This window comes from Solanum pennellii, chromosome 1 (assembly GCF_001406875.1).
Source record: "Solanum pennellii chromosome 1, SPENNV200".
NCBI classification, from domain to species: domain Eukaryota; kingdom Viridiplantae; phylum Streptophyta; class Magnoliopsida; order Solanales; family Solanaceae; genus Solanum; species Solanum pennellii.
In genome coordinates, this window is record NC_028637.1 from 95,281,871 (window position 1) to 95,353,712 (window position 71,842).

The 71,842-nt window shown below is 33.1% G+C and overlaps 6 protein-coding genes across 9 annotated transcripts in view; 4 read left to right on the forward strand and 2 right to left on the reverse strand.

Moving 5' to 3' along the window:
* Positions 1 to 3,674: 3,674 nt before the first annotated feature.
* On the forward strand, positions 3,675 to 8,394 carry LOC107015490 (LOB domain-containing protein 30). Its single transcript, XM_015215785.2, has 2 exons — positions 3,675 to 4,231; positions 7,844 to 8,394. The coding sequence occupies exons 1-2, from the start codon at positions 3,845 to 3,847 to the stop codon at positions 8,285 to 8,287; spliced, it is 831 nt and encodes a 276-aa protein (XP_015071271.1). The 5' UTR covers positions 3,675 to 3,844; the 3' UTR covers positions 8,288 to 8,394.
* Positions 8,395 to 10,542: 2,148 nt separating this feature from the next.
* Positions 10,543 to 19,610, reverse strand: LOC107007727 (pentatricopeptide repeat-containing protein At1g01970). Of its 4 annotated transcripts, none has more exons than XM_027915789.1 (6): positions 18,831 to 19,610; positions 12,550 to 15,205; positions 12,261 to 12,446; positions 11,535 to 11,658; positions 11,110 to 11,436; positions 10,543 to 10,923 (listed from the first exon to the last, which is right to left on the reverse strand). In XM_027915789.1, the coding sequence occupies exons 1-2, from the start codon at positions 19,296 to 19,298 to the stop codon at positions 14,426 to 14,428; spliced, it is 1,248 nt and encodes a 415-aa protein (XP_027771590.1). In that variant the 5' UTR covers positions 19,299 to 19,610; the 3' UTR covers positions 10,543 to 10,923; positions 11,110 to 11,436; positions 11,535 to 11,658; positions 12,261 to 12,446; positions 12,550 to 14,425. The 4 variants fall into 4 exon arrangements, with proteins under 4 accessions (XP_027771590.1, XP_027771593.1, XP_027771587.1 ...); XM_027915792.1 differs by having other exon boundaries at positions 11,535 to 11,663; XM_027915786.1 differs by having other exon boundaries at positions 11,535 to 11,690.
* Positions 19,611 to 21,638: 2,028 nt separating this feature from the next.
* Positions 21,639 to 34,924, forward strand: LOC107001968 (brefeldin A-inhibited guanine nucleotide-exchange protein 2-like). Its single transcript, XM_015199915.2, has 11 exons — positions 21,639 to 23,151; positions 24,967 to 25,284; positions 25,395 to 25,740; positions 25,833 to 26,255; positions 26,339 to 26,628; positions 27,045 to 27,318; positions 30,580 to 31,079; positions 31,177 to 31,498; positions 31,683 to 32,061; positions 32,278 to 32,963; positions 34,038 to 34,924. The coding sequence occupies exons 1-11, from the start codon at positions 21,965 to 21,967 to the stop codon at positions 34,647 to 34,649; spliced, it is 5,337 nt and encodes a 1,778-aa protein (XP_015055401.1). The 5' UTR covers positions 21,639 to 21,964; the 3' UTR covers positions 34,650 to 34,924.
* A 2,218-nt stretch (positions 34,925 to 37,142) lies between these two features.
* Positions 37,143 to 38,185, forward strand: LOC107028975 (probable calcium-binding protein CML10). The gene has a single exon (XM_015230242.2). It carries the CDS (start codon positions 37,374 to 37,376, stop codon positions 37,950 to 37,952), a length of 579 nt encoding a protein of 192 aa, XP_015085728.1. The 5' UTR covers positions 37,143 to 37,373; the 3' UTR covers positions 37,953 to 38,185.
* A 20,714-nt stretch (positions 38,186 to 58,899) lies between these two features.
* LOC107007961 (AT-hook motif nuclear-localized protein 22-like) lies at positions 58,900 to 60,550 on the forward strand. Its single transcript, XM_015206822.2, has 2 exons — positions 58,900 to 59,719; positions 59,797 to 60,550. Exons 1-2 carry the CDS (start codon positions 59,253 to 59,255, stop codon positions 60,242 to 60,244), a joined length of 915 nt encoding a protein of 304 aa, XP_015062308.1. The 5' UTR covers positions 58,900 to 59,252; the 3' UTR covers positions 60,245 to 60,550.
* A 3,670-nt stretch (positions 60,551 to 64,220) lies between these two features.
* The window catches only part of LOC107007959 (kinesin-like protein KIN-UB), a 9,989-nt gene continuing 2,367 nt past the window's right edge, over positions 64,221 to 71,842 (reverse strand). The window contains exons 2-19 of the mRNA XM_015206821.2: positions 71,430 to 71,530; positions 71,217 to 71,339; positions 70,345 to 70,530; positions 69,977 to 70,198; positions 69,679 to 69,835; positions 69,038 to 69,187; positions 68,619 to 68,707; positions 68,331 to 68,534; positions 67,512 to 67,634; positions 66,632 to 66,742; positions 66,397 to 66,531; positions 66,047 to 66,182; positions 65,866 to 65,958; positions 65,568 to 65,693; positions 65,328 to 65,453; positions 65,018 to 65,161; positions 64,820 to 64,948; positions 64,221 to 64,718 (exon numbers count right to left, since the gene is read on the reverse strand). Coding sequence (XP_015062307.1) covers positions 64,558 to 64,718; positions 64,820 to 64,948; positions 65,018 to 65,161; positions 65,328 to 65,453; positions 65,568 to 65,693; positions 65,866 to 65,958; positions 66,047 to 66,182; positions 66,397 to 66,531; positions 66,632 to 66,742; positions 67,512 to 67,634; positions 68,331 to 68,534; positions 68,619 to 68,707; positions 69,038 to 69,187; positions 69,679 to 69,835; positions 69,977 to 70,198; positions 70,345 to 70,530; positions 71,217 to 71,339; positions 71,430 to 71,530 — 2,516 coding nt within the window. The 3' untranslated portion in view covers positions 64,221 to 64,557. The remainder of the gene's footprint in view (positions 64,719 to 64,819; positions 64,949 to 65,017; positions 65,162 to 65,327; positions 65,454 to 65,567; positions 65,694 to 65,865; positions 65,959 to 66,046; positions 66,183 to 66,396; positions 66,532 to 66,631; positions 66,743 to 67,511; positions 67,635 to 68,330; positions 68,535 to 68,618; positions 68,708 to 69,037; positions 69,188 to 69,678; positions 69,836 to 69,976; positions 70,199 to 70,344; positions 70,531 to 71,216; positions 71,340 to 71,429; positions 71,531 to 71,842) is intronic.

The window sequence follows — 71,842 nt, forward strand, 5'->3', positions numbered from 1 at the left end:
CAACATTAGAAAAGCTATTAAAATTATCCATAATTAAAAAACTCACGAGTATGTTGAATGAATTTATGAATATAGAAAAGCAATGATAGTGTTCTTTTCTAAATTAATTATTAGAGTAGTTCTCGTTTTGTCTTTCAAGTATTAGAAAGTATACTAAGCTTAGAAAGTATTAAGTGATACATTTAGGATGTTATATCATATTTATCATTGTATTATAGGAAAAATTACGCTTTTAGTCCCTTAATTATTGATTCATTCCGATTTTAATATTTTGATAAAAATATTTAACGCTAAATATTTAATTAATTAAATTATGTGTTTTTAACCTCATTATATGTATTTAGACTACTTGTAATTATAAATTATATTACTCTTGAACATAGAGCAACAATTCTTTTCAACATAACATATTGATAACTGAAAAACTTAATGCGTAGTAATTCATTAAATTTTGTGATTTTTTTATGTAAAAAATCAAAAGTAGTGCCATATTAATTAATATAAAAATTCAATATATTTAATAAGAAATTATAGGAATCAAATAAAGAATTTGTTGATATTGATAAAGAATATTTGGCGATATATATAACTAAAATTCTTTTTAATTTATAGTGTCTTACAAGCTTTTATATAAGGACAAATGACTAGTACAGGAATTAACAGCCTAAATAATTTTTCAGTTTATCTTTTCTTCATTTTTAGAAGTGACGTGTCTATCCATTTACGACAAATATAGAATTCTTTGTAAAAGTAATTACAACTTAATTTGTCAACATTACGAGTTAAACCAAAAGAATATGAATTCCATTATGATCATAATAAAGCTTAGTCAACCCAATTCGTGAAGTGAAAATTATTTGAGCAAAAAATGAAAACAATATGAATTATATGCCATATAAATTTACAAGAAATTCCCTAACACATTTTTCGTGGGAACTGTAAAATTTCAATTGATTAATTAACTATATATAGATCGACAATATAAAGAAATTATGTATTACTCCATAGTTAATTTATTGTTATAACATATAACAGTGCTCTTTTATTGATTAAAAATATCAATGCATAATCTTAATTGGGGAGTGGTTGGGGATCTCTTGACTATTTACGAAATGAATAGATAAAATTGATTTTTTCGAATCACTTATATATATATATAAAAAAGAAAATCTCTAATAAAAAAAAAATGAAATAAATAAACTATAAGTATAAAATCATTTTTTCGAAAGTTATATGTAATTTTGACAATTTGTGCTGTGAATGATTGGCTTGTCATGAATTTAACCAAGTTAATTATAATGCATATCGATTCACGTTAATCTTCATCATTAAATTATTAGGACAATCATATAAGAGTAGTACTTATTTCGAGTCAGGCACGTCAAAAGCGTGCATCTAGGCATAGCATAACCTTATTATTATTTTTTTCGGTTTCCATTCTATGTATTTGTCATATTAAAGCTTAACTAAATTTAAATTTGTATTGAAAAGTCTCTCCGTATCTATTGTTCAAATCCAAGATATCTGTTTAAGAATGAGTACTTATCACTCCACCACAATCTTTGTTGATGTTAACAAGTACTTCAGATACAATGAAACTAAAATGGTAATTCTATGACTATAGTTGTTCTTTGATAACATACATTTTGGTTAATTTTTGCTGACACGATATTATTGATATATAATTAATCGACTAAATAAAAAAACAAATAAAATATTGCTCCTAAACGATTTTTTTAAAATGGTTAATCTAATTCATACGTATTTAAAGTCGTCCGAATTATTTTTCTACAAAGGGGAAAAATACAATCGATGGAACTTCACTTAAAGTTGGGTAAGATACTTATCTAGCAAATTTATTAGCCACTTGAATGAGAAAATCTAAAATTAAAACAAAATGATGGCTGTCAATATCAATATAATACATATTTTTCATTTTAATTTAAAAGTGCTGCAATACCAACTTTTAGCAAATCTTGATATGGTTAGACAATGGACAAGAATCCAAGATAATGATTTTGCTACAAATGTTATTTTTAATACAATTTTGTTACTTTCTTCTTTCTCTTCTTCATTTCACATATTTTCCTTTTTAGTTTCACGACAAACTTTGACATCTTTCGTATAAACATTAATACAATAAATCCCACTATAAATACTAGTCCTAATACATTATTTTTCAAGTATAAACAACTTTTTACTTAATAAGTTATTAATGTATGTTATAATGATATGACAACCGAGTCTAATTCAACCTCAAAAGCTAGCTCGTGAGATGAGAATTGCCTAAGTCCATGTAAGGAGATCATTAGTCCATTTCTCGATCATTATGGAACTTTTACCCACTCTAACGTATGTAACTTATTTTATTTTCTATATTACAAATTTCGTACACGTATTTAGACGGTCGGTATAATATACCTTAAATTCAAGAATATACAAATCTTGAAAGTACTAAATGATAAAACGAAGTAGCTTTCTAGGTAATTATGTCATTCCAACAAACTCTTTATGTAATGAAAAAGAATACAAAGCCGTTTCTATTTGTAACTTTTTTTTTTAATATAAAAAAAAGAATGAAAAGATGAGGTAGAATGAATTCCTTTTCAACGTCGAAAGGGAGAGATATAGTTGGCGTCTTTTGCCCTCTACGCAGCTTAAAACACGCACAGGAAGGCTAATATAGACACTCTCATTGACACGTTTCAACATCTCTTCTTTTTTTCTCTCTCAAATTCGTTTTAATTTGTTTCTCTTACTTTACTTTATAATCAGTATCAAAGAACACGTCTCTTTCCTTCTTTTAGTAACTCAATAATTCTACTTGCTCATTACATGTTTAACACCGTGAACACGACTCAAAAGTCACTACAAGAAAAATGTGAATTACATGAGATTTTTCTGGGAATTAGTATATATGATAATTTGCATGAAAATAAATTTCTGCGAATTTATTCAAATCCTCAGGAAAATCCCCATGCAATTCAAACAGTTTTTGTAGTGAGTCTTTTGTACTTTTTGGAATTGAGTAAACTCAAATAGGGGATCTCTTTATTTACTAACATGTTTAAGACCATAAGCACGACTCAAAAGTCTTTTCTACTTTCTGAAACATTGTGTAAATTCAAATAGGAGATCTCTTTATTTATTTGATAACTCGCTAATACTAGTGTCTCATAACATGTTTAAGCACGAACAAGATTCAGAAGTCTTGTATAGTTTATAAAAATTCGGTATTAAGTCAAAATCAGACAAACAAGTTGAAACGAAAGATAACATTATTATTAGTTTGTAAGTTAGTGTCATATATGAATGTTGTTTCCTTTTTCTTTTCTTTTTTTCTAGTGTAAAGCAAGATTGGATGTATTAGATCAAAAAGAAATATAGATAACTAAAAGGAATGAAAGAAAACATGAGTAGGGAGGTGGGTGTTGGTAATGCTAATTGGTAAATGGTAGGCTAGCAAAGGCCAAACATTCACGAGAGGAAGGAAGATAAATAAAAAAGGCAGTTGGCTTATCGCATGTTTGCTTCACGCAAGCAGCTAAATGGGGTTTGCTTCATCGCGTGGCTTTAAAGACTTCATTTAGTGTTTAAAACTCCCCTCCTCTTAGCTTCCTCCACTAAATATATATTTCTACAACAACATAAATTTTAAACTTCAAAAAATTATTTTAAAAATATATAAAATTATTAATACCAACAAATACCACCAACCAAACCCTAGTAATACACAACACATCTTCTTCTTTCTTCTTTCTTTTGTTTTTTATTCTCTACAAAATACTAACAAACCCCTTCACAATTATGTTCCAAAAGTGGTGAATTTGAATTATCATTGAAAATGAGCTCAAATAACCCTAGTAGTAGCACCGGTGGTGTCTCCGCCCCAGGCGGAGGAGTGACTAGTGGAAGTACTAGTAGTGGAGGCGGTGGTGGTGGTGGTGGTGGTGGTGGAGGTGGAGGAGGGCCATGTGGTGCTTGTAAATTTTTGAGAAGAAAGTGTGTTGCCGGTTGCATATTTGCACCTTATTTTGATTCAGAACAAGGTGCAGCACATTTTGCAGCTGTACACAAAGTGTTTGGAGCTAGTAATGTTTCTAAACTTCTCCTTCATATTCCTGTCCACAAAAGGCTTGATGCGGTTCTCACCATTTGTTTTGAAGCTCAAGCAAGACTCCGAGACCCCGTCTACGGTTGCGTTGCTCATATATTTGCTCTTCAACATCAGGTCAGTATGAATACTGTCAACGTATATAACTTAAATTCTATGATTTGATTGATTTTCACTATGCTAGATCATATGAAACTTTTTGTTACTTGAAAAAGACTTATTTGTCCTCACAACTATATAGCTTTTTTTTTTTTTTTGTTGAGTCTGTCTTATCACTAAAGTTGGTAAACTAAAAACACCCTTCTCTTCTTCCGTTACAAATCGTTTTGCTTCTTCTTTTAGATCTTTTTTTCTTTTTTCAACAACTGATTTTATCAATGCCTTCACTCTACTTCCACTTTATGTTTTCATTTCTAGATAAATACAAGGCTTAATCTCATTTGCGTATTCAAGAATCTATATTACTATTTTTTTAACCATTTCTCTCCATGCGTTACAAATATGAAACTCTGAAACGTATTCTTGCAGTTATAATAAAAATAAAAAAATTCTCTCTAGTTTAATGAGAGTCAAGATTACAATAATGATTTTAGAAAACAAACTACTCCATGTGTTTCAATTTGTTTATCTTTTTTAATAAATGTATTGTAACTTCTTCTTTTTTTTTTTGCAATTTTTTCATTGACTTTCTACCGCATGTTTAAGACCTAAGATTAGCATATATTTGGTTTAAAACAACACGATTTACATTTTTTCTTTATTTTCTTAAAATTTATGTCAAGTCATAAATTGAAACGGATGAAGTGTTTTGATTTATTCATTGACAAGATCCATTTTTTTTCAAGATTAGCGAAATGAGACAGCTTTTAAGCATTAGTATTATGTAAGAAATAAAGGTTAGCTTCGTATTAATTGAGGAACATGGTGTTGGATCTGGCATTGGTTGTCAAAAGTAAGTTAAGAAAAGACTTCTTCTTCTTAAGGTTACAATATGAGTATGTTTTAAGATTTTGAGTTGGCATATGTAAATTTGTCTCCAACATTTTTGTGTGGAATAATATAGTATATGTGATTGAAGATAATATATATTGACACTAGTGAATAGTACTAGATCTTGAACAAGATTTTCTTGTACAAAGGGGAAATGGACCATGATGTGTTACATTTAGGGAACAGTTTTAAACTTTGTTGAAATCAAGAAGTTGTTTTGATTGATTCACTTATGATGATGATGTGGGCAATAGTGACTCTACTTTTTTCTCACCATACCTCTTTCAATTTTGCTGTTATTAAGGAAATGGTCGGCATAAAATCTTCTTCTTGTTATTCAAAATTCATAGAAATATATGGAAATATTCTTCTCTATAAAAGAAATGGAATAGCTTTAGTTTTTTTTTTTCTCCTTAAAGTACATTTTGGTTATTTTTAGCACAAGGGACAATGACCACTCTTTTGTTGTTTCTCTAACAAGCATGTTGAAACCGATACTCCTCAACTAGGATAATAATAAATATTTCAAGAAGCTTTTTTTTTAACGTACTACTCTTCTCCGTTTTATATTACTTGATCCATGTTGATTCGATAAATCTGTCAAAGAAAAAGCTTTTACTACAGGTGTATTACTAAGCGTAACTCATGAAAAATCTAAATTTGACTACTACTTCCTCCGTTCAATTTATGTGACACTGGTTGACTCGATAGAAAGAAACGCTAAATGTGACATTATTGTGTAGCATAGATTGAGACTAATTAGGGAGTTGTAAGTTACAAGTATGGCATATTAGCACTACTTGACTTAAGTTTTGATAATCCAAATTTCCAATTAATTAGAATAGTGAATTATGTCTGCTTGTTGATAAACTTGTCATTTTTAAAACATTATTTAACGTTAATTAACATGGTAATATGTTTGGTGTTCACTACATTTAGTTGCTTTTAGAATAAGGGATAATAAGTTTGATCTTATTAAATAGATTAAGCGATTTTTAATTAAAATTTTTGTTCAATAATAGAGATTTAATAAGATTATTGTCTCCGTGTCTGCTGGTTGACTTTGTAGATTTATACATTGAATCATTTCTTTCTTTTAATTTTATAATTTGGAGTATTGGGAAGAGGGAATAATTTCTTGCTTAAATGACTTTTATGCTTTTAGAAAGAACCTAAATCAATTTCTATTCCTTTGAATTTGTCAGTAATGCACCGATCCCCAAGTCCTTGCTTTGAAGTTTGAATTACGTAAAATTTAGTATAAAATTTATAGTAGCAAAGTTATTTTCGATATTTCTTTTGAATATACATTCATTTGAATTGAGAAAAAAAAAATATTCTTTAAATTTATGATGAATTTTTAACTATTTTGTTTTTATTTACACTTTATAATCTTTAAATTTATGAGGGATTTTAACTATTCTATTAATATTAATGCTTTATGTTTATAATCTTTAAATTTATGAGATTGAAAAGAAGAGTATAATTTAAAATGAAGTGTATCATTATCTAATGGGGGTTTAGAGAAATGGCATGAGTATGAAAAATGTGAAGTAAATATGGACCCTTTAGAACCAAGCACCCTTTAATGGTTAAATTTTGGAGGGTAAATAGGAGGTTTGGGTTAAATTTAAAAATGTCAAAATAAGTGAACTTAATAAATAAACGGCTCATTGACTTGCTTAGATGTATTTGGGGCTGAAATAGCTTGGATTGAAATGAGTTAAAAACCGAGTCATGACTCAACGTGATTAATTTTTATTAAGTTTTAAATTTAAAGTTTATTTTCATATATTTATTTGAGTACCTAATACTATAATATGATTATAAAAAATAAATATCAATTCTTTATTTTAAAAAAAATACTTAAAAAATATTTATAGACAATTTCTCTTGGATCAGTTTGAATTATATATAAATTCAGTTCAAAATGAGTTGTACTAAGCGGATTAAAATAAGCCCAGCTAATAAAATTAGAAGTTATTAACTGCACAAACATATATAAAATGAATGGCTCAGGATTTTATTAGTTAATTTTGATACCACTTATAATCCCTCAGCTTACTTTGTGTGCATTCTGGATAATTTATATAACTTCTTGTACAATATTTTCTTTTCCTTTTAACATATATTTTGAATGCTTTGATAACTTTACGAACTTAATAATTCAAATAAATAATTAGTCTTTTAGATCATCTCCATGATTATAAAATGGTTACTTAGACTATATTGTATGCAATACCTTTTCTTTTGATTTGGCTACAAATCTTTTCATTTAATTAAATCCCAACTCTTTGTGAATTGTGAGAGTTCACACATCATGTAAGAATGTATTTTCCAGGTATGGTATATGTTATATATCATGACTCTCTCTCCTTATTCTAAAAACAATGTCACATTTTCGTATTTTGATTTAATTAATTTAATTTTAAACTGTCCCATTACCTTTAATCATGAGTAGTTGGCTTTTATTTTATTTTTTGGAAGGGAATTTGAGGCGTCAGGTTTATAGCCACAGAAATTATATCTAGTGCTTCTGTCTGAATTTATATGACTCGTTTTTTTATTTAATAAGTTTCAAAAAGAATGAGACATTTTTTTATTGGACAAAAAGGTATATTTTTTTAGAAACATTACAAAGTCTTCTCGTATTTCTTAAACTTGGTGTTAGAAGGGAGGGAGTATATTAATTTAGACTATCATAAAATTCCATTAATACCATATTTGTGTGTGACTCAGGTAGCGAATTTACAAGCAGAACTCTCATACTTACAAGCCCACCTAACAACCCTGGAGCTTCCAACACCGCCGCCACTGCCGCCACCGCCACCGCCACCGCCACAACAACCTCAAACAATGCTCCACCAGCCATCACTCACCATAGCAGACTTGCCAACAGCAGGACCTTCATTGCCAGCTGCGTATGACTTATCATCACTTTTTGACCCAATGGTTATTCAACCCTCATGGGCAATGCAGCAGCAGCCACGACCGCCGCCCCCTCTGCCTCTGGACCCGCGCCACTTTGGTGGCGCTAGAGCTCCGATGGACATGTCACCGTCCACCGGAGGTGGAGGCGGGGGCGGCGATCTTCAAGAATTGGCACGTGAACTTCTGCATAGACATGGATCAGCAACAGTGCCATGCACAGAATCATCAGCTTTGCCACCACAGACCAAGTGAGATCCAAAAGTACTGACTTATAATATGTTAAATATTAGTGGTACTTTAAAAAAAAAAAATTAAGAAAAATGAGGGTTATCAATTTTAATTGATCAAAAAAAAAAAAACCTAGGCAAAGTCATGAAAAATCTTTAATTTTACCCTATTTGTAATTTTCTTGATCCTTCTTCTTTTTTGTTTGTTGTACTACTTTTTTTTTTTTGGATTAATACTAATTACATTCAATATTAGTTATAGATCTATAATGCTTAATTACTTTTAATTGCTCCCTTGTGTGTGGTGGTATCTAATTTTGATTACATTCTTGCTTCAATATATATTATCTTTGAAAAATCTCAAATTTATTTCTCAATTTAATCATTGACTATGGACTAAATGACTATGGACTAAAATTTCGATTTTCTATCTAGGGCGAGGATAGAATTTTTTTTAGTTATGTTTTACTTTTTTGATCCGGAGTTATATGACAATATTTTTCATTCTCGTTCTTGACTTTAAGTTCCGTTTTAATATAGAAGGGGACTTCAAATATCCTCCAAAGGTCTTTTTTTTTTTGAATTGGGTGTTGAATCTTTATTTCTTGTCTAATTGGGTTTGTTGATATTTTAATTTATTCACATTTTTATAACTATGAATTTTACGCAATGAATTGATTTGTCTTTTTTTAAGTCGAAGAAGTCATTTATAAGTAACGAGTTTTGTTAGCGAGAGCTATGTATTGGTGTTTAATTGAATTGCTTTACGTACACTCATATAAGATTTTGATATACTTTGTTTTGTTTCCTTGTTAGATTTTTCTATAAAATATTCAGTTAATTTAGACAAAGTTGTATTTATATATCGACTCAGAGTGAATATAAATGAACCAAATTACTATTGAAGTAAACCACACACAAAACTAAACAATAAGAAAAGACATTCAAGATTGAGAAATAGATTTTTTTCCAGTTTTGGGTAATCATAAACGAATTAAATCATTCTTAGGTTACAGATTAAGGAGTAGTTTGAATCTTTTACGTCTCAAAAAGGATACACCACATATACACTCTTCAACCCCTTTTTTAGCTTTCATATTATTCATGTTTCAAGTACAAGCAATCACTCAAACAGTATCAATATGGATTGTGGTGTTGTGGTTGAACTACTTTATCTTTAAGCACTGATTTTCGAATTTAATCGGGACTTCAATACAAATTCTAAATACCTGGTGAAAACCAAGAAAATCAATCAAAGAGTGTTGGCCTAGGACTACGATTTCTTTACTAACGCCATTTTTCTTCCTTTTATTAAAGTAATTTTTATTATCCAGAATAATAATTGATTATAATTTGTTGCAATCTAAGGGTATGTTCGGTAGGAAGGAAAATGTTCTTGTAAGAAAATAAGTGAATTTTTTATTTACTTTTTTTATATTCAGTACGTAAAGTAAAAGTATTATCCTGAATATAATCTAAATGGTGGTAGGAATTTCGAGGGTTGGGAAGATACAATCAATGTAAAATATCACTTGTAGAACTTGTTTTTCCCATGTCCACAAGGAAGTTGTTTTCCTCATTTTTAAGAAACTTATTTTCTTTCTCAACCGAACATGAAAAAATTGGAGGTAACATAGCCTAAGATTGTGATTTGGATTGGTCGAGATAATTTTATTCTCCCTTTATCTTGTTTTTCTGTACACCTTCTAATGGGATTGTTTATTCGAAATTAGCTCATTTGAGTAATGAGAGCTACCAATTGTTTCCATCTGACTTAAACAACAATTTGGTTTTCTGATTAATATTATATCGATTATTGAGATAAAAGCATGATTATTTCTCAAAAAGGCTAACACCTATATCTTTACAAGTAAGGTTCAAACACTTTGGATTTTCACTCTATCGCTAAGCTAACACCTATAACAACTAAGGTTCAAATATTTGGATTTTCACTCTATCGCTAGAACTACACCTCAGTCTCAAATAAGTTGGTTCAACAATATACTAACCATGTTTTTTTTTTCGTTTTTAAGGTTCAACAACAAAAAATAATCTCAAATATCATTAATTAGATTATAAATTAAAAGATCCCTTATTGCTAAGACCAACAGTTTAATTTGTACAACGGGAGACAGAGTATTACGTTGTTCCTTTTTGTTTCACACAATCAGAAAAACAATGCTCCATTCACTTTCTGCCAGTTGAGAGGAAAATAAGCTTCAATTGCTGCAAATATGCTCATTGCCAGTTGTTTAGGAGCGAACATAACAAGTGAAAAAATAGTACTGGCCAACAAACACTTTACTGCATAAGTTAGAGAATAGGTTTAGACATGACAAAAATAGGCAAATAAAAGAAAGGCCTATTTAAGATTCAAACAAACAAACAAGTAAACAAAATGAAGCTGATTGAGGTCTAAGATTCAATCTTCAACGGAAACCTCAAAGATAAGATCTATTTAAGTTTACACTGTCAGTCTAGCTGAAAATGCTGATTGCCTGTACATCACACAATATGCATCTCTAGGTTTCCTTTTCTACTTCCCACCCAGGGGTATGTACTCATTATATCATCCTCTAGGCTTTCGCCTCTGATTTCATATTTTGCGAGTCAAGTTCAGGCTTGACCATAAAGCTTCTAGCCTCGTGTTCAAGAATTTCACTGATAAATAGAGTTACCAAATAAAGAAATCAGCATCAAGGAAGAAGTAAGGACAGAGCAATCTGAGCAGTTCAATATTTTAAGGAAATCAGAAATATGATCAGACCCGTCTGGAGCTTCCGCCTTGGTTATCAAAGTGATTTGATATTTAACTATAGCACAAAGAGAGACAACCAGAAAACATACCTGCTCAAGGATGCAACCTTTGCGTACAGCCACCAAACATTGCAATGCTTTATGAAATGTATCTCCTTCACAAGAATTCTCCACGAGATCAAAGATCCTAATTTTCATACTCTGAATGGCCTTACTAATCCATTTTGGATTATCTCTTCAAGACAGCATCTCCTCAAAGTCTTTGACAGGATTAACGTCTCCAACTTCTTCAACTTCTGTTTTGGCTGAGTATTCCATTCAGTCTATAGCTTTGACATGAGCATCTTTGTCGAACTCTTCTCTTTCCCCATCTGGTCCTGAAGGCCTCACTTTTATTCTTCTTGCTGATTTTTTCAGCTGCGCATTAGTTATATAATAATTGGTTACGCATAAGCCACCATAGTTGGACTATTCTAGAAAGTCCAATTTGAATAAAGGGATGAATTGAAAGTTACCTTTTGGATTATCTTTTAGTTCAAAAGACCTACGGAGTTCCTCTATGATGGAAGAAGTTCAACATCAGGTTATGTTATCTTTCTGAGGGTCTCATCAAGTGGAGGAACAGCAGCATCTGGGTACCTAGACTTCAGGTTAAGATAACGGTAGTAACGCTGGATAGTTGTACAATACTAATTGTTAGAAACTGATAGTGCAAAAGGCAATTATGGAGCAAAATTAGGATTTTTGCGTTATGATTTTTTTACTTCATATTAGGACTCAGAGAATTCATAGATAAGCAGCACTGTTTATAATCTAAAAACCTGAATCTCCAAAGGTTTCTATCACCAGCATCCTGTTACACACATTATTAAGCTGAAGTACCACCTAGGTCCAATTATCAGCATATATTTAATATGAAATGATTAATCAAATCAAGTTATCCACCTAAGCAGCGAAAAGGCTGTCAATACCAACATAACAACAATTATAACTCACCAACAATGTCATCAAGCATTATAACAACTTACTTTTAACCAAATTCGGCGACAGAAAGAAAGTTTGAAATGTTAATGCATCACTTTGCTACGATTAACATGACCAACTGGCAAGAAAATATCTTATATTCAGACAGATCTTTACAAAATTAGTTTAATTATGTTCCTAATGAGTGATCTAAGAGCAAAGGTTAATGTAGTAGTTTCACACTTAATATTTTAACAATATTCTGCATGACGCCATACCTCTAGAACAAGATTAGGTGTAAAGTCAGGTAGTAAAACTTCCTGTTTTCCAGGTAAAATCTGAACCAATTTATCTGCTGCTTTTCATTTGGCTGCATTGATGAAGGCAGATTGCTGAAAGAAGGAAACTGAAACTCCCGAACATCCTCGGCAAAAGGGAAGAATATTGAAGTAAAATGAATCAGGCTGCAAGCAGTGATCAATAAGAATTTCAACAAGCTAAGAGTGGAATATCAACTAAAAATAGAAAACAGAATAATCTAGAGGTGAAAATTTAAACCATACTTACAGAGACATTTGGTGTAAGGAACCCAACAACAACATTACCCTGTCCTTGCCTCCATACACATCTGACAATTGCTACTTTGTTCATTTCCTTCATTGCCCTTGCCAAAGCAGAAAGTGCAAGGATGGCTTTTTTGTTGCCAGGTTCGGCTATGAAGATATTTTAAGATACACCACATAATACATATACACTCTTCAACCCCTTTTTTAGTTTTTATGTTATTCTTGTTTCAAGTACAAGCAATCACTCAAACAGTACCAATATGGGTTCTGGTGCTGTGGTTGAATTACTTCACCTTAATAAGAGGTCTCTGAATTTAGTCGGGACTCTAGTGCAGATTTCAAAAACCGGGTGAAAACAAAGAAAATCAATCAAAGAGTGTTGGCCTAGGACTACGATTTCTTTACTAACGCAATTTTTATTCCTTTTTTAAGTAATTTTTTATCATCCAGAATAATGGTTGATTATAACGTGTTGCAATCTAAGGGTGTGTTTGGTAGGAAGGAAAATGTTTTGTATAAAAATAAGTGAATTTCTCTTCTTTTTTTTTTTTGTGTGTGTATGTTAGGTATGCAAGTCAAAAGTATTATCCTTATATTAAAATATAATCTAAATGGGAAGTGGGAGTGGTGGTAATATTTTGAGGGTTGGAAGATACAAACAATATAAAATATCACTTGTAGAACTTGTTTTTCCCATTTCCACAAGGGACATCGTTGTCCTCATTTTTAAGAAACTTATTTTCTCATCAACATTAGAAAATGGGATGTAACACAGCCTAAGATTGTGATTTGCATTTGTTGAGATAATTTTGTTCTCCCTAATCTTGGTTTTGGTACACCTTCTAATTAATGGGATTGTTTATTGAAATTAGCTCATTTGAGTAATGAGAGCTACCAATTGTATCCATCAATTTAAACAACAATCTGGTTTTCTTGATTGATTTTTTTTTATGAGGGAAACTCGCAGCCGCTACCCTTTTGGGTGCACACAGGGTAAAACCCAGCTCCTATACAATAGCTCGTAAATCACATAGGAGAGGTAACCCACACTAGGCAAGTCTGGTGCGACGAGCTCGACCCATAAGGCAAACCCCTTACTTTCGCTGGCAAGGGATTTCGAATTTCAGACCTCCAACATGGAAGTCCCAAGCTCAAACCATAATATATCAGTTATTCAGATAAAATTATGATTAGTTCTCAAAAAAGCTACACCTATCTTGGATTTTCTCTCTATTGCTAAGATTACACCCAAGTCACAAATAAGTTGGGTTCAACTATATATAAACCTCACTAACCATGTTTTTTTCGTTTTTAAGGTTCAACAACAAAAAAATAAAGAGTTACAACTTATAATGAACCGAAGTAATTAAAATACTACAGAAAATAGTTTCACAATTGAGTACATCCCCAAGGACATAAAGAGCTCTCCTCTTAATTCTGTTAAGCCCTCAACCTCTCACCAAAAATATGAAAAAACATACCTCTGCTTGTTAGCAGCAGTGAGTTGTTATACTTTCCTGGGCAGTATGTTGTATCGACGTACAGCAAGCTGGATGAAGATGCTTGAACCTAAACCTAAACCAAAACTTCTAACTAAACCACTAGGCTCAAAAAGTTTGACATATGTGTTGGTGCATGAAACTATCTTGTGCTTGAATATATGCACACACACATATTTACGAGTATATTCACCAAGTCAGATTGAGAAAAGGGAAGCTCTTGTTTCCAGTTTCATTTGTTTTTCAACCCCCTTTTTCTCTTACTGCGACGTGGGAATAAGCTGCAGTTACTGAAGACGGGTTTTAGCAAATCAGTTTCTTTAGTGTAAAAAGTTTACATACCCACTGATAGGAAACTCCTGGCTAAAGCAAAAAACATCAGTTTAGTAATGTGCAATTTGATGCGTAATCTCTCAGAACAAGCTCCACTTCTCCAACTACCCCAAGTCTCTTGAACCAACGAGCCAATAATTCAGAAGCTTCTCTGCCAAGCACAATACCATCCCTCTCTAAATCCATCAAAACATCAAGTGCCTTGCTCAGTTTATTTTCTGTTTCATAAGCTGTCAGTAGCAACGCAATACACTTGTCATTTGGCTTTATGCCAACTCTTCTCATATTTTCAAATGTAATACAAGTTTCACTCAATTGACCAGCCATAATATAGGCATTCATAAGCAGACCACAAATTGTCGCATCAGGGATTACTCCTGCTAACTGAATTGTGTCAAAAACCCTTTGGGCTCCTTTGCTATCACCACTCATCGAATAGGCTCTCAGAAGTGCTTTATAAACTTCTGGTCCAGCATAGATCTCTTGTTCTTCCATTTCCTTCAGTAAAGCCTCTCCTTGACCAAGCTTTCCAGCTCTAACATAGGCCATGATTATTGACCCAAAGGACCTCTTATCCAATGGTACACCAAGCAATCTCATCTCTTCAAAAGTATCTTCAGCCAGCTTAAGGTTACCAGCCTTGCTATACATGTGAACTAAAGCTGTCAGTGTCACCTGATCACATGTGAAGCCTCTACTCTTCATGGATAAGAACACACTTTCAGCTTCTTTCAGCCGATTCTGCTTTGCATAGCCATGAATTATCTTGGTGTAATCACGAATATTGGCTTCAAATGATTCTGCTAAGAGGGACAATTCAGCTACCTGAGATACAGAAAGTGCACCAAGGAATAGATAAATTGGCTGATTTCCTTGTCTACATTCAAAAAATTGTTGAAAGTTTAGTGGAAAGACTAGTAAGCACATAGTTTACGGGTATCAAGAAAATTCAGAATAATTGTAGCCCTGTTCCTGATTCCTAGCTTTCTAAGTGAACTAGGATCAGAGAAGGATGTGTCTTCAATTGTTCTTAATCAAATTGTGACTCAACAAATGATTTTGCCTGGATCCCAACAATATTGGGGCTAAAGTGGCCACAATTAAATTCACTTGAAGGGTTTAATAATGAAAAGGAGATGGATAACACAATGAAAAGAAGAATCAAATGCTCTTTAAGAATAAACTAGAACTACTACAGAACAATCCACGGATTTAATAATTATCACATGATGGATTTGAAAGATCAGAATTGTTACCACCTTTAAAAGAACAGGGAAAGCCGATTGAGCTTTTTATACCGATGAATTTCTAGGTATAGTCAAACACTGGCTTCAAAGTTCAAATGACTCTCCTGAGAGGGAAGACATATAATAACCAGTTCTAGAAATCTCAGAGGCACATAGCAAGGTTCAAATTAACATATACCATCTAAAAAAAAGTTTTGCAAAAAAATTCCATATTTACAGACCATTAATGAACTAGAAGATCTTCATGGTATTCTAATGCTTCTACTTTCCTGATTGAAAAGGATAACTAGCATGGCAAGCATCTGGCTTGATGCATTCATAATTCTTATCTGAATAAGCTAGTAGTTAGATTGTTGGTATGTCACCCCCTCCAACAAAACCTCCACCATCTCCCCAGATTAAAATTAATGATGTTGTTTATGATTCGCTGTCATGAAGTTTTTACGATTACTAGATAAACAGGAACTATGCACGCCAGACAACAAACACAACCAGCAACATTCAGCTATTCAGTAAACTTGTAAACAAGAGGGACTTTAAATTACGCCTTTAGCAGTCCACTCAGATTTCAAAATTCACTCTACCTAGTAGAAAGATATTCTCCTGTAGATCACTTCCTCTAACAGAACGTAAGGGGATTACACAGACTCCAATCACTAAAGCCATCTGCACTGAGAAGCAGATGAGAAAGTGATTCAACTGAATTGCTTTCTCGGGCTGAATCTTACAAGATGACACTGATCCCATTCTTCTTCTTCTCAAGGCAAAACACAAAGAATAGACTCCATTAGAAAACCTATGGGCAAGTTAAGGTTGAATAGTTCAGAAAACTTGCAAACAAGACCGAAAATCAAGTCATCGCCAGTCCTCTAGAGATCACCCTTCACCCAAAATTTCTAGAAATTTTACTGTACATAACACCTTTCAAGATCAACCCTATATCTGGAATGATTGCTTGAGCCTATCCATATTTTCACTTCTACATTCCTTCCCCACTCTATAAAGGATACGAGACTTTAAGCAACAGGGACTTCTTGTTTACGACTTCTTTGCTGGTAGCTGTTTGGATGTTCACTACAATGATGTTGCAGTTGCACTTAACTTATTTTTATCTTAGAAGTGCAGTAGTGGTAGCAAGAATGTTACAGAGTGGCCTCCAGGGCTTAGTCCAAGTGGCAAAGGTTGAGGGACTTGTGACTTAGGTCACAAGCTTTCCCTGTGCCATGTGAACTAAGCCTGGTATAGAGTGAAGAAGGGCAGAGCGGGGGACCCATTATACATGACTTTTGAAGGCTGAGGTTGGTCCTAAGGATTGACCCTAGACGGATTTCTCAATTAACAAGTAAAGAATGTTACAGTGTGCTCATCCTAACATAAGTGTCATCTCTATAATAGTCATTTGTCTTAAGTTTGCTACAAGTGATTAAAAGATGGCGCTGGAGTTGACACAATTATACCCTCACCTTTATCTTTTCAAGAAAATTTACTAACTTAGAAAGTAGTGGTGCCTTTTTCATCCAATTATAAGGTCCACAAACGTGCCTGAGTTATCCTACTTTTTCACCATCACAATTCTAGAGGACCTTATGTGCCAAGAACGGCACTATTATCCAGTTGTAAGGATTATGGAAATTGTTGATAGGTATTGTCAAGTCGCTAATTCTTTAAGGAATAAAGAAAAGGATTCGAGTAAAGCTTATTTCACAACTTAATAAAATAGTCCTCAAAGGCAATAAACCTTCTGGTAGATAATGTCCAGCCGCTTGTATAAAAGCACAGTCAGCACTCAGCATTAATTAGAAGATGAACAAAAAGTGCCAACAGTAATTTGTATAGAGGAACCATGAGCAGAAGAAGAAAGCCCAAGCATTCTCATGTCATAGGCTATTAGACTCAGAATTCCATTGTTCTAACTAGATCGTAGATGGGTTCAACATGTTTCCTGTTTATCTTTACTATCTTCTGGCAGCTACTCTGCTTTAATTAGGAGATGAACAAAAAGAGACAACAGTTATCTGAATAATGGAACCATGGGCAGAAGAGAAAAGGTCCCAAACATTCACAGGGATTGATCTCAAATCTACACTTAATTATCCAAGTTAAGTAAATAAATAAAATCTCTAATGACTAATCTACTACCTAATGGACGATAACTGTCAAAGAAAACAAATTCATCCATTTTTAATCCAGCATCCTCACTAGTTAACGTTAAACTAATGATATGCTACCAGCTATCTCAAGGAGAATATCCACAAATCAGAAGGCTTAACAAGAGGACACACACATTGTTCGACAAGAAATGGTGTCAAATTCATGTAGGACAAAAGTTTATCCACCATAAAGTGATGTCACTACTACTTCAAGGCATTACGACAAACCTAACGTGCTGCCATAGTGAGACTCCAACTAAACTCCAAAAGGAGGGGAAAGGACAGAGAAAACGTGGGAATAGACTTGAACCCAAAGAAAAGGATATTTAATGGGCTACCAAAAGAACAAGCAAATTAGTATCTAGATAAGGTACGGAAGACAATGAACAAAAGGAAAGATGCATATGATTTGGCAGACTAGATTCGGAACCACCTATGAAGGTTGTTGAAAAGAGAACATCGTCAAGTTAGTAACAGGAGACATATCAACAATTTTTGAGAAGTGAGCACAACATTATGGAGATGGTTCCAAACGGTGGCGTAAACACATAGAGTGAAGGGTGGCCAGTTAAACACTCTTCATCGAAAAATTATATTGTATATACATGTCAAAAATTGCTTACACATATATTAAACCTTAAGCCCCATCAACAAAATTTCTGGTTTCACCGTTGGCTCGAAATGACTACCCTTGAGTGATGTGCCTTCAGGTGAGCGTTAAAAAGGTGAAGACCTTCAGGTGAGCGTTAAAAAGGTGAAGATGGAGGAAAATAGCAAGTAGAAAAATTTTAAACCTTTTCTGTTCGCATCCATCAAATTTAATGAAGGCATTGTGACATTCAGCACAATTCATCTACATTTGAGTTAGGAAGTGGTCAAAGTAATGGTTGTAATTAACAATTTTCCATGGTAGATAGACGATTGAGACAAGAGAACACTAATCCAGCAAACTTTATGCATCAAAACTCATAAAGAATGTGAAACAAAAGCCAGCAGCAAGCAAGACTTTAATGAAGTCAAGAACTATGTGGTAGAGGATGAAAGTGGCATTACCTCCAAATACATGGGATGATTCAAACTGTCCAATTCTTTGAGTACCGCAAGCCAATCAGCTCTGTCAGGCTTCATACTCTTCACCCAGGCCTCTAACAAGAGTGACACACTACCCTTTTCAGGTGAATAGCAAATAATCTGTTGCATTAATGCCTTACATCTATTTATCATCTTTGGTGGAAGCTTCAATATAGCCCTTTGCTGTTCCTCAGTAACATCAGAGCCTATCTTAACCCACCTATACCTAGGTTTATCATTAACTTGGTTTTCAGCACTACCCTTCTGATTAACTGCTACATTACTCACTGCTAGTAAAGGCTTAAACCCCAATTCACGATTCTCAAAACTGGTAACTTTTTGCAAGAAAAAAAAACCCTTTGAAGGATACTGATTGATTCTTCCAATAGTATTGCTTAGTATAGATGTTTGAGTGGAACAACACAAGACACCAGATGCCACAAAACCCATGTCACGAAATCAGATATTAATTCAAGAATTCTGCAACAATAGTGGGTTTTTTTCACAGATTTTTGTGGACTTGGTTAATTCAAGTAATACGCAAGCACAAAGTCAGTAGAAAATTTTAGAAATAATAATTCTGTCAAATTGTCACAACTATCGCGGGGAAGTAGATGACACAGTCATCCATCGATGCGCTAACCAAGAATTTGGCCAAGAATGAGCGGTAGCGTTGCCTGGAAAATAAAATCGGAAGGGCTAAGTGGATAGCATAACTGCTGAATTTTTAGTTTCATTTTATTTTAGAAGGTATAAAATAGAATTCGAATTGTATTATAAAATATTTCGAAACTTCACTTCTTCTTTTTCGTAATAATATTATCAGATCATTAGTTTCTTTTTTTTTCATTTAACACTCCTTCCGTTTTATTTTAGGTGACATTTTTTGCATTTAAAATTCAAATAAGTATATTTTTGACCGTATATTTTTTATAGATCATTTTAATATTTTGAATTATCAATTATTGTAACTTATAATACTCTTTGCATAGTTTACAAATTTATAAATTTCATTTCAAAAAATTTAAAAATTCTATACGCAAATGTCCGATCAAAGTTAAATTGTTTGACTCTCGAAAAATGAAAGTGTCATATAAAATGGGACAGAGGGAATACAATTTTTCAGAACATCACTCAATATATAAACGAAAACATTTCTAGTACAAATATATTAGTATAAGTATTAGGGAAAAAATATTTTATAAATATAAATAATAATGTGTCCATGTAGGCATATATATATACCTTTAAAATACACTGTTAAATTGTTCAAGGGTAAAAAATTCTCCATAAAATTTGATATCGTAACAACAATTTCGGTCAAAGTTGAAGTATTTTTCAGACCCTTTTCCTAAGTATTATATGTGACTTTCAAACATTTTTAATACTATTTAAATTAGTTTACATTGATATCAATGTATTATGATTGTTCAAGAATAATACATATCAAATTTATAGTATCTAATTCAAATTTTATTATAACTATTATTTTTTTTAAATCAATTTTAATATAATTTTTTTAAGAGTTTCATCCCTTCTTTCTCGTAATCATCGCCACTTTCAAACCATTGATTGTTTATATTTAATACATTTTGATACAAACTTAATACTACAATTTTTCAAAATTTCACCTAAATTACATTTCAATATAAAATTATGTAATATATGGTAATAAAAACAAAGTAACACTTAAAGTCGAAATTAATCAAAAAAATATTATTTATGTAAAATTTCCTTAAAATGTTGTTTAGTTAAATATTTTTTTCTTTTGATAAATTATTATTTATAATCTTTGGATTCACAATCACAATCATCATCATCCTACAAGCATTATCGCCAATTGATATAACCACAACTACCAGTCAACACTATTATCATTAGAAACTACTTTCAATTTATTATTTCATTGCCACCAATGCTAATCTCTATTCTCTACAATATTAACCACATTCATGATTGCGATTGTCATTATTATTAATTTTCACCGATAAAAAGCATTATCTACCTTTATCGACACCCAAATAATTACAATCACTCATTATCACTATCGTCAATCATCATCAATTAACAACAACATTGCCTACCACTATTATACCCCAACAACAACAATCAATCTCTACTGTTACCATATGTTATTACTATCAACCTTATAGTACTCACAATTACAATCACTATTATCTTAATTATCAATCATCATCACCAACTATCAAATATCAACATTATAAATAATAACCACCACAATTAGCTCCATTATCATAATTATCATCATCATAATTTGCCACAACTATCGTATAAGACCACCCTTAACCCTTAGATACGATCGCCAATGCAATCTTGAATCATCATCGAGCATTATTATATTCTCTTCGCATTTCAAAAAGAATGTTTCTATTTTTTTTAGTTTGTTTAAAAAAGAACGACTATTTTCCTTTTTTGATAACACTTTAACTTTAACTTTCCACGCATCATGTTTAAGAGTATAATATTAAATGACATTTTAGTACATTTGACATAACTTTAATTTAAAACCACAAAATTAAAAAGTCTTATTTCTTTTTTTAAATTTTGTTTCAAGTTAAACTAGGTCATCTTTTTTAAAACAAAGAGATTACTGACATAATAATATTTGAATTAACTTATTATTGTTGTCTTTAATAAAAATATCCAAAGTATTTTTAAAAAAATGTATATATCTTTAATATGTCAGTTAAACATCAAACTTTTTTTCTTTGAAAAAAAAAACATCAAAATATCCCCTAAGATTTGTAAGGGAAATTTTATTTGACATTCCTATAGGGTATTAATATGTTTTTTTTTTCTTCTTTTTCCAGTCCAATATCCTAAAATCGAAGTACGAAGCAACCACCATGTTCATTTTCTCCATTGTCAAATCATTGGGCTGCACACAACCTGTTTGATAATATTACTATAAGCAATACCAATCGCGATCTGGATTCTCCTCACTTTCTATCACTTCATCACTCAATTCTCCTACGCCGATCCACATTCTGGCCACTCATATCGCCGCTGCAAACCCACTACTGACGCCGTCTGCAACCACCTTCGTCAGCCGCCGTGCCATTGCCAATCCAGATCCAGTCTAAACCAACTCGGGAATGGCTTCTTCGGAAGCTGATTCCCGGCTAAAGCAAGTGCTAATCCCAGCCCTTGAGAAAATTATCAAGAATGGATCATGGCGTAAACATTCAAAGCTATCCCATGAATGCAAATCCGTTATCGATTTCCTCACAAATCCATCTTCAACCCCACCCACTTCTCCGTCTGCCGAACCCGATCCGGATTTGGCAGCACATCCCGGAGTTCTTCTAGATCTCTCTTTCAATGATTCGGAGCTTATTCTTAGCCCTTTTATAAACGCTGCTGGTTCAGGTCATCTTAAGATTGCTGAAGCTGCACTTGATGCTGTGCAAAAGCTCATTGCTCATGGTTACCTTCGTGGGGAAGCGGACCCGACTGGAGGCCCAGATGCGAAGTTTCTATCGAAATTGATCGAGTCTGTTTGTAAATGTCATGATTTGGGAGATGATGCGGTGGAATTGCTTGTAATTAAGACTATTTTGTCTGCTGTCACATCTGTTTCAATTCGAATCCATGGGGATTCTTTGTTGCAGGTTGTCAGGACTTGTTATGATATTTATTTGGAGAGTAAGAATGTGGTGAATCAGACTACTGCTAAGGCTTCATTGGTTCAAATGTTGGTGATTGTCTTCCGGAGAATGGAGGCTGATTCATCTACCGTGCCATTGCAGCCTATTGTTGTGGCGGAGTTAATGGAACCAGCTGAAAAAGCTGATGCTGATGGATCAATGACATTGTTTGTTCAGGGGTTTATAACCAAAGTGTTTCAGGACATTGATGGGGTTTTCAATGCGGGGACTCCAAGGGTGGGGGCTACAACTACTGGTGCTCATGATGGGGCATTTGAGACAACGACATCAACTGTGGAGTCCACGAATCCTGCTGATTTGTTGGATTCCACGGATAAAGATATGTTGGACGCTAAATATTGGGAGATTAGCATGTATAAAACAGCGTTGGAAGGGCGAAAAGGGGAGCTGGTGGACGGGGAGGGAGAAAGGGATGATGATTTGGAGGTTCAAATTGGGAATAAATTGAGAAGGGATGCATTCTTGGTGTTTAGAGCCTTATGTAAGCTCTCAATGAAGACACCACCCAAGGAGGCAGCAGCAGATCCACAGTTAATGAGGGGCAAGATTGTGGCGCTGGAGCTGCTCAAGATATTGTTGGAGAATGCTGGAGCAATATTTAGGACAAGTGACAGGTATTTACCTACTATTCTGATTAAAATCTATTCTATGCCTCAATTACTTATGCAAATTGCTCATCCAATTACTGTATCCTGGTTCTTATTTCGAAGTAGTATTTTTTCTGTCATTGCTTCATTTTTCATGGCATAAATGTGTCAATGACACAATTATTTTTACTTACGCAAAGCTGCTTACACTGTAATACAACGCGTCCAATCGTTTTCCAACTTGTTTTTAATCTTCATTTGTCTTTGAAGCGGTTTAGTCTTCCTTTTTCTAATTCCTTGTAGCCACCATCTTTTAGTTTATATTGTATTCTTGCTAGCATATTTTTTAGACTATCCCAGGGAATAAATATGATTTGCAAAATGAAAATCAACATGTGAGTTTCTACACCTTTTGTGCTTCTAAAAGTTTGAAAGTGACCTTTTCTTGCTTGGATTACGGCTCCAAGGCTATTCTGTCTAAATCGATGCAACAAAAAGAAGAGAAAAAAAGAGTTGGCCTATCCTACCTTATGCAGGTGAAGGAATGTTACTGTCGTCACTCTTCTCATATTAGATCATACCATGTGCTTCCACTTAGTTGGGGAAACATATAACGTTGCATAACACTGAGATATTTCTGAGGCTTATGCTTTATAGACATTCGCCTTCTGTGATTTGGATATCCTGAACTATTTAAAGCTGTCAAACCTTAAAGCTTACTCCACTGAACAGCTTTTTAGGCTCCCTCGTTAATGTGGAGAATCTTGAAGACATCCTTCAATTCTTTCTTTGGGGGAAGAATTACATTTTGTAAATCTAAAGGCTCTTTTGAGGTCTGTTTGTGATGCTATGAGTAATATCATGAGGACAGAAACCTTCTGATTTCTCAATCATCTTTTTTTGCAAAACCTGATTTTTGGTAGTGGTGTACTCTTCTTGACCCTGTTACTTTGTAAGGGTGACACTCCGTAGGTGCCTTTTTGGTTAATTAGATTGTTTGTACTTCAGATGTCCTCTGTATAAAAGATGTTTTTTAGTTTAATACATAGCTATTATAACTTGTACAAGCTTGAGACTTTCGTTAATGTGACGGGATTTGAAACGAATGAAAGAAGCAAGTTCGGAATGCATAATCTTAGCTAGTTAATAATACTTATATCAACTACAAATTGTAGGTATGAGTTCTTGAGAAACTGCTTGCTGTCATCAATTACTAGTTACTGTTACAGGCTTACATTCTATTTCTTAGTTATTTCCTGGAACATTGTGTAACAACTCATGGACTGCTGGTGGTTGAACTTGAAAGGGGGTCTGCTGTGAAGTTTTCCCTAGGAAAATCTCTCATTAAAATGGGAGGGGAAAGCTAGGGTCTATATAGAGGTAACTTCACAATTCTAATTATTGAGACATGTTTTGGGTTTAAATCCTAAGGGGACAAAACCACAAGACCCGAAAGCCTTGAGGTGGCGCATGAGGGGTCGGCCCAAAGCAGTCAATACCTTGGCAGATGGGCCTGGCCGCGACGTGTTCAAGTTGTGATGGTGTTATCCTTTCACTCGTTATGCACGAGTCACAGTGTAGTCACCATTTCACTTCTTTCTGTTAGCCTGATTTCTGCAATAACTTTTCTCCTTCTGGTTGTCTACTGGTCTGGTGCGTAAGTCCCATAACATCTTTTTATTTGAAATTCTCAATCAGTGCCTACTCTTAGGTCTTGGCACTGTCTGATTATTTGATGTACTGCAATCAGCAAGGGAACTTTTTTGCATCTTCCAATTTCAATAATACTTGATCCGTTCATGGTTATTTTTGGTTTAATTTTTTTTATTTATTTTTTTACAGGTTTTTAGGTGCTATTAAGCAGTACTTGTGTTTGTCATTGTTGAAAAACAGTGCTTCAAGCCTCATGATTGTCTTCCAGCTTTCGTGCTCAATTTTTATAAGTCTGGTTGCAAGATTTAGAGCTGGTCTCAAGGCAGAAATTGGTGTTTTCTTTCCCATGATTGTTCTTAGAGTATTGGAAAATGTTGCTCAACCAAATTTCCAGCAGAAAATGATAGTGCTTCGATTTCTTGAGAGGCTTTGTATTGATTCACAGATTTTGGTTGATATTTTCCTCAATTATGATTGTGATGTCAATTCGTCAAACATATTCGAGAGGTATCTTTCAAATCCTATTATCTGTATTATTTAGTTTAAAAAAATTCTCTGAGTATGATTTTAAACTTCAATCTTTGGTTCCTCCTTTATTATCTGCAAAATTCTTTCAGAATGGTCAATGGGCTTCTTAAAACTGCTCAAGGTGTACCTCCTGGTACCACAACAACTCTTTTGCCACCACAAGAATCAACTATGAAGCTAGAAGCAATGAGGTGCTTAGTGGCTATCTTGAAGTCTTTGGGAGATTGGATGAACAAACATTTGCGTATTGCAGATCCTCTTTCAACCAAAAAGTATGAGGCATCTGACAGTAACTCTGAACCTGGAATTCTTCCCATTACAAATGGCATTGAGGATGAGCCTACTGAAGTATCAGATTCTCATTCTGAATCCTCTAGTGAAGTTTCTGATGTTTCTACAATTGAGCAGCGCCGCGCTTACAAGCTTGAACTTCAGGTAGGTGATCAGTATAATTGTTCTTTTGACCAGTAACTATTCTGATTGCCTGAGCAGTGTCTGTGACATTTTCTAATTTGAAACTTGTGCAGGAAGGTATATCTCTGTTTAATAGGAAACCCAAGAAAGGCATTGAATTCCTGATAAATGCTAATAAAGTGGGGAACTCACCAGAGGAAATTGCGGCATTTCTTAAAGATGCCTCTGGTTTGAATAAGACCTTAATAGGTGATTATTTGGGGGAAAGGGATGACTTACCATTGAAAGTAATGCATGCGTACGTGGATTCCTTTGATTTCCAAGGAAAGGAGTTTGATGAGGCCATCAGGGCCTTTCTACAAGGATTCAGATTGCCTGGCGAGGCACAGAAGATTGATCGAATCATGGAGAAGTTTGCTGAACGGTACTGTAAATGCAATCCAAAAGTTTTTAGTAGTGCAGATACTGCCTATGTCCTTGCGTACTCAGTTATATTGCTTAACACTGATGCCCATAATCCTACAATCAAAACCAAGGTACTGCTTTTCGTTTTGCAGGAGATGTTTGCTTATGCCCATTTTCAGTAAATCAGCCTGATTTCCCATTTTTCATTCTGTAGATGTCAGCTGATGATTTTATAAGAAACAATCGCGGAATTGATGATGGAAAGGATGTGCCAGAGGAGTATTTGAGATCTTTGTTTGAGAGGATATCGAAAAATGAAATTAAAATGAAAGACGATAACTTGGCTCTCCAACAAAAGCAGTCTCTGAACTCTAACAGGATTTTAGGTTTAGACAACATTTTGAATATTGTTGTCCGTAAGCGAGGAGATGAAAGTATGGAGACTAGTGATGATCTTGTCAGACACATGCAGGAGCAGTTCAAAGAGAAAGCTCGCAAATCTGAGTAAGATTCACTAGATAATTAGTCTATGCTTTGACTGCAAAGTTACATTCTTGAAGTATTATCTTACTTCCATCATTCTGTATTATTCTTTAACAGCTCCTTTTTTAAAATTCTGTGGCACTTTCCTGTGAAGATATCAAAATGAAAGCTTCAAAAGAATTACGTATCAATCTGCTGCAGAAAACTGATTTCCTTTTTTTTATTCTTATTGTATTTGTTTTTTGTAATGATCAATCTTCACACATTCTTATTGATAAGGAAGCTTTAGAAGGATATGTCATAGTTTCAGTGCTTATGATATCTTTAGGGAGAAGAAATATGTAATAAATTCATTACTCAAGCTCAATCTTGTGTACCACCTTTCATTCCATTGCGTGATTAACCTAGATCACCTGTAAATCGACTTGCATTTGCAGGTCAGTTTATTATGCTGCAACAGATGTGGTGATCCTCAGATTCATGGTTGAGGTTTGCTGGGCTCCGATGTTGGCTGCCTTTAGTGTTCCCCTTGACCAAGCTGACGACGGTGTTGTGATAGCTCTGTGTTTGGAAGGATTCCGTTGTGCAATCCATGTCACTGCTGCAATGTCCATGAAAACACATAGGGATGCTTTTGTGACTTCTCTTGCAAAATTCACTTCTCTTCACTCACCTGCAGACATCAAACAGAAAAACATAGATGCAATCAAGGTTTGTGTTTGCTCCTGCTTTTTTCATGCCCATGCTTTTACTGTGCTGAGTTAATCTTTTCGTTGCTAATATGCATCTTGGTGATGCTTATTAGCTATGCATTTTTCTTTTTTCTTTTTTCTTTTTTTGGTAATGAGACCATGCATAATATTCATGACACTCTGGATGTATGCATTGTTGTCAGGAGTTAATGTTTTCCCCTGAACTAATGACTTATGATCTCAAGCATCGGACTGAATGATTTACCAAAAGAACTTCCTTTGTGTTAGTAATTGATAACACAGTTTTGTAACATTAGGAAGTTGGCACCTTGAAGTTCTAAACAAGTTAGAGTTGATTGTCATGATAAACTGTAGGGCAAATATATGGAATGGATTAATTGGGCTAATGTACCTTCTATGGGGTAAGGCTGTGCTGAAGTTTCATTAGTTTACCGTACCCCTTTGATGTGCTAGATTGTTTATAGGTAGTAGTTTAGACTAAGACTATTTTTTTCTGTAAGTTGTAAAACTTTTGAAGGGGAGCTACACTTCTGTTGTAGTATACCTGTGGATATATAGACTAAAGTTACCAGTTTCCACAAAAAAAAAAAGCTTGTGAAGCCACAACTCCACTGATAATGAAACAATATGTTATGAACCCAAGATGATGTTTGAGTCAAATAACTGTCAATAGAGTTGGGTACACTTCTTGCTGTTTATAGTGCCTACCTAAATCTACTACATTAGGATTGTATGGTAATTTTCCCTATGCTTCTTATAATTTTTCATACCCTGTCTCTCTTTGAAGCTAATTTCAGATTTTTTTTTGATAACGTTAAAGTAAAGCCTAATTTCAGATTTTTGCGCGTTCTTGTTATTATTTTGAGAAACCTGTGGTCTAGATTTAGCTTTCCAACTCCTCGGTACTACCAAAATCTTTTGTTCTGCTGTTTCTAAATTTTTCTCCTTTTACTCTCAAAATAGATTTTTGAAACTGCTGCAGTTATCCAATTGTCATTGACCTAATATCTGCTTAAACCTGCCCAAAGAAATGACTAATTCCTAGGAGGCCTGGATGCTCAGAAAATTCATGCTCGACTTCACATTAAGTTGGGTAACTTGGAACTTGGACTTTGGGTTCTCAAAGTTCTAGCAGAAATCATCCCTAGAAATAGTCTCAAGTTCAGTAACTGATCTAATAAAATTGCTTAATATTTTTGTCACCAATTCCCAAGAACAAGGTGCAGCATGATTCACAAATGCTATACCTTATATTGCATAAGTTAAGTTCTGACTACCTTGACTCTTCTGAAGGCTAAGGGATTACATGCTAAATATCAAGTACCAATAGAGTTTCCTATACCTTTGCTCTCACACAAGACAGGTTGTCTCTTGGATTTTGTTAGTATGCCCAACTAGAATAAACATCTTTTCCACACTCCCTTCCCAGTCTGATGACAATAAGAAAAGAGAAACAAAGAAGATTTATATAACAAAAAAAATATTATGGGCTCATTTTTTGCCTCTTAAATTGGAAATTTCGTTTGACCACACGAGATTCAATTTTATATATATTCTGAACTTTTTCAAGTTCTTTAAATTTCAGAAGATTAATCTATGATGCGAAGAAACTCTAAAGAAATTTTGGATTGTCTTGGTTAACCACATTTTTTGTCATGTAAATCAAAATATCAAAAATTGAAATACTCACAAAACCAATCTACTTGAAATAAAGAAACTCTTATTGTCCTTCATCAAAAAAAGAAGCTCCGACTGTATAGTTATTTTCAGTTTTTGCAGACAGGTCCCCTCCACCGTCAGTTAATTATACGTTGTATTGTTAAAAAAAGGTTACACCTCTTCATGTTTTTGGCCCTCCAAACATGATGTAAACACCTATTATGAAATTGTTATAATAATCTATTTAGATATCAAAAAGAAAAAAAGCATTTAGCAGAGCACAGAGTGTCAATAATGGGTTGCCACCTGATATCACACTGTATTCGAAGTAGATATTTTGAAAAAAATTATCTAGAAGTTGTGAACATTTAGAGTGCCAGGATTTCTACCAGAGTAGATGATGGTTGTAAAATTTTGTGGATCCTACCAAATAGGACTGGTGGAGGATATCTCTCAGCATCAATTTTATGCTAGCCGTAATCACGCTTGGTATTATGATTTATGACTCAGTTGCCCTTTTATAACATGTGGGGGTATAAGAGACTTTTGTACTATTTGACTTCTCTTTTAGCCTGGACTTTCTTTTTCTCAACCCTCTTCTCCCCCCTTTGGACTAATTAGACAACTGTAAGCTCTTTTTTTTTTTTGTTTCTTTTAGGTGAGACTAGACTAAATTTTACTGAAATCCAAGAAAAAAAGTTCTTCCTTGTATGAGTTTGCCTGCTCCTTGCAGATAGGCGATTTTCATTGGTATAATGAAGGGTTTGTTGGCAAATATTCTTGTTAGGGAACATTTACTTTTTGTTTTTGCATTTGCCTTTAACTACACTTCTAATGTGATTTTAGGTTCTAGATTTATCATATTCTGGTGGGACTTTAGGTATGTTAGTAGACTGCTCCTTGCTGACCAAGTGGCGAATGTAAAAGCGGGACCACATTTTCTTGTTAAAGTAACAAGTAGTCTGGAATTCGTTTTAGCCGAGTGTTTAGTTTCCCTGTAGCAGTGTTATTAAGTAGTCTTTGGAATGAAGGAAATTGGTTCTTGGAAAACATAGTGGCTTTCTTTCTTATTTTCTCGTGTTCGGTATGTAAGCAAAAATTATTATCCTTAAAGCATTTGTATTAATCGAGAATATTGTGGGGAGTGGGGGTAGGAGTGCGGGGTGGTGGGAATGGGGTTTATATAAATATTGTGGGAGTGAGGGTAGGAGTGCGGGGTGGTGGGAATGGGGTTTATGTAAGACTAATGTATAGTGTCTTCAGTATGAAGGAAATTGTTTTCTTAGACAACATTTTCTAGGAAAATAAGTGTGTTTCGTACTTAATTCTCTCGTGTTCGGTATGTAAGCAAAATTATAATCCTTAAAGCGTTCTTATTAATCGAGATAAATATTGGTGGGAGTGGGGGGTGGTGGTGCAGTGAAGACGAGGTGTGTTGAAGGGCAGGAAGGACATAATCAATGTGGAACTCCACTTGTTGGTACTCGTTTTCCCTACTTCCATTAGGGAAGTCATTTTCCTCATTTGTAAGGAGTTTGTTTTCCCAAAAATTTGACCAACTGAACCTGGGAACTCAGCATGTTTCCTTTTTGTTTAACAGGCAATAATAACAATCGCAGATGAGGATGGAAACTACTTACAGGAGGCGTGGGAGCATATTCTGACATGTGTTTCTCGGTTTGAACATTTGCATCTCTTGGGGGAGGGTGCCCCTCCAGATGCAACTTTCTTTGCACTTCCTCAGAATGAATTTGACAAGTCAAAACAAGCTAAGTCTCTCATCCTTCCTGTCCTGAAAAAGAAAGGTCCTGGGAAGATTCAAAGTGCAGCTTCAGCTATGAGAAGGGGTTCATACGATAGTGCTGGTATTGGTGGCAGTGCTTCTGCAGGCATTACGTCTGAGCAGATGAACAACTTGGTCTCTAACTTAAACATGTTGGAACAAGTTGGTGAAATGAACCGCATATTCATAAGGAGTCAGAAATTAAACAGTGAGGCTATAGTGGACTTTGTGAAAGCTTTATGCAAGGTCTCTATGGAAGAATTACGTTCTACTTCAGATCCAAGGGTTTTTAGTCTCACAAAAATAGTTGAGATTGCGTACGTTCTTTGGTTTCTTTTCATAAAGTGTATTGTTGTACTTACCCTTTTGCTTCCAGATAACTAGCAGAACTGTTGATTCATTTTCTTTAAACAGGCACTACAATATGAACCGTATCAGATTTGTTTGGACAAAAATCTGGCAGGTTCTTGGTGAATTTTTCGTGACCATTGGCTGCTCTGAAAATCTTTCAATTGCCATATTTGCAATGGATTCTTTGCGGCAATTATCAATGAAGTTCTTGGAGAGAGAAGAATTGGCTAACTATAATTTTCAGAATGAGTTTATGAAGCCTTTTGTGATTGTTATGCGCAAGAGTAGTGCTGTGGAGATCAGAGAATTAATCATCAGATGCGTCTCTCAAATGGTTTTGTCTCGAGTCAATCATGTGAAATCCGGATGGAAGAGCATGTTCATGGTATCAAATTTTCTCCCTTTTCTTGCCATATTTTGCAGTCTTGGTAGTGTAAACCATCTTTTGATCTTTGCTTCATTATTGATTGCACATTAATACTGCATATGTGTTCTTTTCTTAAATTGCTAGTTTGTTCTTTTTCACCTGATGTTCTTCTCTTCTTTTTCTGATTACCCAACGTTTTCAGGTCTTCACTACTGCTGCTTATGATGACCATAAAAACATTGTGTTATTAGCTTTCGAGATAATGGAAAAGATTGTGCGAGACTATTTTCCTTATATAACGGAGACAGAGACCACCACATTCACAGACTGTGTTAATTGCCTTGTTGCATTCACTAATAGTAGATTCAACAAAGATATTAGTCTCAGTGCCATTGCTTTCCTTCGTTTATGTGCGGCAAAACTTGCTGAAGGTGATCTTGGCTCCTCAAGGAATAAGGACAGAGAAACTTCTGTGAAGTTTTCACCATCTTCTCCTCATAAAGGAAAAGACCACAACATTGAAAATGGAGAATTGACAGATAAGGAGGATCATCTTTATTTCTGGTTTCCACTGTTGGCTGGTAAGGGCAAAAACATTTGACTTAGACCAAAATCTCATGCCTGCAAATCATATGCTCTCTTCAAAGACCTTTGACTTTCTAGGATTAAAGTGAAATATTTAGACTAAGATCTCATGCCTGCAAATCTTGTGCTCTCTTTCATTGTTCTTTTTAACAAGACAAGTTCAGGCCAACACTCGATACACTTTTTAAGAAATTACTCTTTTTCTCTTACAGGACTATCTGAACTTAGCTTCGACCCGAGGCCTGAAATCAGAAAGAGCGCTCTGCAAGTCCTTTTTGATACCTTGCGCAATTACGGGCACCATTTCTCTCTATCATTATGGGAAAGGGTATTTGAATCTGTACTATTTCCTATCTTTGACTATGTTCGGCATACTATTGACCCTTCAGGTGAAAACTCACCTACTCATGGAATTGATGCTGAAGAGGGTGAGCCTGATCAAGATTCATGGCTTTATGAGACCTGCACGCTGGCGCTCCAACTGGTTGTAGATCTCTTTGTTAAATTTTATGATACAGTCAATCCACTTCTGAAGAAAGTGCTGTTCTTATTGGTGAATTTTGTCAAGCGTCCGCATCAGAGTCTTGCTGGTATTGGCATTGCTGCATTTGTCCGTCTTATGAGCAATGCTGGGAGTCTTTTCTCTGAAGATAAATGGCTTGAAGTGGTTTTGTCCATTAAAGAAGCGGCTAATGCAACTATTCCCGACTTCTCTTTTCTTCTTAACGAAAATAACAATTATTGGTCCCAGGAAGAAGATATGACTGGGAATGGCAATGCAGAAACCACTGGTACAGATACTCCAGATGAGGACTTGGAAAATTTGAGGAGGCACCGTCTGTATGATGCTATTGCTGATGTGAAGTGTAGGGCTGCTGTTCAGCTATTATTAATTCAGGTATCCAGAAAAGCCACTCCTGTGGGTTTAGTTCTAATTCATTTATGTATGCTCTAGCTTAGAGTTGGCCACACACTTCAACGTAGTATCACAACAGGCAGAGTCATTGGATCGAATCTCACTGACACCCATCATAAAAAATAATAATAATTTATGTATGCTATCCAGAAGTGAGTAAAGATAGTTATACACTATGTTAGTAAATTGCTTCACGTTCCTTCGTAAAAAACACATAATGTGATGGACTCAATAAGCCCAATGAGGTTGTAGTGTTTGAAAGATCTTTTGCTTATATCGTGGTTTGCTTGACATGATTAGACACAAAAGGTGGGTTATATGTCAAATTATGTGGGGGAAATGTCGGGTTGGCATATAAGATTTGGGTTTTAATATATATGCACAGTTAGAGTCTTTGGACATATGTATGTTTGCTGTGCTGCTGGTGATTATGCACAGTAAGATTCTTTAGACATGTATATATGGATAGACAATAACAAATTTATGTTGGAAATTAATGCTAATTTGATTGACTAGAAGGATATACCATGCATCCCATGTTGGAATTGGAGTAATTTGATGACAGTTGAGTATGATAGTTTAGTATGGAAAAATAACCAGATAAGTACTCCACTTGATAAACACTCAATCATTATAATTCATAAGTTGTCAATTTACGATCGTTATTTTTACTCAGTTTTTTAATCAATCTGGAGTTGATACTTGATATTAGTTTATTTTAAATTACAATTGAATGAAAACGATGGACTCTTGATGCCTTGTCAAATTTCAAACAATATTTCTACTGCTGATCCAGTAGCGTGAGCTTAGTACGGTAGGTGTTTGTGTTTTGCATCTATTTGTAGTTGTCTACTTGCATTTGGGATATCTCTGTATTGTTAATTTGGTCATTCTCTGAAGTATGGGGCCATGTTGTTGTTTTCTTCAAGGTCATACCTTCAAAAAGAACATTGATATTATTGAAAACCTTGTATGGTAAATTTGATTAATTATTCCTTTTTTTGTGTATATCTAGAAAGCTTAATTTCTACCATAATGATCTCTTGCACATTGCAGGCTGTGATGGAGATCTACAACATGTACAGACCTCAGCTGTCTAGCAAAAACATCATTGTCCTCTTTGATGCCATGCATGGTGTGGCATCGCATGCTCATAAAATAAACAGTGACACGACACTGCGGTCAAAGCTGCTAGAGTTCAGTTCCATGACCCAAATGCAAGACCCTCCATTATTACGGCTTGAGAATGAGGCTTATCAAATTTGTCTCTCATTTTTACAAAATCTTGTGTTAGATAAACCTACTGGTTTTGAAGATTCTGATGTGGAAACTTACCTCGTCAACCTTTGCAGCGAGGTCTTACACTTCTATATTGAAATCGCACATTCAGGACAAATGTCTGAGTCATCTCTTGGTGCACAGCTTCGTTGGTTAATTCCCCTGGGTTCTGGCAGAAGGAGAGAGTTGGCTGCACGTGCACCTCTTATCATTGCAACTCTCCAGGCAATATGTAGTTTAGGAGATGCATCATTTGAGAAAAACTTGTCAGGCTTCTTCCCATTACTTTCAAGCTTGATAAGTTGTGAGCATGGTTCAAATGAGATTCAGTTAGCCCTGAGTGATATGCTCAGTTCATCCGTGGGTCCTGTTTTGCTTCGATCATGTTGAGCTTAGGGTACTCGTTATTTCTTTTGCTTTATATGGTATATTTCTTGTATTTTTGCCAATTTTCCTATCATCTAATATTGCAGAAAGATAGTTTCGATGCTTCAAAAACTAGTGATTGTTTATATGCCCAGGCATTTAGAACCTTCTGCAGTATATTGAGGGGCTTAGCTCTTTGTAGAGTCATTAGATGTTAGCAGGAGTTCTGATGTTGTATGTGTAGCATTTTCCTCTTTAATATACGAGCAATTTCATGCCTAAGGATTGCTTGTTGTGTATCTACTCAAATTACTTTATGAGCTTTGTTTATCTGATTAGTTGCAGGGGTTTAGCAATGAAATGTTTAATTTTACAGCTCTGAAGCAGTATAAGATATCCGTGGTGATTCCATTGGTTAGAAGAGAAAGATGTTAGTGTTTGATGCACAGGTATGCATATGCTAGATTGATGGCTACTTTTTTATTTTTTTTAAAGAAAAGAGTTTATTTCTTATGGTAATGGTGTTCGGGCCAACTTGAAAATAGTTCCGTGTTATAGGACTAAGAGTAACTAGGGTTTCTGAACCTTTGAAACTATTTGGTCTCCTCTTTACATAAGTTTCTGTCTGCTAGATTCTGGCTGATTAATGGTCTCCATTTCCCACCTAGTTTCGGAACCTGTATCCCTTTTTCAAGTTTAGACATTGATGAAAAAATATGAATATCGTAGAGTTGTTAGCTGCCTTGCTGTTTTATATATCCTTTTACAGCGAAGTGTTTTGCATGGCTGTATATTTCTTTATTTACTTGCTATCGCAGCTGCTACTATTGGCTCTTCGTAAAATTGCCAAGTTCTGTTTATGTAGCATTTCTGCAGATTTATCTGCTTCACGTTGTTTGAGACGTGTGTTGTTTGCTGTGCTTCGCTTCTGCAATAGTGTATATTTTCTGTGCCTAGTCTCAAAGTGGATTATTGTCACTGATATAATCTACGAGATCATCGACCACTTCAGATATACGCACATTTACATATATTTTTGGATTCCGGTTCTCAAAAAAAGGAAAAAGCGTTATGGTCTACTTTACCTCATCTTGTTGATTCTGAAAATCTCATCTTTTGTTGTATGTTTCTATTACCTTTGTACATGTTGAGTGGAGATATGTTCTCTATGAAACTCATATTATTTAATATTTCATTGGGAAAAAAAAGTAATATTTTCCTATCTTGTAAGGATATTGTTGACTTGGTGCTTTCTTATGGTCAATATTATTTTTGCACATTTTCTGAGTGCTTGACCCACACTTCCTTGTTCCTACTATTCTAATAATTGACCAGTATCTCATTTATAATTCTATAATGACACTCAAAGATCTACCCTACTGGCTCCAATAATTAAAGGAAAAAAAGGTTTCTTCTTCTACATATCAATGTGAAAAAGAGACTCAGAAGATATCATGGCCAAAATATCATCAGTTGTTACTTTTCAAGTCTCAAACCAAGTTTTTAGAATGTGTTTGTGTGTTTTTTGGTTCAACCCGGTGTTCAAAGCGTTCATTAGAGTCCCAATTAAACTTGGATCATGTATTATACGACTTATGTATTACAGGACTTATTTAGGGGATGATGCTTCCAACAAGGTTTTTTCCAATACCTGGAGGTTGAACTCGATAACTATGGTTAAGGGTGACTCAGTCTCACTTCTATACCACGACTCAGTGTGTTAAAAGAGTGTTCTTACTTCCAAGTTTGATAAGGGGACTAGTTGCAGCTTTAAAGATCCAATTTTGAAACATAACACTGTATTCACTTATGAATTACTCAATCATTAGTTTTGGTAATTCAGTAAATAATTTTGCCAAAGAAAAGTATAAAGAAGAAAAAGAGTTAGTTAGTATATATGTAGGGGGCTTGTCTAAAGATCCGTTTAGGAGTTCGGTTGAACTATTAACTTTAGGTTAAATTTTGTATTTGTTAATAAATTTATGTAAAATGTACAAACAGTTTACCTTTTTTAGAATTTAGAAATTGCGTTGCATATAAGGATGCATGATGACAAATATTGCCGGCAACTTTTAAGAGGATATTTGTATATTCCACTAAGAATTAGTCTTGGACCAACATCAATTTTTCACTTAGACTCAAAATAATTTCATTAATTTGAAAATTTGGATTTCAAAATTAAATTATTTTGAATATATTTTTTTAGGATGAATTAAAAGAAAATTATCCTATATAATTGGGATAAAGGAGTATGTTTGGAAAGTTAATTTTCCTAATAAATTTGGAAAAGAAAGCAAATTATCCTCATAGAATTAGGAAACTTTGTCGTAATAATAAGTTTGTTTAAGGAAAACATACAATCCTCCTAGGATTAGAAAACCTTTCTTTTATAGATTTTGTGATTATTTGTGCTCTATATATAAATAAGCATTATAGTTTGCGAATTCATAAGCATTACTTACTTTCTTTCACAGTGAAAAATTCTCTATAATGTTCGATAAATTAAATTCAGTCAAATTTCATTAAATTCTTATATTATTTTTTCTCCTTTATAATTCTATATACGCGATTGTGTGCTAGTTAATCCAATATTTTTACGACAAAAGAGTACCTTCTTCGAAAAATAAATAAAGGGTAGTTGCTCATTCATATAGGACCGGTCAGCGGTCACAAGGCTATAGTATATGATTAGAAATTAACAAATATTTTCCCCCAAATTGTTCACCACTTTCTTTAAGATCATTCACTATGGATTCTTTAACAGTATGGTTCAAGTCTATTGGGAAATTTGTTGGACAAATTAAAAAAGGGAAAAAAAACCCAAAGAGAATGGCTTCTGATTTGAGCTGTTTATCAGGTTTTGCAACTATGGAGATATCAAATCAACTGAAATTAGTGTTTAAATTGATTGATACAAATGGGGATGGAAAGATTTCCCCTTTAGAGTTGACTGAGATTTTGTTGAGTGTTGGACATGATCAAGAATTGAAAGCTGCTGAAGAATTAGCAGAGGTTATGGTTAAAGAAATGGATTGTGATGGTGATGGATTTGTTGATTTGGATGAGTTTTTGAATGTTATGGGGGTTGAAAAAGATGAAGCTAAGGATATTGATGAGATAATTAGACAAGTTTTTCTTGTGTTTGATGCTGATAATAATGGGCTTATTTCAGCTAAGGAATTGAGGAGAGTTTTAATTAGTCTTGGTTGTGGAAATTCTAGTGTTAAAGAGTGTACAAGAATGATTAAAGGAGTTGATAAAGATGGTGATGGATTTGTTAATTTTCAAGAGTTTAAACAAATGATGGCTGCTGGATGCAATCTTTAGCCCAACATTATGTTTGTTTTTTCTTTAACTCTGTTCTTTTGTTTATTAGAGTATGAGTGAGTCTATGACGGGCTTAAATAGAGCGATATAGACAATGAGGATTCAAGTAGTCGATTTCAAATTTCGATTGAGGTGTAGTAGTTGTTCTTTTGATGTTTCTTAATTTGGTTGCAAGTTCTTTGGTTGTTGGATTATGTTGTGAAATCAAGAAGGTAACTCCATATTTTGCATAACTCTCCTCTTTTCAAGTTCTGCTTTTGATGCTTTTAAATAAATTTTTATTTGTAGTTTCACTACTCATATATTAAGAAATTTTCTTTTAAAAATTCTTAACATTAATTACTTTAATATTTTTCTAAAAAAATTTTCAAAGCTTAATATTAAATATATGAACTAATAAAGATAGTAGAATAGAGTAGTGATACCAAATCAACATTTTTCAAAAATAGGTACTCTAAATTTATATCAAGTGATTTTTTTCATCATTTTGTTAAGCTTGACTTTTCATTGACCCCAAAATACACCCCCCCCCTCCCCAAAAAAAAAAGTACCTAAAAGAAATACAAGCATTGATGAGCTTCTTTACAACGTCACGCGTGTCAAAATGTGATAAATATGCTTACAAAATTATGTAACAGCAAGAAAATATCACCATTATTGTCGCACTGGTAGAGACAAATATACCCATAGGATATATTATCATCTACGAGAAATTAATAAGATGAGAAAATGCTTGAATGTTGATTCTACACAGATTTGTTAGAATACGATTTCGTCTATTTTTAAATGTCATAATAAAATTATATTATAAATGATATTTTACGATATGTTTTTTATCATATTAATATGTAAAAATTTGTAATCTATAGTATTTTTGAATATTTTTTTTTGTAAAATATTGAATTAATGTAATTTATTTAACTTAGAAAATTAATTAAATTAACTTTCGAAAAATATAATATGACAAATAAAAATAAAGGGAGGGAGTACAACAGAATAGTTTTTATAAAAGAAAAAAAGAAATTTTACGTGTAAAAGTAAGAAACTAAATTTGAAAAAAAAAATTGTAAGTGATTTACAAAATCAAATCTCCCCTATCTCTTTATCCAAATGTTCATCAAAGACATCTGAAGATTAGTCAAAATTCATTATTTTAAATGCTTCTAAACTTTGATTTAGCTTCATTATTTTCCTCCCCATGCTACATATTAATTAGTTGAATAAAGTATATGGCATGGGAGGAAAAATATATAGCTCTCAATAGTTGTAAAAACAAGAAGAAAATTAGGAGGAGGAAAAATAAATAAAAGAAACACGTTCAAGATCAATTTTAATGAAGGCTAATTAAAAATTAAGACATTTAAATTAAAGTATACGTTTGTGTAATAATTACTGTTCATGTTGGTCATCAAAGTGCTTGTGACTAATAATCAAAATCAAATTCAATAAGTTTTAAGATCAAGCTCAAATATCTTTATATTTATTTTTGTAAAGAATACTTAAAAAATAAAAAAAAATTTATAGAAATTATAACATTCCCTTTCTCTTGTAACCGCAACAAAATATTTGTTATCAAGTGATGAAGAAAATTGGTTCGATATCATCTTTGAGGAATATATCTGATAGTAACAGAAAGTGTGAAAGAAGAAACATAAATGGTAAGTTTAATTTGCACACTATTCCCTATAGTCATAATGTACGATACTGTGATATTCATATTAAAATCTGGTATAATTATTTATCATATTATGATTTACAAGGAATATCATCCTAGCTTGGAATTTGGACATACAAAGATACAAATTTTCGCTTTTGATTACCGCCATTTCAGAAAAGACGACCATAACAACATACTCATCGTAATCCTAGCAAGTACATTAAAATTTTCCATTAAAAGAGTGTGTTTGTGCATGATTAGCTAAGCTTTGCTGTGGAATGTTGCTAGGAAAAATGGGCCTTTCTCATACACTACCAAAGCCCATTTATTATTACGGCCCAAAAGAGCCCATCGTATTATTACGGGCCCAAATTATCCATATATAATAGTACTAGAAATATATGTTTTTGAGAGTAACTAGTTTATTTTTATTTTTTTATTGATAGAAAAGAAATGCAAATGAGTGTGTAGCATAAAGTTTGTAACGTGATATTTATTTATTATTTTTTTAAAAAAAATAAATTAAAAAACTCATTACTGTGTTAATTGACCTTATCAAGGATTTTTATGATACTTCTTAATTGGACAGTTTTTTAATTTATGAATTTTTAAAACAAATTAAACCAAGAATATGAAATTGGAAAAATTTAAAACGAAACATTAAAGTTGTAAAAATATCAGTGCTATGTTACCAGCAATATATGTTTAATTAATAGGACAACATAACACTAGGATGCACCAAATCCATTAGTGTATATTTCTTATTATATTCAATCATGTGGAAAATAATGCATGTATAGACAGTAAATTGTTCTTCTAATACTTAAATGATCATTTTTGAAATTGTTCTCAGCATAGAGGATCTAAATTAAAGGCAAACTTGTGGGTTTCATTGGATATATTATTAATTGTTATATAAAGGATCTAAAGACGAATGATATATATATTTTTTTGGTTAAAAAAGAGTACCAAGGATTTAGAAATTTGTTGATTATTATTTTCTTTATTAAATAGGACAATATAATGGCACCACAAAAAGTTCATATTTTTAAAATCCTGTGCAAGATCGTAGCTAAATTAATAAAGCATTGGGTTAATTAAGATCTTCATTTCATACAACAAAGATTTTGTTGTCTAAACCTAATCAGAATATTTTAGCAGCCTAAATGGTTATATTAAATTACAACTGAACACAAAAAATCTAAAGAGGGTTCTGTTGGATTTCCAAATGTATATATATATATATTGTTCATCATATCATTTAGGACCCTATAATATAAGTTAATATTCAATCATGAAATAAACCATATTAAATATAGTGCTGTCTTCCTAGCTATACATACATAGTATTTAGTGTAACTTAATCAGCACTTTTCCAACATCCTCAAGACAATATTCTTTTTTTCAAAAACAAAAAATATTCTGAACATATTAAATAAAAGTACAGTGGCATGAAAGTTAGGATAAATTTTTTTTAAAACTATCAGTTAAATATATGATCTATAGTTGGTTGTTATCTTGGCATGTTGCAACATATGTCCTAATCTTTTCTTTATTTCTCTTAATCTATTTTATATATGTGCTGCTCTTCTACCAACATGAAATTTTCTAACAATCTCAATATTCCATTTCAATTATTCAAATAAAAATTATAAATAGTCTCTTTATTTATTTTTTACTTGTTCACTCTATTAAAAATAAATGTTTAATTCTATTTATTTAGTCTAAAAAATCAAAAGATAATTGATTATTTCTATTGTTTACTATTGTTGACAGAGAATAATAAAATTGTTCATTATTTATTATTCTTTAAGATATATGTCAAATCAATATTGAAAAATAAAGATGGATGGTGAATACCAGGATTGTAGCTAAACTCTTTCAAGGTGTTCAATTGGACATTCTTCACCGGAAAATTATACCGTATGTACAAGTAAGATGATAAACAAAGTGGTTAAATAACATATTCTGAACATATTTGACACAACAACATGAGAATCCCAGTAATTTCAGACGCCTTGAAAGAACAAACACATAAGAACTTAAAGTGTTTGTGTGTCCGTACCGCACTAGCAGCATCGCTTTTTCACTTTTTAACTTTGCAAAAATACTTGTCCAAAAAGGAGTAATTATTAATGTTACGTAGTTTAATTTAAAAATTTTAATACACTCATTTATTCAGAAAAAAATTGGGTATATTTTGTAATATTTTTGGCTCCGCCCCTCCTTTAATACTATAAAATAATGATTTATTATATGGTCGTGTTCATGGAATCATATTGTTCTAGTTAAACTAATACTCTCTTTCTGATTTATTGCTCTCTAAGTCCTATTGCTGATCATGCCTTTAAACTCGATTATATATATCCTTTATTAAATTATAAGAAGTCTCTCTTATATTATTTATATTATTATTTATAAGTTGATTACTTTTCAGAAAGCTTTTCAATAACACTTCAATGAAGTTATCATTACAGACAGTTCATATCTACACTTTAAAACAAGCATCTACATATGTTATTATTGTTTTGAAATATAAAATAGATTAGTATTACTTGTAATAATTATAAGCAGTACTTATGTAGAAAGAGTTCCTACCCTTTTAATTATTGTGTTTAAAGTTATACTATATATATATATTAATTAATAACTTTTATTTTTCGCTTTGCTGCTGGAGGCTCCTCTATAATTAGTTAATTAGCTCTTCCAAGTTGGCAGGAGCATATAATATATAAAACATTATTAACTAAAAAAAAAGATAATCCCAACACTACAATAAATAAATTATTTAACTGTAATTATATAATTGCTACTATAATATATGTAATACTGCTAAATGCTTTTAACAATTCTAAATGCAATGACATAATATAAAATACAATTCTTTAAACAGATGATTCTTTGCGTGAACCTAGCTAGAATATGTTAATATAGTAAGTTATAAAATCTCATGTATATTTTTTTAATACTATTTAACTTAGGGAATATCATAAGGGAAGAGCAAAAAGGAGATAAAAATGTTGAATAAAAACTTCTATCGTTATAATTAATTAATTTGGATCGTCATAAATGATATCATAACTAGTATATATGTCCTTTTATTGTGATACGATGGGGCAAATTTCAACGAAGATACTGATTCTTTAAGATGGTGTACGTGATCTAATTAAGTTTTGGAATTAGATTCTGAACTAAAATTATTCAGTTTTAAAAGGGGAAAAAGTGATAATTTATAAGATGCTATAAGCTTTTTGCATTTCAGAAATTCTACCACCTTGAATAGTCCCCAGAAATATAAGGTTTAAGAAAACCACTTGTCATATATTTAAAAAAACATGGCATTTATATATATATATATATATAAAAACATGGCGTTTAATTTAAGTGTGGAAAATTGAAAAACTCTTGAATGAATTTTCTTTAAGCAGTTAGATTTCATACTTGATCATTGTTCTCCATGGAATTAAAAGTCTGAAATGAGATGCTAATACCTAATTAGTGGGCTATAAAGAAAAATAGTCATCTCCTCATACAAGCTCACTGATTGGTATGATGATTAGTTAGCTTTCCATGTAGTTTGAAATTTAGTTCTCATGACGATTGACTCAACAAAACATCACTATTTTTTAAAAAATAAATAAATTGAAAGCGATCTATTTTTTATTTAATTATTCGGTATCATAAGCCTATCAATTCAATTAGTTCAGACTCAAAAGAAATCTAATTTTTATTTAACTATTCGGTATCATAAGCCCATCAATCGATTAGTTTAAATTCAATAGAAATGTGCATGTTAAGAAGAGTAAAAAGATTTTAGATTCTAGAATTTCAAATTTAAGATGGTTGATTTTGACTAAAATAAATTTTAATCATTTTATTACACATGGATAGTTAATTAAAGGTGAAAGGATTTTTTTATTCTTTCAATTTTACCATTCAGTCAAGTGAGAGATACTTAAAGCTTAACATATACTTCTTACATTTCAAAATAAGTATCATTTTAGCAAAAAAATATTTATATCACTATAGAAATCCAATATAAAAAATATGTTTTTCAAACTATACTCTTATACTCCATCTTCTGAGTAATCATATTCGATTTTCAACATATCTCTTAATGAACATAATTTTTATTAAGATGGGAAAGGGAGTCTTAGGACTTGTTAACATCAACAAGACCAACAACAACACTTGGCTAAATGGCAAGAATTTTTGTTCCTACATGAAAACAAGCTAATTAAGATATACTCTATATGATGAATAATGTCAATCAAATTGATGAGAAAAGAGAGGGTTGACATAATGCTAAAGCCAAAATAATTTTAAAAATATTAATTAATTAATTAATTTTAAAAGTTGATAAGTAATTAAGAAAGGGTAGCAGGTGGGAGAGTGGATCGAATCCAAACCAATCACTCTCATCCTTCACGTGGATAAGCCTAAACTTGGTCGGCTGTTTAGGACTTTAATTATTCCAATTAATTAAAAGTCTGTAGCTACTTGCCTTTTAATTAATCTCAACTTGAAAGCTTAATGACAAATTTGCAAACGACAAATTCATTTGATTTACCTCCTTTTTATTGAAATGAAAAAAAGTGATTAGGATTTAGGGCAACGCAATTCTAATGTAATCAGATTCGATTGAGCAATGTATTACTGTTAAAACATGCAGTACAATATTATTATGCGTGTCTTGCTTCTAGTTGAATAAAGACACATTTAGAATTTAAATCAAAGTGTGTGTATATCTATAAATATATTTGAAAATATTGCGGACTTGATGTTTATAAGTAAATACCCTTTTTAATCCCAATAATATAAGTCATTTTGCACCATATTGTAAATTTCCAACAAATTATACACCATTGAAAATGTGGAATTACTAATAAGAAGTTTGTTGATCGAGATGACATTTTCAACAAGCCAATTTCCTACTAATTTCATCAAAATAAACGAATTATTTATTTTTCTAAAACGTATAATGTATAATTTTATTAGTGAAATTTGAAAAGGATAGAATGTATGTATATCTTTTTTTTTTATGGGGTAGAAAAATTGATTCTCATATATTCTCAACTTTAGAGAAACTTGATATATAATTACTATTGTTTTGATTAAACTAAGCCAATATATAAAGCAATTCACTAAAATAATACGTTTTTCTAAAAAATTTTATAAAACTAGTATAAATATATTTCACAGTAACGTTTTAGGGTATTTTTTATTTTTTAAAAGCTAACGGCACAGTAACGTTTTAGGAGTAAAACGTTACTCAAAATAACTGTTGAATGCCTTGAATCGGACCTAGCCAATTTATTGGTGAACCACGTATACAATGTTGTTGTATTGGGCCCTTAATTATCTGTTAATTCTGTATGTTGGGCCCAAGCCTGTTAGGGCGTAGCTTAGCACTATATATAGACGCTATGGCAAACCCTATTCTGTAATTCTGTTCTTGCCTCTCCATAATAAAATTGCTCTCCCTCTTCCCCGTGGACGTAGCCAATTTATTGGTGAACCACGTAAATCTGTTGTCTTGTTTTTCGCGTTTATATTTTCTCGTATTATCTCGAATTTCGCATAACAAATTGGTATCAGAGCCTCTCGGTTAATCGGTGTTCTTGGAGAATTCGAGATGTCTGCTTTGAACGTGAAAATCGACAAATTCACAGGGAGGAACAGTTTCAGTTTATGGCAGATCAAGATGCGGGCTTTGTTGAAACAGCAAGGTTTCTGGGCGCCGTTGTCGAAAGACAAGAACGCCGTCGTTACTCCTGAGATGGCGATTCTGGAGGAAAAGGCGCATTCGACGATCATGCTGTGTCTCGCGGATGACGTCATCACGGAAGTCTCGGATGAAGAGACTGCTGCTGGTCTGTGGTTGAAGCTGGAGAGTTTGTACATGACAAAATCTCTAACCAACAAGCTGCTTCTGAAACAACGTCTATTCGGTCTACGAATGGCTGAAGGTACACAACTCAGGGAACATTTAGAGCAATTGAATACTTTGTTATTAGAATTGCGTAATATCGATGTGAAGATCGAGGATGAAGATGCTGCCCTAATTCTGTTAGTATCTCTCCCAATGTCGTTTGAGAATTTTGTTCAATCGTTCATTGTTGGGAAAGATACTGTGTCGCTGGAAGAAGTCAGATCGGCCCTTCATAGCAGGGAATTACGGCATAAGGCTAACGGCACAAGTACGGACATACAGCCTTCCGGTCTGTTCACCAGTAGCGGAAAGGGAAGGAAAAACGGCGGAAAGAAAAATAAGCCGATGTCGAAGGGTGCAAAGCCAGATGATGTTTGTAATTACTGCAAGGAGAAGGGACATTGGAAATTTGATTGTCCGAAGAAGAAGAAGCAATCGGAAAAACAATCAGTTTCTGCTGCTGTTGCTGAAGAAGACACCAATTCTGAAGAAGACATTGCCCTAGTTGCGGATGAGCACACTCATCATTCAGATGTGTGGGTTCTCGATTCTGGGGCATCCTATCACATCTGTCCTAGGAGAGAGTGGTTCACGACTTATGAGCAGATAGACGGAGGCAGCATCTCGATGGCCAACAGTTCTGTCTGCAAGGTGGTTGGGACAGGCTCGATCAAGATAAGGACACATGACGGTAGCTTCTGCACATTGAACGAGGTCAGGCACGTTCCATTGATGACGAAAAATCTGATATCTCTCAGTTCTTTGGACAGCAAGGGATTCAGCTGGTCGGGAAAAGATGGAGTCTTGCGGGTCTGGAAGGGTTCAAATCTGATTCTGAAAGGTGTCATGCGTGGTACTTTGTATTTTCTACAAGGTTCCACGGTTACAGGTTCAGCCCATGTTGCATCGTCAGAAGTTCACCAGGAGGATATGACTAAGTTATGGCACATGAGACTTGGTCATATGGGTGAAAGAGGGATGCAAATTCTGTCAAAGGAGGATCTTCTTGCTGGTCATAAGGTTAAAAGCCTAGAGTTTTGTGAACATTGTGTCTTTGGAAAACTACATCGCAACAAGTTTCCAAAAGCCATTCACAGAACAAAAGGCACTCTTGATTATATCCATTCTGATTGCTGGGGTCCATGCCGTGTTGAGTCTTTGGGAGGCTGCAGATTTTTTGTGTCCATTATTGATGACTACTCAAGGATGACTTGGGTGTACATGATGAAGCATAAAAGTGAAGCTTTCCAGAAGTTCAAGGAGTGGAAAATTTTGATGGAAAATCAAACAGGGAAGAAGATCAAGAGGTTGCGAACTGATAATGGGCTGGAATTCTGCTGGTCTGAATTTGATCAATTCTGTAAGGATGAAGGGATTGCTCGACATCGTACAGTCAGAAATACACCACAGCAGAACGGTGTAGCTGAGCGGATGAATCAAACACTTCTGGAGAGAGCAAGGTGCATGCTCTCTAATGCTGGGCTAGATAGAAGATTCTGGGCAGAAGCGGTTAGTACAGCTTGCTACTTGATTAACCGCGGACCACATACAGGCATACAGTGCAAAACACCTATGGAGATGTGGTCAGGAAAAGTTGCTGATTATTCAAATCTGAAAGCTTTTGGTTGTACGGCTTACTATCACGTCAGTGAAGGTAAGTTAGAACCAAGAGCTAAAAAGGGAGTATTTGTGGGCTACGGAGATGGAGTGAAAGGTTTCAGAATCTGGTCTCCAGCAGAAAAGAGGGTTATTATGAGCAGGAACGTTGTCTTTGATGAAAGTTCTCTGCTTAGAACCATTGTGAAGCCTACAACTACGTCAGAAACTGGGAGTCTTGATAAACAGGTGGAGTTTCAAGTCATTCAGAACGAGAGCGATTTGAAAGAACCTGAAGAGGAGGATCAAGAGCCACAGACAGAAACTGATATTCCAGAATCTATGCCATCAGATATCCATCGGAGTATAGCTCAAGATCGGCCAAGGAGGGTTGGAGTTCGTCCACCTACGAGGTATGGTTTTGAGGACATGGTGGGTTATGCACTGCAGGTTGCTGAAGAGGTAGATACATCTGAGCCGTCTACTTACAAAGAAGCCATTTTAAGTTCTGATTCTGAAAAATGGTTTGCCGCTATGGGAGATGAGATGGAGTCCCTACACAAGAATCAGACATGGGATCTGGTCATACAGCCTTCGGGGAGAAAGATTATTACTTGCAAATGGGTTTTCAAGAAGAAGGAAGGGATATCACCAGCAGAAGGAGTCAAGTATAAAGCCAGGGTTGTTGCCAGAGGTTTCAACCAAAGAGAGGGAGTGGACTACAATGAGATCTTCTCACCAGTGGTCAGACATACTTCCATCCGAGTGTTACTAGCGATAGTTACACATCAGAATCTGGAGCTTGAACAACTTGATGTGAAGACAGCGTTTCTACATGGAGAGTTGGAGGAAGAGATATACATGACTCAGCCGGATGGTTTCCAAGTTCCAGGTAAGGAAAATCACGTCTGCAAGTTGAAGAAGTCCTTATATGGACTTAAGCAGTCTCCAAGGCAGTGGTACAAAAGGTTTGACAGCTATATGGTGAAGTTGGGCTATACTCGGAGCTCATATGATTGTTGTGTCTACTACAATAGGCTCAAGGATGATTCATTCATCTATCTGGTGCTTTATGTAGATGATATGCTGATAGCTGCAAAGAAGAAGTATGACATTCAGAAGTTGAAGGGTTTACTTAGTGCTGAGTTTGAGATGAAGGATCTGGGAGCCGCTCGGAAGATTCTAGGGATGGAGATCATTAGAGACAGAGAGAGAAGGAAACTTTTCTTGTCACAGAGAAGCTACATTCAGAAGGTCTTGGCGAGGTTTGGCATGTCTTCATCTAAGCCTATTGATACCCCCAGTGCTGCCAATATCCATCTCACTGCCATGTTCGCTCCACAGTCAGAAGAAGAGAAGGAGTATATGTCACGAGTCCCTTATGCCAGTGCCGTAGGAAGTTTGATGTATGCTATGGTCTGTACAAGGCCAGATTTAGCACATGCAGTCAGTGTAGTGAGCAGATTCATGGGACAACCAGGGAGAGAACATTGGCAGGCTGTGAAGAGAATTTTCCGGTACCTTAGAGGTACATCTGACGTTGGTCTCATTTATGGAGGTGATACTCAGTGCTTGGTTACTGGCTATTCTGATTCTGACTATGCTGGAGATGTTGACACAAGAAGATCGATGACTGGCTATGTGTTTACCCTTGGAGGATCTGTCGTCAGTTGGAAGGCCACTTTGCAACCTACAGTGACTTTGTCTACTACGGAAGCGGAGTACATGGCCTTGACAGAGGCTGCAAAAGAAGGGATTTGGCTGAAAGGGCTGGTTAGTGATCTTGGTCTGCATCATGATCAGGCTACGGTGTATTGTGACAGTTTGAGCGCAATTTGTCTAGCCAAGGATCAAGTCCATCATGAGAGAACCAAGCATATTGACGTAAGGTATCATTTTCTGAGAAGTGAGAAGAGAATCAAGGTGAAGAAAGTAGGAACTGCTGATAATCCTGCTGATATGTTCACAAAGCCGGTTCCACAGAGCAAGTTTCAACACTGTTTGGACTTGCTCAACATCAGAAGCTGTTAATTGCCCTGCGGGGCAACTCTGAGGAAGAGGGGGAGGCCTGGCACTATCATAGTGCGTCTGAAGAATCTGTTCGGAGAATTCAAGTCAAGGTGGAGATTTGTTGAATGCCTTGAATCGGAGAATTCAAGTCAATGTTGTTGTATTGGGCCCTTAATTATCTGTTAATTCTGTATGTTGGGCCCAAGCCTGTTAGGGCGTAGCTTAGCACTATATATAGACGCTATGGCAAACCCTATTCTGTAATTCTGTTCTTGCCTCTCCATAATAAAACTGCTCTCCCTCTTCCCCGTGGACGTAGCCAATTTATTGGTGAACCACGTAAATCTGTTGTCTTGTTTTTCGCGTTTATATTTTCTCGTATTATCTCGAATTTCGCATAACAATAACATTTTAGGAGTAAAACGTTACTTACAGTATCGTATATCAACCTAACACTGTTAATTTTTAAAAAACGAAAAATACCCTAAAAAAACGTTACTATGAAATACGTTTATACTAGTTTTGTAAAATTTTAGAAAAATATATTATTTTAATAAATTACTTATATAATGGTTTAATTTGATTAAAAATTCGAATATTTTTTTCTCAAAAAGTAAAAGCAGTTTAGAGAAGGATATTTTTCGAAAATAAAATTAAGAAGCTGATGGATGTAGATGAAGTGGGATAAACATGGGATAAGAATCCACTAATGGAAAAGTGAAGTTTTGAGACAAAAGATTCCAAAAGCCACACAGAACCCTAATTAGGTGCTCTTCACATGAAGGGTTAAAGATATAGTGGTCCATGATTATGTTTCTGCCGCAACATTAGCTTCTCTAATTGGAAGGTTATGGGTGTACGTTCATTTGTTTAATACTTAAAAAGACAATTAATGAGTTGTTGATTAATTAATTAAGATAAGGACTATATTATTACTAATATCTTCATCATCGTGGTTGTCTAATCTTTGCAACAATTTCCTATGTTTTTTACAAAGTTATCTAGTGGGAAGAAGAACACCATGACCCCACTTTTTAAAGATTCCAACACAAAGACAATATGGTTGCTACATGCTAAAGCTAATGCTAAAATAGTAAAAACGTAAGTTTATTTCTTCAATAAGTAAATTTTATATTCAATCATGGCACTAACACAAGTTACTTTAACCCCTTGTAAGTTTTGTCATAGGCAGAATGTGACATTATCTAAAAAAATAATTGTAATATTATCACTAACAAAGATGAAACAAGAAAAATTATCAAAATTTTTCTTGAACGTAATTCTAAATTGAAAAATAATTAAAAATAACTATTTTAAGAATTACGATTCTTCCAGCTTGTTTTTATATTTGCAAAAAAAGTAAAATAGATTTAGCTTTGTTGATTTTTCTGGGGTGGGTTGGATGTTTCTTTTTTTTTTTTTTTCTGGTTCTAACTTCTATAATAGGATTTTTTTTTTTTTTACAAATAAAATAAAAATCTCTCCACTTCTATCTCGAGTAAGCTTCGTTTGACCTTTTCAAGTTTTTATAGTATTATTTTCTTCATCGTTATTTGTTTTTGATTAGGTAATTGTGTGCTAATTAAATCGCGATTTTCTGCAACGTTTCCCCATTATCATTTTTGGTTATTTGGGTCTTTGGTATAGTTAAAATTGTGTTGTCTTGATTTGGACCTTGATATTTCGATGTTCTTAGTATATTCATGAATTAAAGAAATGGCTCTTTAGATTTGAAGAATCTCATATGAAAGTAATATGAGCCATAAGTCACAGCCCAAAAATTATGTGATGTACAAAATTAAGCGATAGCTAATATGAATATATATATTATTTTATTTACATATTTTTAATACAATTGTTTTTTCTTTATTAGATTTTCTTACTATGCAACTGCCAAGGTTTCTATTAAGAAAGCTTGAATATACGTTACCGACCAAAAAAAAAAAAAAGTACATATCAACATTTAGTACTTGAAATTTATGAAATGGTGGGATACATATTTTTATAATTAACACTGTGATTGGGAATTACGAAGTTTCTACCATTACCAATTGGACTCTTATACAAAGGTAAAAAAATCATTTATTTTTTTAGTATATAGAAAAAAGAATAGTAGAAATACCAATCATTTGGGAAACCATTGGCCAGATATTTAGTTCTACTTAAACAAGGGAAAAAAAAAGTGATAAATAATTTAAAGAAAATAGTAAGAGGATTGATTGCATTAATTTCAGTTCCTAGAAAGGTGGTGGGAGAATCGTTGACTGCCCTTGAAAATGATGTTTTTGCTCTATTATTTGATTTGGATTTTTCCTCTGTGTAATTTCAATTATTTAAACTTCTCTTTTTATTTTTTTGTTTTATTTATTTTTCAAACCTTCTGAATTGTTCCTACTAATTTATTTACACTTAACGTAAGTTCTTGATTATAATAATTTAGATATTAGTGAGTAAATATATTTTCAAATATGATCAATCTTATTTATGAAGTTTGTCTTTTATAAATTTTTATAACACAATTTTAAAATCGTTAAGATACATATTTAAATATTTTTATAAAAATAATTATTTATCTATTACTCAATACTAAAAAGAGAAAATTGATAGATGTTGGTCAATTTTTTTCCTACAATATTTTTAATAATACCACCCCATAATTGTGGAATTTACAATGATAAAATTGAAAAAGTGTAAAAACGATCGAGTTCAATAGTTCAAAATTATTGCAAAAGTATATTTGTAAAATTGATAGACTGGTAAATTTTATTTTAAAAATTTGTAAGATTACTTTTTTTTAAAAAAAAATTGAGCTTAAAAAGGGAAGAGCATAAAATTTAAAAAATAATGTAAATCTTGAATTACATTATTAATTGAATTCAATTACTATTCTCCAAAAAATAAAAATAAAATAATAGATGGATATTGATCAAATTTTTATACTGTCCAACACTAAATCGAAAAAGGATTTTCAATTGACTTTTTATGGGTATTCCTTAATAATCAATCGTGGTTGATTTTTCCCTTTTTAGTAGTGACTATTTTATAATTATTTTCATTATTAGTTGTTGATATTATTTATCATTATCAATTATTATTATATAATTTTTATTTATTAAAATTAATCATTATTTACAATCAATATCACCAATCATTATATCAATTATTATTTATAATCATTGTGATTTACAATCACGCATCAATCACTATCAACAATTAACATAGTCTGACATTACTATATATCACGAACTATCAATATTAGTCATCATCATCACTAGTTATCATTATTATTCATCACAATTATTTACTAACACTATCAACTACTACAATCCACAATCAGTGGTAATTACCACCATTAACTAGTTACAATCACCACCGGATAACATAATCTCCATTCATCACTCACAACTACTATACTATGATGCTATACCAGAATTTTTTTTAGTTTCTTAAATTGTCATATAATATTTTAGAAATATTTATTACCATATATAGTATTAGATTAATTTTGTATTTTAGCTAAACTTTATATTTATTAAATTTTAAATATATAAAGACAAGGCTTATTAGATATGTTGATAATCTTTTATTTCTTTATTGTGTTTCAATCTCAATACATCATTTTAATATTTTATTATATATTCAGATTCATATATTTAACTTTTAATATATATTTTAGTATTCAATTATATATTTGAATTTATACATCTCAATTTTAATAAAAATAAATTAGACTTAAGAAATTAGAGAAGAAGGCGGGCCAGTTAACCTGGGGGAAGACCCCACACCATTATTTAGATTCTTCATTATCCAATTGCCAACCATTATATTCTTACCAAATTAATTATTATAGTTATAGTTAGTACTTAATAAACAATAGTATTATTGTCATTTTTATTATTAATATAATCGTTATTAAAATAGCAGCAGCAAGGGCCATGCGACTTCATGTAGCAGATATTTGACATCATCTTATAAATAATATATTATAGTAAATTAAACTATTTAACTTCTTTAAACTTTGAAAATGAAAAACTAAACCTTTTGAATGACATGAGAATTTCCTCGAGTAAAAAACATTGATAAGCAAAATGAGATGCACTGTGAGAATTTTCAAATAACTCATAAAGGGAAAAATGTCAAAGAAAAAAAAATTATAAAAAAAGGGAATATTTAGAACTAAAATGACTGGAAAAACTAATTTGCTCGATTGAGCAGTTTAGTCTGATATCTAGGCAGTGCCGGCTCTATGCATGGCAAAATATGGCCTTTGCCTTAAGCCCTCGAATTTTGGAGGCCTCTAAATTTTTATTAAGAATAAATCATGAGCTAAAAGTTTTATATAAAAATTGATTATTTCTGATAAAAAGTATAATTTTTTTAAATATATTTTATTTTATCCACTTTAACATCTTTTTACTTTGTTAAAAATAAGAAATAGTAGTGAAAAGTGTTGAACATAGTGAGTTATTTCTCTTTAAATTTTAGTAAACCTTACTAAAATCATATTAAAATGGGATATATCAAGTTATCAACTTCTTGCATTAAGTTTTATGGTTTTAACTCTTATATTTATTTAATATTTGTTAACTAATTACTTAAAAAAATTGTGTTAACAATTCATATAATAATTGTCTCACTGAAAGGATGTTTTTCATTGTTGATTGATAAAATCTTACCTAAAATTAATAATTGAAAAATACTAATAATCTTTATCTAAATAATGTAAGAAAAATAAATGTTGAATAAATAAGTATATAAAACTTATTTATATATTATGCCCCGATTTAAAATTTCACTTTAAGCCCCCAATCATATTAAGTCAGCGTGTATCTAGGTGCACTAATATTTACACCCTTACGTCTACTATACCGACTATATATAATTGTGTTGTGTACTTTTTCATAATCAATTACAAAGGTCGTATCTCAAAGTCTCTGGTCGAGGTCGAGTGTTGGGGCTTGAATTTGCCTGAGTCTTATCTCAAAATTCTGTTTAATATATAGTAAGTTCATATTGATTTTTATAAAGTAATAATTGATGTTTACAGTTTTTATTTTTAAAGAGTTATATAATTTTTTAATTGAAAATTTATTTATTTATTTTTTAATTTTTTTTAAAAAAATTAATTTTTATATTTGTATACTACATAGAAAGTAATATAACTCATAATAATGAAGTATTCAAAATATCTCAATGACATATGAAAAGATTATCGTAAAAGTAGACTTTTTTAAATCTTGAAATGTAAAAAATGTCACATAAATTGAGACGGGTAGTGTAATTTAGGTTGGATTTACCCGTGTTCAAGTCTTATCTCAAATCTACTTTGTCGGGTTTGTTTATTCTGTTACTTTAATTTTTTAAAGAAAAATTAAAAAAAATCGCCATAAATTAGTTATTTGTTTTTAAAAAAATAGATTAAAGGTAATAGTCCCAATACTTTACTTTTTATGCATGATTATTAATAAATATTGATAAGTTGTAAAAGTGATGCAATGCGTGCTGGGATTAAAAAGTAGAAAAATAATATGAACAGAAAGTGGAAGTGCACGAGTTTGTTTGAGAAGGGAGGGGTAATAATCACTGAAAACCCCAAAATCAGTCAGAATGAAGCCAATATGGAGTAGTATTATATATATATTATATCGGTGAAAATATTACAAATTACAGTTAAAAAATAAAATATATGAGACAATAAGAAAAAATTATAAGTTTAAAAATAAAATATTTTAAAGAAGATAATATATTTTTGGAAAATTACTTGGAATTATACTTTTTAATAAATAATCACTGATTTTAACACTATTTTTTATTTGCACCATTTATATCAATACTATGTTAAATCTGCAATATATATTGAAAGTGAATTATATATGCAATAAATATGTAGTATAACTGTTTTTAAAAATATATTATGTTTGTTTTGTAAGAAATTGACACATTGTATTATAAGTTTATCAAAATGTGTGATAAATATATTAATCATCAATAAAACATGTTTATATGTGAATAATAAACTGTTCTTTGTAAAATCTATTAAAACTATGTTATAAATGTATTAAAAGTGATCAAGCGAAAAAAAAATGTTATTGCTATAAATGGTAAATATTTTTTTAATATAATATATTTATATAAATTTCCCGTCATTTTTTATCGATTCAATGGCATAACTCAGAGTGTCCTCTCAAAAATATAATAGTCCGATAATATTATATGACTTACACAATTCCAAATTAATTGAAAAGTCCATAATTCTACCAATAAAGAATACATTCCTTCAAAATAAAATTATTCTGATTTATAGTTAATATATAAGTTGAAACTTTTAGAATAATATTTTTCTTTTTCTAGCTCTCTCGTTTCCTGCATCAACCTTAAATTACAATCGACAATTTTTTTTATTCACAACATAATACTTTTCATCCTTCTTATTTACTCAAACGAGAATGAAAGTGAATAATAATTTAAGGTATTTGTAGTGAGGTATTTAATAGGAGATTAATAATTAACACGTCATACATTACATAAATAATAATAATAATAATAATACACTTTATGTCCATTTATATTTATACACTTCACTATTTTAATATTAAAATACAAATCAACACATAAAAAGATATTTAGATTGTCTTAAAAATTGGTCACACATACTTTTAAGTCAGCTTTTGATTTTTAAAAGTGTTTGACAAATATAAAAATAATTTAAAATAAGTAAAAAATGACTTAAAATAAATTTGAAAGAATTCGAGAAGGTTAGAAATAACTTAAAATAATTTAAAATAAGCTAAAAATAAAAAATTTCCCTTTTACTTTATATTTTTTAACCTAAAAGTTATTTAAATTTAACTTCTTATTTTTCAATTTTTTTGTTGACTTGAACATATATAACTATTGTGTTAGAGACTTTCTTCTAAAAAAAGTTATATATTAGCTCAAGTTCTAAATTTAAAAGTATTCTATTATAAAATCACTTAACAATTTCAATTGGTCATCTAATAAAAATTGTAATTGACCTATCACAAGTTAAATTTCGTTGATAGTAATATGAGGTGACATTTGAATTTATTAAATTAAATAGTCTAATGTAAAACATCAACTTTATATAGTCCCTGGTTATGGCTCAACAACATCTTAAACCTAACATTATTAGTGTAATTTCAGCCTAGCAAGAACTAATCTAATCTATAATTGAATGACTACCAGATTCATGATCTTCTTATTCTGATCTTCATATTCGTATATTAGATCAATCATAATTCACTCATCTTTTTAACTCTATTTTTAAAAAGTTAACAATTATCGCACGATAAACAATCATTGCATAAATTTTTGATTTGTGTATGTTGGTTGATGTGTTAGAACAAAATTGCATTAGGCATAACTCACAAGTGGGGAGAAGAGAGGAGCAGGGTGGTGGCAAAAGACTTAGAAATTGTCAGTGCAACCCACTCTTGTTGGTTTAAATTCCTATTTCCAATAGCATCCCATCAACTCTTTCTCACTAATTCCCTTTGACCAATTGAATTAATTTCTCACCTCAAACTCTTTTTCTTTTTTGCATTGAAAATATCCCCACTCCCTGACCCTGTCACTAGAAGGCCGAAATTTTACACTCTCATCATTCCACTTGTGACTATATATACTGCTTTGCTTACTTGCCACATGACTAGTACTACTATATTATTCATTTCTTCTAACTTTATATAAGCAAAAATCTTTGAAGTAAGTGATAAATTAAGGTGACACTATTTTAAAATGACCGTACGCAAGTATCATTAGTAAGTTAGGAAAATATCAATATAATAAAAAAGATTTAAGTTATTAGTAATGGATAAAAGTTCTAATTTTGAAGGGAGCTAATAAACTATAGAATGACAGCAAATCATATAGGAGTAGTAATATTTTTACGAACCTTTTAATCTAATTGTGTATGTGTGAGTAATCAATCATAATTATCTTAATATTATATCGTTCTTGTTTGTGGTTGTTGTTAAATTACTATACTCTTAATAATATGGTGTAATATTATTCAGTTTGAGTTAAGTTTGTATGTTTTAAGCATTAATATGAGATTAGTTTTATTTTCACACTTAACAATATGACCGAAAAAATACAAGAAAAATAAATGAAGAAATTGTCAAATTAAAAGATTTTGCATGATTCTAAATTCGATTGTCGAAAAATTTAACGCTGATATTTTTGACGTATCTAAGAATAATAATTTGGAAGAAATGACTTGATTTTTGTGAAATCAGTCAATTTTCTGATAAATCAAAATAGAAGAATAAACTTATTTACTTTTAAATACTTCAAAAATATTTTTAACATTTAAAGAAATAATTTAAATTTAAGGTATAATATAAAAATATTTTTTTATCAAAAAACTCTTTTTCTAAGTAGGTAAATGTTGTAAGCAAAAGGGTCCATTTTAACGAACGGTAAATGATTAGTGCATAGTGCATTTTTCGACATCATAAATTTCGATAGATGCATTAATTACTCACTTTACTCCTAGACCCTAGTTATATGAGTATTGATTAATCTTGACTGCAGATTTTAAAATTCCTCTTTGTTTAAATTTTCTTTTAAAGGATTAACATTTTTTTTTATTTATTCATTTAATAAAGAAGCATTTTTTTCAACTAGTAAATAGAATATAACTTAAGATACTAGTTGCGGTTACTTTCTACTTGATCATTTTTTATAATTATAATATTTAGGTCAATTTATACCTACCTCACTAAAAAGAAAAATTCCATTTATTTTTTAACAATATTGATGTAGCTAGAATGAAAGACGTTATTTTTTCTAAAAAAAAAATGTTAAACAAAAGAGATAGTGAAGTAAAAATGATTTGACATAAATATTCATATGTAAGAAAATATTTACATATATAGACATAAAATAAAATGAAAAAAGGGTGGGAATTGATGAGGGAAAAAGAGGCAATACTCATATTCCCAAAAACAATAAAGCCACCCAAGATGATCAGACCGTGTCTTCTGGGGGAGCAGCCAAATACATACACACGCACACTCTCTTCTGTTTGTCCTTGCTCTCTTTATCACCAAGAACACTCCAGTAAAAATTCATTTTATATTGTTTGGCCTCCGTTGATTTAATTTGAGATATTAATTATTGAAATTTAAATTTATTTTATATTAAAGATAATATTAAAAAAAAAGCTATCTTAATATGTTAAAATTGATTAATAAGATTGAAATATATTTTTCAATTACAAAGGTCAAGTAAAATGAAACGGAGGAAGAATACGTGATGTGATTTGATTCTCCTTTCTCTTCCTTAAGCTCGTTATGGCACTTACTCTCTACGTGAATTCCGGGTCCAATTTTTTCGTAACGCTTCTCAACCACTCCTCCCTACCCATTATAATTGCTCGAACTCTGAACCATCATATTTACACTAATCACAATTCAATATGATGATGTTTGTGTAAGCTTATCTATGTTTATTATGAATATTTAAACGGTTTTTTTATAAGTCAAACTCAGTTTAAAGTAATAACATTTGTAATTAATTAATCATGTTTTCTTAACTTGATAAAAAAGAATTTCAAAATATAGTAGATAATAAATTAATTTCAAAATTTAGGAATATTATGCCGACAATGGTCATGCAAAAGTGAGCGGTAAAAAGCCATTTTACAATATGGTTGTTTTATTTAGAGATTTGATGAAAGTAGTCAGTCCCCAGCCATTTAAAGAGACAAAGGAGAGAGAAAGCAGGAGAGAGATGGGTCCCATGTTCCCACCGCCCATACGCACGCTGTCTGTCTCACCAAAAACCGAACTCATCATCCATCCAACTTCACACACCCCCCTACCTAACCTTAACCCAATTATACTACAACTATAACCCAACCCAAAAGAATCAAATTCATCCAACTCAATTCTCTCTAGCTTTCTCTCTTCTCACTTCATTTTTTCCCCAAACCCTCACCAAAAGAAAAGGAAAGAAAAGGATTGTAGTATGGTTGATTCACCTCTTTCTCCTGAATCCCTTATTGGGTTGTCAAAACTTCATTACTTTCCCTTTCCAACTCTTCTTTGGTGAAGGTTACAAGTAATTTCCTAGGTTAGAGATGGATCAATTAACAGCTCATGGGCGTCCTCTTCCACCTCCTTTTCACACAAGAGATGTTCAGTTACAGAATAACAATCCTCATCTCCACGCCCAGTTCCATCACATACAACAACAGCAACAGCAGCAGAAGACTGAAGATGAACAACAAAGCGGACATCGAAATCAAAAACGAGATCGTGACGATAACTTCAGTTTAAATCCTGATCAATCTGGTTCCATGGATAGCAAAGGAAACACTATTGGAGAAGTGAGTAGAAGACCAAGAGGAAGACCAGCTGGTTCAAAAAACAAACCAAAACCACCAATTATTATCACTCGGGATAGCGCAAACGCTTTGAGATCTCATGTGATGGAAATCGCTACTGGATGTGATATACAGGAAAGTATATCAAACTTCGCAACAAGAAGACAACGAGGTGTTTGCATATTAAGTGCCAGCGGAACTGTTACAAACGTTACAATTAGGTACTCACAATTCCATTTTTATTTATTTCAAAATTTTGTATTTAATTCTCACTTTTAATTTTTTTTTTAACTGACAGACAACCCGCGTCTCCGGGTGCGGTGGTAACTCTACATGGAAGATTTGAAATCTTATCTCTTTCCGGTTCCTACTTACCACCGCCAGCACCGCCAGCCGCATCAGGGCTGACGATATACTTGGCCGGAGGACAAGGCCAAGTAGTTGGCGGTAGCGTTGTCGGGCCGTTGAACGCTTCAGGTCCGGTGGTGATAATGGCGGCTTCGTTTGGGAATGCAGCCTATGAAAGACTTCCACTTGAAGACGAAGAATCGCCGGTGGGGCAGCAAGGAAGTGGAGGGAATTTAGCAACAAGTACTAATCAAGGTGCAGCAGCAGCACAACAGATTATGGGTACTGATCCAAATGCTAATAATTTACTACAAGGATTGCCTCAAAATCTACTAAATTCATGTCAATTACCACCAGCTGAAGCTTATTGGGGAGCAGGAGCTCGTCCTCCTTATTGATTTTAAAATTGGGAATTAACTTCAAAACTAGCTGTCCTCTTTTTTTTTTTTCTCTTTAATTTGCATTTTGTTAATCTTGGAACATGATTTCCAAATTCCAATATTATAGTACAGTAGTACTACTATTAACCATCTTTACTTCTTCTACTTCTTTTTTAAGTGTTAATTAGTCGGATTAGTCGGGTTTGTGATGATGTTGTGTACACATCATCCTTCTTTTCTTCTGACTCAAACTTTGTAAGGTTATACCCAATATGTTGTTATCTTATTAGTCATTTAGTGAAGGATGTAAAATTTCAAGTATCATATCTGGTTTTCTTTTTCTTCTTTATTTTATGTGAATGGTATTAGCATTAAAAAATGTTAACAAAAGAGGGCATGAGTTTTTCCTCAAGTTGTCTTGGATAATAATCAATCTTTCGCTTGCTGCAGAAGCAAAAAGCCTCTCCATTGTTCAGGTTCGATGTTTCTTTAAATCATTATATATATATTCTTTCGTTTTAATTTATCTGTCTTGCTAATAATTTTTCTTTTTTCATTTAGATATTATTAAATGACATATATTTGATGTATCTTTAGTACATGAGTAAGACCATGAAAATCAGACAAATAAATTAAAACGTTACGAGTATATATTTTCTTTGTCTGGGGGAGATAGTTATGGATGAATTAACTTTATGGAGGATGAGAATTGAGAGAAAACAAATAGAAGAAAGAAAAGGTAAGAAGATGCAGGAGAGGTATGGGTTTTGAATGATTGGTTTTTTCGAGTGAATACTATATTTAGGGTTAATACTATGAAGTGAACATTAGGTAGTGGGGTTTACACGTGCACTACTCTGAACTTAGCTCCTTTTCGAGGCAACTAATGCTTTCACTTCCATGCTAAGGTACCACCAAACAACTTCTGCTCTTTTACTTTAACTAGTACTGATCCCCCTCCACACCCCATTTATTATTTCCTCTTTTTTTTACGAGCGAGTTTTTGAGATTGAGTTAATTTTGTGATTTATGTTTTTATTGTGGTTATAGAGTTGCACTCATTTGAAGTTGAATAATATGTTAGTATTTTTGTCTTCTTTGAGTTTAAGAAATTTTTGGAAACAACTTGTAAGATGTGTGTATGTATTCTATTCGCTGCATACTTCACTTTGTAAAACTATGTTAAAAGAATGTTATAGTTGTATTTAATTTAATATTAGTCCATATTGTATTATTCCCGCTTTAGTTAGTACTTGAATGTGTTGAGGTATTGAGTTCTCATGTCAACTATGAGATGGTAAGGATTGTTTTATAAGGTCTTGGACAATCTTCGCTATTTGATCCAAAATATTGGATTTGATCGAATCTGTGAACTCCTACTCTCCACATTTTGGAGCTAAGACTATATATATAGTGTGTGAAATTAGACTACATATAAGATATTAGATAGTTTTAACGGTGTGAAGTCTTATGGTGAAAATCGCTGGCTTGACTCAAAGTGAATAATATTCCACTATATGTGTTAAAGATTATATCTTTCCAACGCTATATTTCAATTTCAGTCATTAAAGATTATATCTTTCCAACGCTATATTTCAATTTCAGTCCTTACTCTTAAGCTTGTGATGAAGATATTAATTAAGTTGAGAGTGAATATCCAATAGAAGTAACATAAAGTGATGGGCTTATTCTTAAGTGTTCATGCATATATGGTTCACTGCATTCAGTCTCATAAATCCTTCATCTCCTCATCTGTATACAACAGTTAACATAAATACACGTACGGCTAGTGTAAATTTTAACATGTTGATTATTGTAGTTATCTATTCAGTTTTAAAGTTGTATGAAGTGATATACCTATATAAAACCAGGATAACTTTATAGTGGGTTGTTCAACTGATAATTATGCACCCTCCATCGCCAACTCTAAGATTGTTAGTTCGAGAATATTATCTGCGTTGAAAGAACAAGTGTTCATGACATTCATCACAGTTATTACTATGTATAGGCGTGAAAATTCACTTAGTTGTTGCACACAAGTCTCTTCCAGTGCATCTTTGGGAAGGAGCGTATCAATATCGAAACATATACGCTCCCTCTCTGTCCATTTTAATTGTCATGTTGCATTTTTGAAAGTCAATTTGATTAATTTTTAAAATTAAATTAAATTACCTTAATTCGATAAATATTCAAAAATTATTCCAAAAATACTATAAATGACAATTTTTTTGCATATTAATATGATAAAAAAAATATATTATAAAATATTAGTCAAAGTTATTATCATTTGATTTTTTAAAAAAATCATGACAATTATGGTGCTAGCCAAGTAACTAATTAAAGCATTTATCCTACGGCAAAAGTAAAAGGTTGGAATATATCGAGCTAAAAAACACAATTTTTTCATATGGCAGAAAAAGTGCTATTAAAACTCGAGATTTTCTGAAAATGATCTTTTTAAGTTGAAAATGTTCATTCTTTTTGCAAAGTAATGAGGCTAGGCAACATGCCAACATGTTCAAAAAGATTAAGAGAAGGGGGATATAATTAGCTCTTATAAGTTGATTCATTTATTATTTCAATTTATCGTAGCCAATCTATATATGTCAATTTAAAAATTTGGCTAATATACCATCCAAATTTATCCATAAAAAATATTCTCAAAATATTTTTATTTATTTTTGTTTGATATATGATATGTAGCTATAGCCTATGATAAAAAAACAAAAATAGTTTACTTAGGTACTTAAATATAGAAAATCAAAAGTTAGTAAGAATATTGTGCGTAATGTAATGACTATGACCCACTTTGTTTGTTTTTTTTTTGGTCTATTTTAGGCCAACTTATTTATCAATTTGGTTCATTTTGACTTGTCTAAATTCAGCTTTTATCCCATTTGACATTGTTAAGTATAACCAGTGTTTGGAACTGAGTGTGAGATACATATGACCGGACTTTTTTTGTTTTTATTAAGAGTAATATATCCGAATAAGTGTTTATTAAAACTATTTAATTTTCAACATTTTAATGTGCATAATTTATTTATTTGTATATATAATTAATAAACAATTCAAATAAAAAAGTAATAATATATCAGAAAAATAATGAATTTAATTAAATAAATTTGTTACTTGATTAAAAAAATAAAATATTTATATTTGTTAGTAATGGTCTAGATGGTATCTAGTGCAGACAGAGGAGGTTGGTGATTTTGTATTAAACTATGTTTGTCCAAGCCAGTATGCGAATTTTTTGCTTCACCATTTCATATCTAGACCGCAAGATTCTTTTATTCCGGTATTTTCACATCTAAAGCTAGCTAAAAGGAAATAACATTGTCCAAGCTTTATAAGACGGTCCCATAAACCCCTTTTCACCCATGTGGGAGCTTCTAGCTTCTTCCCTTCAATAGTTTGATAATAATGGAGATGATTGTGATGACAGAGATGGTTGGTGATGATAGATGTCGATAAATGTTATCCACACACGAATAACACTTGATAATATTAAAATTTTGTTTATAATTTTATTGTTTTTTTTATAAAACCATTCGCCCAACTATACTGAAATAATGAGGGATTAGGCATAGATCCCTACCTCGTTTATAAATGTTCAAAAGATAAAAAAGGAGAGTAGAGAGGAGTGCATTGCCTCCTTAAGGAACAATTAAAAAAAAACACTTTTACAAGCTGACCGCTAATTATCTTCTGTTTCTAGGATCTTCTAACTACCAAGTCATAGTAGAGATCTTGCTCATAAACATTAAAGCTAGCATTCTGCAAAATGCATATTAATCTCATAATCAGGATTAAAGGCTTTACGTGGGGTCAAATGTCAGCTTGATTATTAAGCATTATAACAACCTATGTGATTTCAGAGTGTTGCATGTTACCCCCTCTGCTATTGAAGTTCTCTTCCTCTAAGCAATTATGAAGAGACCCAAAAGAGGTGTATTAGAAAAAGTTTTGTGAATGATTGGAACACCTATAATAGTTTTATCAATCAGAAATTATGAATGACGGATATAAAATTTCATTAGTTATATTATAATTACAGGCTCACAAATTACAACATTTTGAAGCTTAAGCAACCACTTTAGGGATGATTCCTATCCCCAGAACCAAAAGAAAAATGAAAGAATGTAAGATAGCATATATTATAGGCTACTTCATACTAGAAACTATCTAATGTTGATACTTTTCACCTAGAGGGACTTTACTTGATGCACTCCATACAAAATTTTGAGCGATTTCTTTTCTGGAACTGGTTCATGTACATTAGGCATGTGCATTTCAAGAATTGGGTGTTGGCAGTGAAACCAACAAGGTAACTATAACTCTATCCTCAAGCGTCGCATTTCAGCTTGGAAAGTCAGACTCGAAGTCAGAGTTCGACGTGCAAGAGACCTTATGTCATCTCGAGAGCAATCACGGGAGATACGAATTAGCTCCCATAGGGCTCCCCCACTGATCATGTCTTTTGCATTTACCTCTGAGGATAAGAAGAGAACAGGTGAAACTTAAAAGTATAGTTTGAGGAGAAATGCAATGAATGTATCCTAAAACTCTTCGGTAGGATGTATGATCGCTTACCATGTTGTGCCAAATGGCAGAGAGCCAGTTCAACATGACGCCTGATCATTGAAGCTTCATTATTGGAATTTTGAACAATCCATGTAAGTGCACCATCTTCTATCAGTGAAGAACGCCCAGCTTTCTGACCTGTAGTAGCAGATAAACCTTAAGAATCATGGTAATCTGATAAACATGATTGACATGTCTGGCATTTACCTTGAGCTGAAGCTCTGGACTCGCACTTTGCAAAATTTGCAATTCCCCGTGCAACTTGAGACAGAACATCTGGATGTCTACATCTCACCATCCCTAACAGTGCCTTGATTCCACCTTCAGACCTCAGCCTTGTCTGTAGTTTATCTGGAATAGAAACATATACCACAATCAAGATTCAAGGGCTAAAATCAATTGATGTAGAGAGTGGGAATAAGATAGAATTTGATGGAGCTACTCCAACAATGCCCAGAAAAGGTGGCGGGGGCAGGCAGAGGGCTACTACTCCTACAGAAAAAGTGAATGAGCTCACCGTTACCACATAAATTAGCAATGGCTCCAGCCACCATGCGTAATGTTTGAGGATCCTCAGCATCAGCTGCTGTCACCGCCAACAGCGCAATCCCACCTTGAGTCATTATAAGTTCCTGGTTGGCTTCTGAAAAGACAGAAAATAATCCTCAGAAGATAGTACTTATTAGGAGACAAAGGGCCCCAACAAGGACGTAAAATAAACAGAAAGAGAAAAAGAGAGCTATAGATTGAGAATCACCACTCATTGCAAGATTTGCAATTGCACCAGCTGCTATTCTGCGAATGGTTTCATCCACTGAATTACTAAGAAGCATCAGCAATGAATTAAGACCACCAGCTTCAACTATCTTTTCCTGATTCGCTTCTGCAGGTTAAATTTGAAGCAGGATTTAAAATGTATCAGACCATTTATCACAAACGGTACTTCACCACCACACTTTCTCAAATAAGCCGCGTCGCATAAAGTAGCAAGTGAAAAATATGCTGTCCCCAGATTTCTCTCTGTACTCGGGAAGATTGGGTGGAGACTAGATTACCTTCAGCTGCTAGATTAGCTACGACTTTCACCGCATGAATCCGCACAGTAGCATCTTCAGACTCCAGCAGCGACAAAATTTTATGTAATCCAACTGTAATGCCCATGAAGCAGAGATGAGAAAATTGTGTTCAGTTGTTTTGCAAATTAAAAAGGACATTCTCTGAAGAATATATTGGGACCTTGTTCGTGAAGATTGGTGATTGAAGATCTCTCTCCATTAGTCGCATCTTTGCAATGCAGATTTCTAAGAGGAGACAATGAATCTAGGCCTGGAAGTCCAGTGCCATTTCTGCTTCTATCCAGATAGCTTGTTCTCTGTGAACAAAGGCAATTAAAGTGATATTGATTGGAACATTTATCAAAGTACAGAGAGGAAAGAGAAGAAGAGAGATGAAAAGGTTTGTCAAACGCGTAACCATCAAACCATAGAACTTGTCAATCGCACGCGGCAAACAGAACAAGATGCTAGCAATAAGTAGAACAGAAAGCAAAGATGTAAGCAAGTTCATAGGCAAATTAAAGACCGTACTTGACCAGCTTCCATAGTTAGTTGAGAAAATTGACTACGTAAGACAATAACTTCTTCTTCCAGTCTCTTCTTCTGACGAATTTCTTCTTCCAGCACGCTTTGGAGGTTTAGAATATCAGAAGTTCCACCTGCTGACTACAGTGCACATTGGTCAGTCATATTCATTAGCTCAATCCAAACTCCATTGAACTCAAGAAATTCTATTTGAAAAATGAATAATCAATGAAAAGCATACCCCTGGTTTTGTTAACATGTGCAGTTGATCTTTGAGTTTGTATATTTCTTCTTCTGCTGCCTTTCTTGTTTGCATTTCGTTTTGAAGCAACATCTTAAGTTCAGAAACTTCCTGTACAAGAAGCAATTTAAGCATCTGAAAAGAAGTAAAGAATCAACAAGCCGTATGTTGTTCTCTCTGCAGTTTACCAATTTATGCCTTGAAATACATGTGTACAAACTACACAGTGACTTATAGAGGACTACTGAAGCCAAGGTTCTATTATGATATCAGGCAGCATTCACAAATGAACTAGAAGACTCATTAGAAACACGAAAAAGAGATCTCCAACAACCACAAAGCCTCAATCCTAAGCTAGTCGGAGTCGGCAATATGAACCCTCAGTCACTATCCAATTCGCTCTCAATCCTAAGCTAGAAGTTCTTGTATTTTACTGATATATAAAACAACGAATCTCAATATTTACCCAGTACACTGCCCAGTCTCTCTCTCTCTCTTTCACCCCCTCCCATTCCTCTGTTTTTACCTGGTGGACATAAGTCTAGCTTTAAAGCTGTCACCATGGAGATAAAAGGCATATAACATGCTACTTGTTTTGACGAAAGAGTTGAATACGTGTTCCAAGTATTTCCTTTTTAAGAAACTGACTCATTACAATTTACAAAGTACAACCTTAATACTTGAGCTGTTTCAATGATAGAATAAGGTGCTAGTTGTTTCAATTATAGTATTTCCTTTTACAGAAACCGACTCTTTCTGAAGGTGTACTCAATACTTGCTACAAGAGACGTTAAGGATAGTCATCCTCAACAACACAACTACAGCAGTATTAATAATTAAGATGATGCTGATAAAAATAGGACAAAAGCAGGATTACAACCTCGGTGATAGATGTCCCATCAGTTCTGGTGTTGTTTGTGGGCTTTTGTTGATTATGGCTCCACTTCTCCTCCAGCTTCTTGATTGAGTCCATATATTCCATCTGACATTTCATTTTCTCCTCCTGCAAGTAAAGCAGAAGTGTTATTCCACAATAGTTGAAAAGTAATTCCAGTAGTTACAACATTGAATCTTAGTCAAATTCCATCAACATATAACTTATTTCTTGTTCTGTTGTGGTTAGTATTATGAAAGTAATACTTTTCTTGTGGATGGATATGTATCATGCCAGTAATACTTCACCTGTCCAATTAAATCATCTTCACTTACGCACCCACGTCTTATCAGTTTGTCAGTTATAGATTTTCCGAAATCAGCTCCGCCAAAGTGAGTTTCACATAGTGTAGCCGGTCGCAAGCACAGATAAAGAGGGTTACGGCAGCCAAGCTACCAAAAAAAAGTAGTTAAATTATGATGATATAGCTTACCCAAACTAGTTTGTCATTGAGGAATAGTCGATTTTTTTATATACTTCCCGATTTCGGAAGACAAAGTTGTTGAGATACGTTTAAGAAAGCAAACAAAATCTTATCCGAGTGCAACTAACTGGTAAATAGCCCTGATAAATTTACATGTACTAGAACAGGAGTATTTTAACTTTAACTCTTGGTAGCAAGCAACACCAGGGACATTAATCAAACTAAGACAGTTAAGTGGTGCATTCACCAATATGTGGTTCTTGATCTGAATCAACTCTCAGTCTAATTAGTAATTACAGCAAAAGACTCTCAAAGTCAAGAGGTATAAGTAACATAACTACCTTCAAGGCTTCAGCATAGTTCCTTTCAGCTTCTATGACATGATTTTGTGCTTCTAATCTAATTCGTTCAACCTCAGTCTCAAAAGCTTTCTGTTGTCTTTCATTTTCAGCAATAAGTTTGTCTACTTGCACCTCCAGCCTTTTTGATAAACTTTTGTAATCGAATTCTTCCTTAATCTTCAACATGTTTTCCACCTTCATAGCCTGCACAAAGGGATAAAACTATCTTGGCACATGTACGCAGTAGTACAACCTATCCACATAAATCACTCCAAATGGAGAACTTACTCTCTGTCCAAACAATATGGTACTTGCTGTTTCTGCTCTATGTCTAGGTGATGGCCCAACGGTAATAACTAATGAAGTTCTCGATGTTCCTGCAAAATCACAGGAAGTAAACCAACATGATTGGAATTTCATTAAGAACTAAAAAATTGACATTTAACTCCTTTTTATTGGCTGTGGCCTTGTAGATAAGTTTGAAGGAATAATGCCTCCTAGCTCTTGAAACAGTTAAAAGAGTATATCTCAATTAAATGTTAGTGTTCATGGGAAAGAAAAATTCAAGCCAGAATCTTCACAACTCTGGAAACTGGTACAGCCCATTTATACATGCAGTACACTCGGTTGATATCTGTTGATATCAGATCCACATAACTTTACCATGTATAAGCAGAGACCCGAGAAAAGGAAAAATATAAGCCCACCTCCAAATGAATCCTTAAGCAACCTCGTAAGCTTCGAATCTCGGACAGGTACATGAGCACTATTTTCGGCCAAGGCATTTATGCACTTCCCTAGGGCACTTAATGAAAGATTAATGGACTTCGCTTCCTCTAACATGTGTCCTTCGCTTCCTACAGGAGATCAAGGAGAGGATATGAAGTCAGTTTACAAATCAAAAGGCCCAGTAACGTGCAATAACCAGAAGACTTGCTACATCAACATGCCTCCGGCAATAAAAACCTGTTCTTTTCCTTTTTGGCAATAAAGGTTCCTTTCATTTCTCCCATTCTTATATTTCTCTGTTATATAAAAATGCATATTTTCTTCTGTTCTATTACAACAATATTTCGCTGCACATTTTTCTTCTGTTTAGCCATATACTCCTACAGACTGGCCACTGGCACACTGCAATGCCAAGACTATCTCGATGTTGCTTTAACAAACTATGAGTATTGGATCTTCTTTGAGTAATGCTATTTCCTTAACCTTTCATAAATAACCAGATAAGCTATACCAACTTTTCACCACAGTTTTAAATTAGGATAAAAATAAAAAACACATTAAAAGCACATACGCAGAAATATTCTTAAATTTAGGAATCCCAGTTGACTGTTGAGTATACCTGACTTGTTTACACGCTCAGAACCAGCAAGGTCTACAAGAACTAGTTTGCCTTTTCTCAACATAGGTGGCCTATAATTGGTTGTCAAGTGAGATGAGTGATCCGTTTCAGCAGAAAAATCAGCTTCCTTTCCAGGAACTGACCTCTTAATTTGCACCTACAACACATTAAAAGCACAAATTCCAAATGAAACATGCTTATGGTGATATCTTTTATACAGATTTATAGTTTTTTTGAGGACTGTATTGACAAACCATGCATTTAACTGGAAAGATGAAATATAGAATTCCTGATTTACCAAGAGAATAGCATGACTTCGGGAAGATTCGGTATTCAGCTTTGTGTTAGCGGCATATCTATGAGCTTCTCCAACCCGTAGCAGTTCAAGAAAACTTTGCTGGTCCCGGACCTCCACTACAGTTGCCCCTGGTAAAGACACATCACCAGTTTTTTGGTCTTCAACTATGGGGATGTTGTCATTAGCAGGATTTAGGAGGTCCTGAATTGTTTCCATATAAAGCTGCACGCAAACCAGGATATTTAGAGAAAACTTGGCAAATCATTTGGGTGCAAAGTGATTGTGGTCAAGAGAGGAAACTTCTCCGATCAAGCTAAAGATGCACAATGACATGTATTTACTGATAGGTTTAAGAAGCACAGTCCAACCTGTAAGTACGAGACTGAAACTGAGTCGGTCTCCGAGCAAATATTTGCTAATATGTCTTCCATTGAACGAACCATGATACCACGAGCAGAGACATCTTCGTCACCTAATCGTCCAAGGGTGTAAGTCTTTCCTGTCCCGGTCTGACCATAAGCCATCACTGTTCCATTGTAACCATCCAAGACACTCTAATAAAATGGGCAAAAAGATAGAGTGTTTATAAAACATTATCTCCAAAACATATAACATAGGAATACCATAAAATTTACATTTAAGGTGTCCTTAACGATTCCATCCAACCGTTTGTAGGTAACAAATAATTTTAATTATATCAATAAATACATCAATACTTGCTCCGCGTATTTCTGACATGTATGAATTTTCAGATCTTCCATAAAAGAAATCTAAGAAAGATAACATGTATTGATCACCACAATCATCATCAATGTCATAAATTAAATTATATGTTGCATTTGATGGAGATAAATATACCCTACAAGGGTGAAGAATAGCTGCAGGAACAAGAAGTTATTGTGTTAAGTCCACCTACTGCCTTATAGTTTAGGATCGAAACATAGTTTGTCTAAGATGGAATAAATGGATACTAGAAGTCTGAAACAGTCAAATAGTGTCTTCTAATCTGGGTCCCATAGAGCTATATATCACCACTTCAATCGGAAATGAATCATTCCCTCAGATCTCCATTAGTTGAGAACTTCCTTCTTCAAAATAACTACATATCATCCACAACTATCCCCTTTGAAAAAAAGATTTTATGTTGGGCTAGTTATTTTGCATCAATGGTTTCTTCTTTAGGTGTAAGAAGTCCCGGATTGATCAAGGTAACTAAACAATACAAAATAAAGCAACAAACCTCAACAACAGGTTTGGCAACAACTTCATAAACACGCTTTTGGGATGCAAACTCGGTGAACACCTCATCAAACTCGTATGTATCTGAATCCCAATTGTTTTTCCTAAGTTTCAACCTTTTGAGCTGGCAGGAAAAATAAGTAAAATTGCATCATACTCAAGTTATTCCCAAAAAGAGCTTCTCATGAGAATGGAAAAGGTAAAAACTGACAACCTCCGGCTGAAGCTCTACACAATCAGCAAAATCTGCATCTGCTGCCAATTCCTCGGCATTTCGAGGACGTAATCTGACAGCAACTCGAACTCTTCCATACACTATTTAGACCAATCACAAGAAATAGTTAATATTCACATATATCGAAGCCAGTGATCAACGAAGAATTTGAGCTGTGCAACTTGAGGCAGCAGAAAGGATTACTTAAACATAAACGCTCTTAGCAACAAGAAAAATCACTAAAAAGCACTATATATGCCAATATCTTGATGTCATATCATTCAAAAGAATAACCCAGATCTGTATACTTGTTTATTATGTAAAATATGTCTGACTGACTTCATTTCAACCAAAAAAAACCTTACTTTCTTTTTCTTTTTATTATGGATAATTAATTTATTAGAGAAACATTC

Bases quoted from the DNA above. Each gene is read 5' to 3' on its own strand.
- LOC107015490 (XM_015215785.2), top strand. From the start codon at position 3,845: ATGAGCTCAAATAACCCTAGTAGTAGCACCGGTGGTGTCTCCGCCCCA. The intron at 4,232-7,843 runs GTCAGTATGAAT...TGTGTGACTCAG, and splicing joins TATTTGCTCTTCAACATCAG to GTAGCGAATTTACAAGCAGA.
- LOC107007727 (XM_027915789.1), bottom strand. From the start codon at position 19,298: ATGGGTTTTGTGGCATCTGGTGTCTTGTGTTGTTCCACTCAAACATCT. The intron at 15,206-18,830 runs GTAATGCCACTT...TCTGTATCTCAG, and splicing joins ATCATCCCATGTATTTGGAG to GTAGCTGAATTGTCCCTCTT.
- LOC107001968 (XM_015199915.2), top strand. From the start codon at position 21,965: ATGGCTTCTTCGGAAGCTGATTCCCGGCTAAAGCAAGTGCTAATCCCA. The intron at 25,285-25,394 runs GTATCTTTCAAA...AAATTCTTTCAG, and splicing joins TCGTCAAACATATTCGAGAG to AATGGTCAATGGGCTTCTTA. The intron at 25,741-25,832 runs GTAGGTGATCAG...AAACTTGTGCAG, and splicing joins CTTACAAGCTTGAACTTCAG to GAAGGTATATCTCTGTTTAA.
- LOC107028975 (XM_015230242.2), top strand. From the start codon at position 37,374: ATGGATTCTTTAACAGTATGGTTCAAGTCTATTGGGAAATTTGTTGGA.
- LOC107007961 (XM_015206822.2), top strand. From the start codon at position 59,253: ATGGATCAATTAACAGCTCATGGGCGTCCTCTTCCACCTCCTTTTCAC. The intron at 59,720-59,796 runs GTACTCACAATT...TTTAACTGACAG, and splicing joins GTTACAAACGTTACAATTAG to ACAACCCGCGTCTCCGGGTG.